General features: G+C 37.5%; 7 protein-coding genes and 1 pseudogene across 7 annotated transcripts in view; 4 read left to right on the forward strand and 4 right to left on the reverse strand.

Moving 5' to 3' along the window:
- The first annotated feature begins 4049 nt into the window (after positions 1–4049).
- LOC126796395 (pentatricopeptide repeat-containing protein At2g37230) lies at positions 4050–6927 on the forward strand. Its single transcript, XM_050523222.1, has 2 exons — positions 4050–4506; positions 4710–6927. Exons 1-2 carry the CDS (start codon positions 4073–4075, stop codon positions 6565–6567), a joined length of 2292 nt encoding a protein of 763 aa, XP_050379179.1. The 5' UTR covers positions 4050–4072; the 3' UTR covers positions 6568–6927.
- A 295-nt stretch (positions 6928–7222) lies between these two features.
- On the forward strand, positions 7223–10589 carry LOC126795820 (uncharacterized; annotated as a pseudogene).
- Positions 10590–10889: 300 nt separating this feature from the next.
- On the reverse strand, positions 10890–16733 carry LOC126795821 (uncharacterized). The gene is made up of 7 exons (XM_050522568.1): positions 16410–16733; positions 16055–16250; positions 15507–15593; positions 13962–14321; positions 12448–12601; positions 11513–11739; positions 10890–11426 (listed from the first exon to the last, which is right to left on the reverse strand). The coding sequence occupies exons 1-7, from the start codon at positions 16511–16513 to the stop codon at positions 10890–10892; spliced, it is 1665 nt and encodes a 554-aa protein (XP_050378525.1). The 5' UTR covers positions 16514–16733.
- A 1605-nt stretch (positions 16734–18338) lies between these two features.
- On the forward strand, positions 18339–19228 carry LOC126795822 (urease accessory protein G-like; the record flags this gene model as incomplete). The annotated part of the gene is made up of 3 exons (XM_050522569.1): positions 18339–18455; positions 18589–18693; positions 18953–19228. Coding segments are annotated over 3 exons (306 nt in total), but the record flags the coding sequence as incomplete, so codon positions are not given.
- Positions 19229–21496: 2268 nt separating this feature from the next.
- Positions 21497–27194, reverse strand: LOC126796396 (NADPH--cytochrome P450 reductase). Its single transcript, XM_050523223.1, has 18 exons — positions 26750–27194; positions 26305–26364; positions 26128–26204; positions 25968–26025; positions 25786–25869; positions 25675–25711; positions 24887–24956; positions 24571–24759; positions 24332–24424; positions 23545–23770; positions 23372–23455; positions 23099–23250; positions 22915–23011; positions 22616–22765; positions 22451–22528; positions 22238–22360; positions 22043–22156; positions 21497–21935 (listed from the first exon to the last, which is right to left on the reverse strand). The coding sequence occupies exons 1-18, from the start codon at positions 27044–27046 to the stop codon at positions 21855–21857; spliced, it is 2070 nt and encodes a 689-aa protein (XP_050379180.1). The 5' UTR covers positions 27047–27194; the 3' UTR covers positions 21497–21854.
- An 8970-nt stretch (positions 27195–36164) lies between these two features.
- On the reverse strand, positions 36165–37643 carry LOC126796404 (protein ECERIFERUM 2-like). The gene is made up of 2 exons (XM_050523231.1): positions 37200–37643; positions 36165–37049 (listed from the first exon to the last, which is right to left on the reverse strand). Exons 1-2 carry the CDS (start codon positions 37641–37643, stop codon positions 36165–36167), a joined length of 1329 nt encoding a protein of 442 aa, XP_050379188.1.
- A 20093-nt stretch (positions 37644–57736) lies between these two features.
- LOC126796405 (protein ECERIFERUM 26-like) lies at positions 57737–59307 on the reverse strand. The gene is made up of 2 exons (XM_050523232.1): positions 58861–59307; positions 57737–58615 (listed from the first exon to the last, which is right to left on the reverse strand). The coding sequence occupies exons 1-2, from the start codon at positions 59305–59307 to the stop codon at positions 57737–57739; spliced, it is 1326 nt and encodes a 441-aa protein (XP_050379189.1).
- An 8820-nt stretch (positions 59308–68127) lies between these two features.
- LOC126796398 (VIN3-like protein 2) overlaps positions 68128–72089 on the forward strand; it is a 4292-nt gene continuing 330 nt past the window's right edge. The window contains exons 1-4 of the mRNA XM_050523225.1: positions 68128–68179; positions 69499–70165; positions 70898–71217; positions 71530–72089. The exon at positions 71530–72089 is cut by the window's right edge and continues 330 nt beyond it. Of these exons, the coding sequence (XP_050379182.1) occupies positions 68128–68179; positions 69499–70165; positions 70898–71217; positions 71530–72089 (1599 nt within the window). The remainder of the gene's footprint in view (positions 68180–69498; positions 70166–70897; positions 71218–71529) is intronic.

Raw genomic sequence — 72089 nt, forward strand, 5'->3', positions numbered from 1 at the left:
ACTTTCGTATGGCCACTAATTGTACGTCAAAATAAGTCGACAGTTTCTCATTATACATTCTAATTTGATAGTAGATTTATATCTAATAGGGTGCGATTTTTTGTGTGAACGTGTTGTCACATTTTAATAACTCCGCAAGTGCACGAATAAGTTATAGTACAGCTTATACAAGTACGAGGTCGTTCCAGACCGCACACGATATGTGACAAAAATTATGTGATTTCATATATACAAACGACTTTCGGTGTTCGCATATTGGTAATAGGTCTTCACTTAGGACATATTAGTAGTGTTTTCGGTTTACCGGAAATTCCGTCTGTCAGACAAGGTCCGAATTAGATGAAATTTTTACAGTGTCACTAAATATATATCGATCACATTGGCTGGTGTCGATCGATCCCAAGAAGTTTCATTCATATAGTCATTTCATAATGCGATAGTTTTATTCTAAACTTAATAGAATATGTATTTATAATATTTTATTACTTGGCAGGCTTTTACGGGCTGGACCTTGCGGGCTTTTGGCGGTCTGAGCTCATTGACCGGGTCGGGTTTCACACCTCTAAAATAAGTCCGGCTCTCTACCCACAAAAGTGGGCTCTGGCAGTCTTCCTCACGGGCCGGGTCAGGTAAAAGTTAATTGGGCATGCGGGCGTCCGTAACCTTATCAGATCCGCGGGCTAAATGATGAGGCATACTATGACACTTGCATGGAAAATGTTAAATGACCACAATAATAAAGAGTCTCGAGTCACGAGGAAGAAATATTTGAGGAGAGTCTCTTTCTTTAATGAAAGAAAAAACAAACGGAATTTTTGGCCTGAAAAAATATTCTTGATGCAAGGAAGTTCATTCTTAAAATAATGAGATGGATACTAGGGGATGGTAGAATATTAAATTTTGGATTTTCAATTGGGTCTATAATTTTCTTTGTTACAATTGATTCCTGGTAGTAATAAAAGTAACTTAAATTTACTAGCGATTGTTGGAAAAATGGTTTGAATAACCATTTTAAAACCAAATTTAATTGATTAATTAAACTAAGCTAAACTTGTAATTATATAAAGATGAATATAGATATGAGTTCTGCATAATGAGGGCTACATGATCATCATGTGTTTAATTTTATAATTTGGTTAGTCGGTGAATGAGAAATTGTCACCCAAAGATGGCTACTTGGAATGAGTGACGTTTGTTTGTCCCATATTGGAAAAAAGAAGTGGTGAAAATGTTTTATATAGAATCCATTGTTTATTGATTGTAAAGTGTGTAGCCCCCCTTATACATTCTCGCGCACGCGCAGAGGGGATACAAATCTCAGGTCGCAAGGAAACCCGCGTGATATGCGGACACGAATACAACACCAATTTAGGAGCTGTCGCAACGCAAATTTTTTTTACACTTCTGAAAACTCGTTTTTTTGGTCGTTTGACGTTTTACCTTCTCTAGAATCTATTCAAATCCTTTTCCTTGTAATAGATTGGAATCATTACTTTGTAACCTATGTTATGATTCTTTTGATTTCTTTAAACAACCATCTTATTCATTGCTGGTTGCAATCCCTAACGGTATAAATAGTCACCATCCTTTCATTGTAAAATCATCTGAAACACAACAACCATCTCTTCTCTCTTATCCGTGTTTTGGGTAAACGTGAACTCTAACATGTGACTTTGTGATTAATTACCAGTTTTCTTGAAAATTCACACAATTGATTGAATATATTGATGCTAATATGTATATCTATAAGCATAAGTAAGAATTTGTGTGACCAAATACACCTGGTTCTTGGTACATTTTACTTGGTTGTTCATATTTGAATTTCTCATTAGCCAAATTATTATAAGAATGTATTATGTACTTAATGGGTCTGTGTTACTCATGATGCTATACAATCTTATTTTCAGGTAATGAGTAGATGCTTGGGGAATGGGATGAATCTACTAAATAAAATGATGGTTTTTCTTCAAATATTATTTCAAGACAATAAATGTGAGACTCATGTATCTTCGCTAAATTTCAGTATTTCTAAATATGTATTGTAAAATAACTTTGATTTTGCTTCCTAATAAAAGTATTATTCAGACATATATTTCTATCACTTTTAGTAAGGAAATTTTATTGGTTTTAAGGTCACACCTCTTATTCAGGAACCATATTTTCATATAATAGTGGTCTCGGATTTGGGGGCGTGACAATACTATTATATATATATATATATGGTTTTCAAACCTAACTACGGTTGTGTCGTCTCACCCGAATCGGGTTAGTAAGGACGAGTGCTCACCCCTACTTTTCAGGTACCTAGCAGCGGTTCGCGAGGACTTGGACTAGGTGCTAGTGGCGTTGCATCGCTCGTGGTCGATTTCCGGTACCTTGGAGCTAGTTTCCGGTGTGACTTCTTATATACTCGATCTATGTTCCAACTTCAACAATCGCATGACGCGTACTCTGTTTATTTGCATTTCAGTCGTGCAGTTGTTTCGTTTGGCCTGTATTTATTGAGATGACGTACTTTTCTCACGTTATACTTGAACATTTTTTTTTATCTGCTACCTTCCGCTTATTTGTAATAATCTAAATTTTGAGCCTCCTTTGTTGTGGTGTTTATTTTCTTTGTTTCTTTTCATTACCCTTTAGCCTTGCAATCGCAAGTTAGGGTGATCGATGCATAGGATCCCTAATTGGTTTCCTCTAATCCGAGGCTGCGGCGATTATTTTTGTATTTCGGGACCGGAAATAGTCCAAGGGTGTGACAATAGTTCTGAGAGATAATTTTGTCAAACCAAAGTGTAAGGTTATTTGAATATTCAAGTTGAAGGTGATTCAAAATTTGTGATTTATGTTATTAATGGAAGGTTAGCATCCCGTGGAGGCTCCTCAATATCATGCAAGACATCAAGATGATTAAGATACTTCTATTAGGCTCCTCAATATCATGCAAGACATCAAGATGATTAAGATACTTCTATTAGTTTTACTTAAATACTTATATATATATATATATATATATATATATATATATATGGCTTCTTGGCTGCAGATTTCTATTTCTACACCACTTTTCAATCGAAGTTTTTCATCTCCACCGTCTGATATCTAGATTATATTGTGTAGATTATCTCTGTTAAATTTCAGTCAATTTAGTAATTGTGAAAGCTCTCAAAATTATGTTTTTTTTTGTTATAAACATAAATGGTTCAAGTTTGACAGAATTCTGTTCGTCCATTTATTTTTCGAGTTCAAGGGCCTTAACGATTACCAAATTAGCTGAAATTTTGCAGAGATGATCTACACAATATAATCTAGATACTAGACGGTGAAAATACGAAAATTCAATTAAAAAGTGGGTCAAAATGAAAATTCGCACCAAAACTATTGGTGCAGATGTTCTTACTTGAGAAAATATCTATATATATAGGCAAATTTCATTGCAAATGCAATTGCTCATGAAGGTTATCTTCTTCCTAATGATGCATGGCTGCCTAGTTATTTATCTTCTCCCATAGGTTTAATGTTTTTCTTTAATTTATTTATTGTGTATAGAAAAAAAATCTAATTTGCTTCCCATCTGTGACTATTGAAAAAAGTTTATCTCAACTTGAAAATCCAATCGACTGAGAAGTAACATAGCTTTTGCATGTGTCATTTGAAATTAAATCCGAGATTTGCAATCAGATCGTACCACGTCTTTCATATTAAACTCTGCTACAAAAAGAACAAGAGCCCTTACCTGATCTCCAAAATTACTAATTCCCATTACAGTCGCATTTCTCCTGGCAACATCACACATCCATATGAGCTCGAGATATTTTCCTACTTCATACGAACCCTTTATGATTAAACTTGGTAAGATTGGAGTGTTCAAGATGTTCGACAGTTTGAGAGTTAAGACCAAAAAAAAAAGAGAGAAAGGTGGTACAAAATCATCATTTTCTGAGAAAGTTAGGGGTCAAAATCGAAAACTAAGAGGCTGAGAGGTTTTAAACCTCTTTAATCCTAAACCCTAGTCTCTACTGTCTCTCTCTCACTCTCTTCTATCACTCTTGGGAAACCCAGAGACACCTTCACCATGCCATCAATGGCTTACATTTCTCTCTCCAAACCCTCCCAATGGCGTCGCCGCCTCTCGAACCCCCATTCCTTCCCCCTCCTCCGCTTCTTCTGCTCCACCGAAACCCTAAACCCAACTCCCGAATCCCAATCCGGATCCTCCGACGCCCTACCCGGAACCTCAGACCCCCAAATTGAAATCACCACCGTAACCGCTCCACCTCCGCCGCCTCAAACGCCAATGCCCAGGAAGATGCGGCGAGCTCGCAACCCGGAAAAGACCGAGGACATTATCTGCAAAATGATGGCGAATCGGGCCTGGACGACCCGGTTGCAGAACTCGATCCGCGATTTCGTACCGGAGTTTGATCACAATCTCGTCTGGAATGTCCTCCACGGCGCCAAGACATCCGATCAGGCCCTCCAATTCTTCCGATGGGTCGAGCGTTCCAGGTAATATGAGCTCAAAGTCTTCAGCTTTAGGGTTTTAGAGGTTTAAAGTTTCAAACTTCAATTCAATTTCTATTTCATGATTCATTTTTAGATAATGTTTGATGTTGATTCGATTGTTGTGCTGACATGGCATAGTTTTCGATTGCATTGATGGATTGTGGTGTTCTTACTCGTGGTTTGTGTGTTTTGTTTGATAATGTTAGGTTGTTTCAGCATGATAGGGAGACCCATTTGAAAATTATTGAGATTCTAGGCCGGGCTTCGAAGCTCAACCATGCCCGGTGTATTCTTCTGGATATGCCTAAGAAGGGTGTGCAGTGGGATGAGGATCTCTTCATTCATCTTATTGATAGTTATGGCAAGGCCGGGATTGTTCAGGAGTCGGTCAAGCTTTTCAATCAGATGAAGGAATTGGGTGTTGAGCGGAGTTTGAAGTCGTATGAGGCTCTGTTTAAGAGTATTTTGCGGAGGGGGCGGTATATGATGGGGAAGAGGTACTTCAATCACATGTTGGCGGAGGGGATAGAGCCTACTAGGCATACTTATAATATTATGATTTGGGGTTTCTTCTTGTCCTTGAGGTTGGAGACTGCAAAGCGGTTTTTCGAGGACATGAAAAGTAGAGGAATTAGTCCTGATGTCGTCACATACAACACAATGATTAATGGCTACAATCGGTTTAAGTTTATGGATGAGGCCGAGCAGTTGTTTGTAGAGTTGAAGGGAAAGAATATACAGCCTAATGTTATAAGTTATACTACCATGATTAAAGGGTATGTTTCTGTTGGGAAAGTGGATCATGGATTCAGGCTGTTTGAAGAGATGAAGTCTTTTGGAATTAAGCCTAATGATGTCACGTTTTCGACTTTATTGCCTGGGCTCTGTGATGCAGAGAAAAAGGATGAAGCTCAGAATTTATTAAATGAGATGGTTGCCAGGCATATTGCTCCCAAGGATAATTCAGTCTTTGAGAAACTGTTATATTGTCAGTGTAAGTCTGGAGATTTAGATGCGGCTGCCGATGTGCTCAAGGCAATGATTAGGCTGCACATTCCGACTGAGGCTGGTCATTATGGTATCCTTATTGAGAACTTTTGCAAGGCTGGGATGTATGATCGAGCAATTCACTTGCTTGATAAGCTCATTGAGAAAGAAATTATTATGAGGCCCCAGAGTTCTATGGAATTGGAGGCTAGTGCTTACAATCCAATGATTGAGTATCTGTGCAACCATGGCCAGACAGATAAAGCTGAAGTCCTTTTCAGGCAGTTGATGAAAAGGGGTGTTCAGGATTCAGTTGCCTTCAATAATTTGATCCGTGGGCATGCTAAGGAAGGAAATTCTGATTCTGCTTTTGAGATTTTAAAGATTATGGGTAGAAGAGAAATTCCTAGAGAAGCAGATTCCTACAAGTTGCTTATCAAGAGCTACCTGAGTAAAGGTGAACCAGCTGATGCTAAAACAGCCTTAGACAATATGATTGAAAGTGGGCATGTTCCAGAGTCATCAGTATTCAGGTCAGTAATGGAGAGTCTATTTGAAGATGGTAGAGTTCAAACGGCAAGCCGTGTAATGGTGAGTATGTTAGAGAAGGGAGTGAATGAGAATATGGATTTAGTTGCCAAGATTTTAGAAGCCCTCTTTATCAGAGGTCATGTTGAGGAAGCACTTGGACGGGCTGATCTACTTATGCAGAAAGGGTGCGCTCCTGAGTTTGATAACCTCTTATCTGTTCTTGCGGAAAAAGGAAAGACCATTGCAGCTGTTAAGCTACTAGATTTTTGCCTTGAGAGAGATTGCATGGTAGATTTTAAAAGCTATGATAAGGTGTTGGATGTTCTCTTAGCATCAGGAAAGACTCTAAATGCATACTCAATTTTGTGTAAAATAATGGACAAAGGAGGGGTCACTGATTGGAGGAGCATAAATGATCTGATTAAGAGCCTCAATTTAGAGGGTAACACAAAACAAGCTGATGTGCTCTCCAGAAAGATAAAGGGAGAGGAGGAGCAATCAGGTCGAAGTAGAAAGGGGAAGAAGCAAGTTTCTGTGGCTTCATGATCTTCATAGATTCTTCAAGCCATCCAGGACTGAGTGCTTGACAGCTTAAAAATCAATGGAAGAGCAATGTTGCAAGCTCAGCATTTAGGACCAATAGGATGGGTGCTTAAAGTGCTTCTCTGCAGCATTAGATATCGGCATATAGAGAAATCGGGTAGCTTCCTCTTATTGCTGGATTATATGTCCTAGCAACCAGCTATTTTGGTCCTTTTGCTTCAAGAAGTTTGCAGTTAGTTATTTTCTGCTTATGCCCTGGTTTACTGTCAGTTTCATACATCATTGTTTACTGTGAGGTTTTAGCATTGCAAGTTGAAATTATGGCATAAAAAATTCAAATAAATGCAGCCCGTTTCTACTGTGTCTCCGATTTTTATTGTTCCCTGATTTGGGTACTAGCTATTATAGTCATGTTTGCCATCCTACCTTTCCATCATTCTACTTTCAGTTCTTTGAAAATCACTTCATCTTAGATTTGAAAGCACCTCATCATCTATACTGTTATTAAAAAATAAATGGAAAGAGTTAAATGGTACTCCACTTATATGGTTATTGGTGTAATCTGCAACTCAGAATTGCATTGTTGGTGTTATTGCTCTTCTAATTGTATGAGATGATTCTTCAGTATTGTAATTGTATGAAATATAATAGTCGGGGAATGAGGCTGGTTTGTGTTACAAAACACGCTGATATGCTGTCAAGAAAGACTAAAATTCTATGTTCTTTTCCTAAATGAATCTCTGTCAGCAGTTTTGTATGCATACCGGTGATGCCACTAAACTTCATGTTACAGCAAATTTAAGAGTGAAGTCCAAGTGGTTGATAAAATTGTTATTATATTAACATTGAATCACATGAATTTCAGAGACCTGTTATATTTCAGGTAAGCTTGTGACCTTTGTTCGCACGTCGAGAACTTGATGATTTTTTGCACTTCAACGCTGATCTTGGTTATTTATTGGATTATTTCTTTTAGTATGCCCCGATAATCCTTTCAGGTTAACTGCATTTAACTTCTTAATTGGCTGCATTGCCTTTGTGTATAACTGTATGTACCGTTAGTATAATTTACTAGATGAAGAACCGATCTTGTTATATTGACCTATACCTGAAAATTTGGTAACATTTAGTGCAAGATTGATTTGTGCAAAACAATTTAAACATACTTATACCTGTGAACAATGTTATGCACTTATGCATTATCTCAGGCGCGTGGCTGTAGATTGCGAAGCCATCATTTCAAGGGCCTCCCACTTTTTTTTGGACCAGTTTTACCGTAAAAGAAACAAACAGAATACTTGCTGAGTACGCTTTTGCGATCGTTTCTTAATTCTTATGAATCGAGTCATCAATGTTATAAAGTAATGAGCAACTTCTACTGTTATCTGCAGTAAGAACCAGCATCCAGTTCTGAAGCAATGGTAAGTGAAAATGGTTCTCCAACTAGTCCAAAAAAATTCAGAGGGAAAATGGTTTAAAATGATCATGGAGTTTGCTAAAGGCAGGAAATACGTAGGGGTTGACTTCCAATTTCAAGTTGTCCATGGTTATCACATACAATCAGATATCAGAAAAGAAAAAAGAGAAAAAAAATGGAACGTGCTCATTGATCTTGCTTGGATTTAGTGATGAAAGAACCTGGGTTCGATCCCTAATATCATGATCCAGAAGAAGTGTATAAGTAATTTGGTTTGTAATGTAGTCCACTCTATCAGCTAAAGACCAGGGTGTGGATTTGCTGTCTGAAGATGTCATTAACTATGAAGCTTTTTGATGAAGCTTTAGCGTGATCTGAAATTTGTGAATGTTCCATGGAACAGTGAACTAAACATTCAAAGAATACCATGTATGTTGCAGCATCGGTCTTGTACAGCCGGAGTAAAATTCATTTTTCATAAGAGGATTTTTACAAGTGATTGCAATTGATATACATCAGCAAAAGGTGTGTCGCTTTCTAAAAAAAAAAATTTCGGGCTCACTGGATCAATGGTCGCAGGTCTAGAGACGGCCATGGTGTTAGTGAGAACCAAACTAATTAGATAGCCACATTTTCATGTTGCAGCTAAACCAGGTTACAAATGCACCACTGTTTGGGTTGCGCATTGTATTAGAACTCAAATGGTGCAGTGTTTCTTTTCCTAAAGTCATAATGGTTGGTTAGATTCTTAGATGCATATATACCCAACCATCTGGTGCTACATTATTGAGTTTTCGTGCCTCTCAAACCAAGTAAAAGTCAAATGCTGTCTGATCCAGAATAAAACAGATGCCTTATCTGACACTTTCTTCTCAGACCAAGTCACATAGTTAAGCCTCCCAACTCCAAATATCTAGCTCTTCTGATCTTCTACCTTCTTCAACAAGTACTTCTCTGATTCTAACTCTTATCTTTTGGCCCTGGTTTGTTCTTCATTTCGTGCTTTTGGTCTTTTTCTACGATGCTTGTGTTCTCTATCTTTTTTTCTTTTTCTTTTTCTTTTTGTTTCAGTTGCTGCACACAAGTCAATGATGTTTGTATTTCTAGGTTTCTCTGCTTTTAAGTTTTCATCATCTGCATGTTAAGGTTTTCAGATATCTGAAACTAACTTAGTGGCTGGAAATAGGAAAATTGCAGGTCTATTTGACAAGCAGACATAGATATACGTGGAAGCTCGGCCAACGTATCCTAAAGAATGGTATTCAAAGCTGGCAGCTCTCACCCCACAACACTCTTTAGCTTGGGATGTTGGCACTGGCAATGGCCAAGCTGCTCTTGGTGTAAGTTTACTATTATTTTTTCACTCTTAAATATAATTGCGTCATTTGATTGTTATCACTATATATACAGCTTTGACAATAGGGCACTTGTGATGTAAAGATTAATTGTATTTCAAATGGTAAGTTAGTAATATGTTGTGGAATATGAACACTTAGGGGAGCTTGATGACTTCTCATCCTTGAATGGACATTTATCACAAATTGAGATTCCATATTCAACAAGCAGCGAAAAGTTCCTTGATATTGGCTAAGCTTTTGTTAAATTCTTTCCTGTTTGTTTTCACTGTTCAAAGGTGTTTGAGAAAAGAAGTACATTCTTTATTTCTCACTATATACTACCAAACTCTTGTAAGCATTCGGCTAAACTTAATGTCAGTAGTGGTATGTGTGCCAACTATAGTGATCTTCCACATTTTTACAGCTTTCAGAACATTACCAACAAGTAATAGCAAGTGATATAAGTGAAGCACAGCTAAAGTATGCCATCCAGCACCCTCGAGTTCGATACATTCACACTCCAACGTCACTCTCTGAAGATGAAATGGTTAACTTGATAGGGGGAGGTCATGAGAACTCAATGGATTTGATTACTGTGGCAGAGGCTGTTCATTGGTTTGATCTCCCACAGTTTTACTCACTTGCCAAACGCCCTCTGCGTAAACCAGGAGGCATAATTGCTGTTTGGGTTTACAACAGAATGTTGGTAAACCCTGATTTTGATCCTGTGTTTGATCGTTTCCGTGAAAACTGCATACCATTTACACATCCAAACTCAAAATATGTAAGGGCAGGTTACAAGACTCTTCCTTTTCCATTTGAGAGCGTTGGATTGGGTCGTGAAGGTGAGCCTTTAGCACTTGAAATACAAAAAGAATTGTCGTTTCAGGGGGTTGAGAGGATGTTGAGGTCTTACTCTGCAGTCATTAGAGCTAAAGACCAGGGAGTGGACATGTCTGAAGAAGTGATTTAGGAGTTTTAAAGAGCTTGGGGAGGACATGACCTGGTTAGATCTTTCGAGTATGAGGCTTTATGCTCGTGGGAAAGTTGTAAGCTTGTAACGTTTTTGTAAGGTTATATTGGCATGAGGATAAATAAACCTCCATGGAACTTGATACACACTGGTGCCTAGTTTCCAAAACCATTCAATTTAAACACTTCCTCGGAGTGTAAACGTGTAATACTCAGGCATCTGCAACAGGAAATGATCCTGCAACTGTACTTCATTTCTAAAGAAGATGATATTCAGTCTGTGTTTTAAATTTATTAAGTTCCATTTGATCTGTCGGATTCCATCAAGTTCCAATTGATTCTTCTGATCTCCTCGCAACAAAACAATTGATGCTAGTGATATATCTGATAACATAGGCATAACCTTTTAAGAAAGAAACCCAGACGCCACTGGAACTGGACTTGGATTTTAGAATGCACCATACCAATTGCCATTCGACACAGGTAAAACTTTACATCATTTGAAAAGGTTATCCATCCACTGTTTCATTTCCAAGAGATTCTAACATCTAAATGTACACGATTTCACAACGTACAGACCACCAACTGCGCCTACTCCCTCAATGGCTGCCTCCTCCTTGCTTAAGATCCTTGTCAGAAACATCTGTCCTCTGTTCCTGAGTTGTGATTTGGTCTTCACCATTTCCAGTCGATTGATCATTACCAATTAAGGTTTTATCATTACTCCCATGTTTCTTAGCGTCCAATGAACCAGCAGGATTCTGACCATTGGTTAATAAGATTTCTGACGCAGCATTCTGCTTTGGTAACTCCACTTTACCTTCTTGAATCTGTCCCCTACCAGAGAGATGTTCTCCAGTTTGGACCTGCTCTGGTAAGACATCAGCATCAGGGCAACTGTTAACACCAGTTATCGTTCTGGATGTGTCCGTCTTTAAAGCTTGCTGACTTGGCCGGGATACAGCTGTTTTTAAGGACCCAGGGGGTCTAGTGGGTGGATGGGTGGAAGGTACTGTTGCAGCCAAGCCAGTACGAATATGACGCACAGCAGGTGATTTCATAGAACCCCCTGTTTGAGGTATGACATGGATACTGTTGTTTGCTTGAGTAGCAGCCTTAAGAAGTTCAGCATCTGACTGAGAGACAATGCGTGCCCCAGCAGCAACTGCAGTTGCTATTAAGCGATCTGCATCCACATTGGACTTCGGCAAGGTTTTCTTGCATCTGACTGAGAGACAATGCGTGCCCCAGCAGCAACTGCAGTTGCTATTAAGCGATCTGCATCCACATTGGACTTCGGCAAGGTTTTCTTGGAGGTAATTCGACCTTTTGGAGTTGGACCAAATGACCCCATCCGACTCGTTTTTGCATTAAGGCCTTCAGCAGTTGAAATCTGCACCCCAATGTTTGCATTTGTTTCAGCAGGATTGCTGTTTACATTTGTTCTGCCTGTTCCAAATCAAGGATAATATTATTCCAAAATTCAAGCACATAACCACTATTTAAAAATCATAAATCGCAACAAAAAAAAAAGGAAAAAAGAAACAAAGAAAGAATATGAAAAGAAAAGAGCAATGGAAATTAAAATAATTCAGATTAGGTCAGAAACCATAAATCAAGAAGAGTCGGACAGATAATTCATGTTTTTTGTCAGCTTTCCTGTTAGCATTGATACTCATCAGTCATTACGAAAGAGGTATGGCCCGGTGCATCCACCAAACAATCGTGAGAATGCATCAAAATTTGAACCAGAGTAAAGAGTATTATAGATAATTAAGCAAATAAAATATAATACAAACAACATGGTAGATTAAAGGGATTTAATAAGTCTAAGTTACAAAAGAGATATGCTAGTCAGTTATACCATTTGGTATCCATTTCAGTCAAATCTCTACTATCCCAAAACATATGTATTCTTATGATAACCTGATGAAATTTAATAAAGTTGAATATTAAAAATTAATAGAATGAATATGTTTAGATAGATCAATATCGTATTGCGTAAGGGTTTAGGATTTAATTTCAATGGCACAAGCTTTGAGGTCAACTTTATTCAGTGCACAAGCTTTAAACCTTAAACCACAAGAGCACAGTCCTTTTTGAGGAAACATGCGCTCTACCGAAAATCAGAAAAACACAAGTGTACAAGAGAATCACCAGTGCCCACTGTAATAGGTGTTCTGTTCGGCCCATCATCTAAAAAATGGGTCATTGCCTGGTGAGCTGCCAGCAATGCCTCCTTTTTAACGGACGGTGCACTTTCTTCTGCCGGACCCATCTTCCTTTGTCTCTTCTTAACAATACCCCACCTCTGTGATATATACCAAACACAATAGTAGGATATCAAAAAAGAATGCCACCAAAGACATTATAAACAGATTGAGAGTTGGAATAAATTTAAGTTTGAAGTAAACTACCCATTACATCAGAGAGAAATCAAAAACATTAAAATGTGGAACAAATTATTAATTTTAACACCACCTGTAGTACAAAGAATACCACATCATTTCAGACAGGGAAAAGGAGAATCCGTTGCCGGGATTTGAACCCGGGAAAAATGGGATAAACCCAGACATCTGACCAAACTAGATGGACACAGGATTATGGTGATTTAGTGGCAAAAATTATCTGTCTTTAATTTCTGATAGATATATATCATTCACACATAATTATAAACGTTCAGTAATTTTCATATTAAACTATAGAATAAGAAAATCCCATAACCCCACAGCCTAGGAAAATTAATCAGTGCCAATCATCTTGATAAATTATACAATTAAACTAATACAGAAAGGAGAGGGGGAGGGGGTTGAAAGAACCTCTTTAAGTGAACCAGTATACATCATATCAATAGTTTTCATACTCTACAGTATAATCATCTTCTTGTTTATAAGCATTCAAACCAACAAATGAAATCATAAAGCACAATTCAAAAAAAATTCAGGCAAACTAGGGTTCACAACCCCTATATAAAAGAATAGAGTAGAGTTTGGTCAAATAACTAATCATGTACAATATCTTACATCATGTTCTAAAAGTCCTATTTAAAAGTTTTGATATATAAGATTAAAGACTCAATTTACTATAGAATTTATCTTCTGTAGTTGCAGGTTAAATACGAAAGAAGAACTAGTATTCCTTAGTAGTAGCACTTTGACAGGTATGACTGAAAATAGAAAATAAACCTCAAAACGGTTATTTTCCAATAATTTACAATAAAACATTAATACTTTAATAGTAATGTTAATGATAACAATTGAATATGGACATTCCCAGGCGAAAGTGATTATTGTTAGTCAAAATAGCAGAAGTATATCAGTTCAATGTTTATTTAAGAAAATATATATCAAAGTAACTAATGGAATCGAGTATGTGATAATTAAAATAAAATTATTGTGCTTGGCTCATTGAAGGTAAGAGTGCTCCACAAGAATAAACTAAAAACATGAACGTCTAGTTTGAAGTGGTAATTGAGTGAAGATGGCAATATCTGTCCATCTGCCCTCTAAACCTGAAGTAATCCTAGGCAGTGAACACCTTATGTTGTTCTACTTAGTCTTGTTCATCTTCCATATGCAAATGCAAATACATTTATATAAAAGCTAGGAATTCATAACTTAAAAGATAACAAATGAACAATAACGAATCACTTGGGCTCACAGGAAAAAAACCTGAGATAGCTGATTAGCAGTTCTGTCCCCTTTGAAGTTTGCTTTTACGATTTGAGTCCAATTTCCTTCACCATATACGTTCACTGCATTGATAAGTTCCAAATCCTCCTCTGCTGACCACTTTTTCCGTTTCTTCCGCAGAGGCATTATATTGCTAGCTGGTGTATTTGCATCATCTCCTTCAGCTTTTTCTGCAGCAGCAGTTGTTGTAGCAGGAAGGGTCTGTCTCTGAATAGAAACTGGAACTGTAATGTTCATGCCTTTTGCTGGAGCAGATGGTATATTTATTGTCAATGGAGCCTCTACAGTTGTACCATTAAGATGACTGGGATCACTTGGTAAACGAGAAGATATAAGGACCTGACCAATGCAACCACCAACAATATGAGCTCCCGGGATCTGTATTACTAAGGTCAAAACACATTGAGACATTATGAAAAAAAAAAAAAAAAAGACCCAAGGATGCATAGATGATTACAAATCAACCTAGATAAGTGGAAGATGAGACATATATTAAATGTCCCTCCTCCTTGAAAAGGAAGAGTAGCTAGGATTGGATGAGTATAAGTTTAACTTTGCAGTAACAATGTTCATTTCCTTCAAAAGAGAATATACGGCAATTTAGGAGTCAAGTCAGTCAACTGACTTAAAATCATACTGATGTACCAGCTGCCTGTCTGACGACCAAATGATCCAAAAGAACTTACATAGTTTAACAGATCTGATTCATAAGTAAACCAAGTTCAATTGAATCAAGGGTCTTTTGAAACGAGAACTGCATTATATTATATAAGGAACAGGGAAAATGTCAAACACTGCTCAGATAATCTATTCCACCAAATTGTACGATTTGGCCAGCAACTCGTGCCTACATTTACTTTCCCGCGCTTGTCTTTTATTTTTCTCCTTCTGACCAATAAAAACCTAAACCTATTTTTTCCAACATGCTGATTATCCAAGATAACTTCAAATAACCCCCAAAACTCCAATGGTAACCATTACCCAGTCACATACAGTAAGCTCTTAAAAACAGGCCCTTTTTAAGTTACTCTTACAAATCAATAACTTTTAGAATGCATACGCGGTTCGGGGGGCACTTGAGTCAGCCACCACCAGAACCAAACATACAGAAATGTATTAGAAAGACATTACTGTCCAAACTCAAATTAGAGATTAACTATCTTAGCACTTTCTCACTGTCTACCAAAAAGAAAGATATGCATAAACTAGGCATGTAAGTCATTCTCTATGTTCAGAATCCTGGACTAGCTCTAGATCTTTATGACATCCTAAAAATCCAAATACGGGGCTCTTAAACAAAACGGACATTTAAGATATATCACAAAGGAAGTAACATAACTGTAATTAAGAGCAACAAATTGGAACTCATTAGTCATTACAAACTTAATAACAAGATTTCACCCGGAATGCTGGAATATATACATCACCTTAACACAATGCCTTCTTTTTTGTTATTTTTCTTTTCCCTTTTCTTTTCAGATAGTAAATCAAAAGAAATTATATAAGTAGGAATTCATTCGATACCTTCACACATGCTGCAGCCTCTGTTGAAGCATCGGCAGTAACAGCAGGATCAACTTCCACATCATATTCGTAGTCACTATCTACATCCTGCCAGTAAAGTTCAACTCCACTCAGAACATTTATCTGTGTTCTGTGTTCGATATATAGCAAGCATTAACAGACCTTTAACATGCAATATACTCAGGACACTAGAATCTGGGACCAGAATCTTCAGTAATATAGATGGATTTCCAAAACATTAACCAATATAAATATTTAAATTATCCCTACAGAAGCAGGACATAATTGCAAATTTTTCGTTTGGATCAAAAACAGTTTGCATATTTTTATCATCAATTGGATCAAAGAAATAAAAAATAACATCATATTCACCAAAAAAATAAAAACAGGCCTCATCAGTCAAAGCCTCCCCAGAACTTAAAAGACACAAATCAGAACACCATCGAAACAACTACTAAGCATCAACCCACAAGGCTATTCCCAACACATATCAATGATATCAAACACCCACAAACACCAAATATATAAAAGAAAAGCAACCCACACACCATAGGCCGATCTCCGTCAATGAACTTGTCAGGCAAAGGCTCCCTATAAGCCAAATGTCGCCAAAGCATCTGATACTCTCTGGCATTGGTGATCCCAGTTGTAGTGTTGGCCACCAACGCATCATAATCAATCTTCTCCGAGTTCACACAGTGCGACACTTCCTGCAGCAATGTCAATATCGTCGTCGCCGAGTATCTACAAACAACAACAACAACAAAACCATTACAACCTAAGAAAACCAAAACCCCTCCAACCCCAAACAAACCCAGAATCCAGAACAAAACCCTGAAACACAGAAACCCAAAACTGATGAAAACACAGAAGAGAGAAACCCCCAATTTCAAAAGAGAGGACCTCTGTAAGAGAGTGGCGGTGTCTTCTTCAGTGATGAAACCCTTCTTCTTCTTCTTCTTCTCCTCCTCCTCCTTAGTGTTGTTGTCATCCTTCATCGTTTTCATGAATGGCGAATCCCAAACTGCATAATACGCTAGCGAATTGATTTGCTTCGAGCTTAAACCCTAAACCTTAGAAATTGGAGGAGTGGGGTTTGACTGGGAGAGGAGGAGGAGAGAGTGAGAGAGTTGACGACACGCGCGTAACAGCAGAGCAGAGAACAAAGGAAGGATATGAGAATCGTCGGAGATTCGTACTCCTATTTATACTGTTTTTGGTGCCCTGTAAATCCGAATATCTCAGTCTTTAAAAAACATATAATAAATAATAATGGATTTTTGAATGATATGGATTTTGTGTAATGGTTTAACTAAACAGTAATACAGCATTTGAGAAGAAGAAAAAAATCAAAACGTCCAATCTGGATAATGGGGATGCATTCAAAATAATGGTGATGGTCTTTTGAAATATGCCGAGAAGATGGGAGGCCATTACAATATTAGTTACATCTCTTTTGAAGCCTCTACGTTGTACATTTGACCTTGTTCAAATGGTAACAGAATGGATATACAAGCTGCCCCTATATACAAGGTTTGACATATTCAAACGTGCTTAAGTAAGCAGAATAAGTTGCTCACATATAGCTGAAGACATGGTTCCCCAACCTCTTTAAAATTCAAAATATAGAGTTTGAAGAAGCTATCCAACGGACTGGGATTCTCTCCTAATACAATGCCTCCTAATATTGACTAATAAGTCAATCACAGCCGTTCACTGTTAATCAATGGCCAAGATGAGCTCAAATGTTAATGATTTCTCCTGTCCGTGTAGTGCTGCATGCATGAAGATGAGGCGGAGCTTGATTATATTGGTTAGTGAACAAAAGGTTTCAAACGAGTCGGTCACACCACAATCAGAAGACTAGCTCTCTACACTTCATGAACCGATTTCCGTGAATGAAAGCTAAACATGCAGTCCAAAAATTATGAAGCCTCTGTCAATACGCAAATAAGAATTTCAATTAATCAAGCCTCCGACAGTGAGGAGTACTAGTAGCTGTATGGAGAGCTTGGGCAAGTTCCCTACTTCTCCGATCTGAAATTGATAATTGGGCCTCCTCCGAAAGAAATGGAAGCAACCTCACTCAAATCAGTCCATCAAATTCTAAGGTCCATTGCAAAGTCTGGCACAACTCTAAGCTGTACACTAAATGTCGAGGCATGTTGCAAAGTCCGGCAAACACTCTATTAAATTGGGTGTCTAAATGAAATATGTTTAACAGATTCAATATCACTATATATCTGTCGAGCTTAAAAGTCGGTACAAAATCAAAAACCCAAATCAATGAACTACGGTCGGTTTGATCCCGCAAAAGGTATATAGGTAATCTAGCGACCAACTAGATACAACCACATGTCTAAATAGAATCATTGACTCAACCAGTCAAATTAGTAGTCACATTTTCCAAACACTAGAAAATCATATTTATTCACAAATCACAAACAAAATCCGAATCAAATCCATGGGCCCTAAAACCGTATCATAAAACACAAAATCCAATCTCTGGTTCACTCACACCAAATTGGTCTCAACCACTACTCTCATTTTAAAATCATAGTCTTCCAATGTGTCATTCACGCATTGGAACTCTTGAACTACGAGTGGCTTTATCACTCTCCCAGGATACTAGACAACTCATTCAAATTTCCGGGTGCAGCCGCAAAAACAAATAAACACACATTTTCTCATATTTAGTTTTTTCATAAATGGAATCAAAAAGTATTTCCTTACAAACAAGAGATTGTAATTAAGAGACATTCTGTGTTGAATAGGTCAAACCCGAAATAATTAAAACTCTATTCATTATATGAATACGATTGAAATCATAATTTGGCTGCAAACTTCAGCAGGGAGCTGGCCGACTATATTATTTACATCATAGATGTATCTGGTGGTGATAAAATTCCACGGAAAGGTGGCCCTGGAATTACTCAAGCTGACCTTCTGGTATGCGGTATTTTGGATTATTCAGTGCTAAAACTGCATTTATTCTGGATAATCTGTATACTGTTAGTAGTTTTTGACTTTTGACTTGAAAACATCTGATGAGGAATACACGTGTGATAATATTTCATTGTAGGTGATAAATAAGACTGATCTTGCACAAGCAGTTGGAGCTGATTTAGCAGTGATGGAGCGTGATGCTCTTCGAATGCGAGATGGAGGGCCATTTGTCTTTGCTCAGGTTTGTTGATTAAATGGTTGAATTAGTTAGCTAGCAATTTTGCATTGTAGGAGTAGTTATGTACTATTACGACTACAGTATGTGTTAATTTATATCTAGCTGCATTTTCCCATGATATTAGATATTATTGATAGAAAAGAGACACTACTTTCAAATATTATTGTTCTTTATGGGTCTTATATGATGCCAGGGCCTTCAGAATCGTTTCAAAGGTCAAATTTCTTGTTTCATGCTTCATATGCTGTGAACCTATATGCAGGTGAAGCACGGGCAAGGAGTTGAGGAAATCGTCCACCACATTTTACAGGCTTGGGAACGAGCAACAGGGATGAAGCGCCACTGAGCCACCTGAAGCTTTTTTTACCATATTTGGTTTCTCTCTCTACATCTTAGAATAAACGTGTAAATGTTTTACACTACCTTCCACTGTTTAGTGCCACCATATTTGAGTTTGCATTCGATGCTTTAATCCAGTGATAGGATGAACCTCGACCTGTAACCTTTGCATTATATATATATATAAAACCATTTCTACACCCCGAGCGAAGGTGCATAGCAAAAAATTTGTATTCAATCCAGCCGAGGAGCATTCAGATTACGAGTACCCTTTCTTGTTGCACCCTGCTTCACAGTAGTGATTTGCTTCACCACCATTAAACCTTTGGTACATATGATCATCTTAATACTGATTGGAAATAAAGGTCCCCAAGCCTCTGATGTTGAGTGGAGTGCAGAAGGCCAGAAGCATAAAATTCAAGTTTTCCAAACCTTGTTACACCAATGCTTTATGTACATAGTTTGTGATTATTATGCGACTCTGAGTTTGAAAGACGGAAAAAGAAAAATGTTGTAGTGTTACTTTATAAACAAAATGTTGGTCACTACTCACACTTGATTTCAATACTAGGGGTGGGCACGGGACGGGATGGGACGGGACGGGGCTCATCCCACGTCCCGTCCCACTCTTTTGAATCGGGACGGGATCGGGACGGGACGAGGGTTTTTAAGAATGCATCCCACTCGAGATTAATCCCGGTTGGGACGGGACGGGATCGGGACGGGACGGGACAAATCCCACCTTCTTATTAAGTTAAATAAAAACCTATATTTTTATTTTTTTTCATAACAAAGTAACATTTAATAATGAAATTTTAACAAAAAAATGCATATTATGTTCAAAATATTATAATTTACCATTATTATTTGAATTGATTTTATTTTAGAGTTATTAAGAACATAAATTAGTTTCATTTTGATATAAATATATAAGAATTTTTAAATTTTTATTAAAGGTGGGACGGGACGGGACGAAACGGGATAGAAATTATTCGTCCCACGTCCCGTCCCACTATTATGAAGCGGGACGGGATCGGGACGGGACGAACATTTTTATACCTCTGTCCCGTCCCGTCCCTATGAATTTCGGGACGGAATCGGGACGGGATCGGGATTTCCGTTTTTTATGCCCACCCCTAATTGAAATTATGTTGGGTAACATTTTCGTTCACTACATGCACAATTTTACTCAACAAAGTACAAGCTTATTGTCTAACGAACACTAGTGACAATCCAATCGAAAACTGAACTCACACTATTTTAAGATGGTTTGCGAGTGGATATAGTTAGATTGATAAATGGGACATATATAAATGTATTATTATTATTCTGTTCTTAAAACGACTCATGGAGTGGCAGACTTTGTAGCAATTGGAGACATGTTTGATTAAAAGTTATGTCTTGACATCCAGTTTGATTAGTGAAAAATATATCCAGACCATTCTTGTAAGTTGTAACCCTTTTTAGTTGGTTTTTATTGATAAAAGATCAGACGAATCTAAAACGAGTGAAGGTTATTGTAATGCTACATTATATTAACCAAATTATCATGTACAACTCCATCGTGGTACATGTATCATGCATGACAATTTCATCAATGATGAAGATTTGTGGGCAGCGACACCAGCCATATATTCAAAAAAAGGATAAGAACATGTATTATGCATTTTTGACATTTCTAGTCGAGTCATTGGGATCAACTTTATGGTCGGCACATTATGATTTTCTTCTTCCGTTGTTGAATATCTTCTCAATTTCAACTAAATGTTGTACTCTTTTCTATTCGATTCTTGTAACCAAAAGATGTGTACTGCATGCACACACATTTATAGTTCATAACTTCATATAATGCTGCCTCTCATCCCCCTCTGAAGGATCACTCCTGCCTTTTCATTCCCTATCCCCTCTTTTTTTTTTTTGGTCAAATTCCCTATCCCTTCTACTGAGAACTCCTGCCTCTCATCCCCAAATCAATTTTGGTTTTGACCCTCACCCGAACGACACCATTACAGGTAGATTTGTTGTTACTTCCAATATTTCTACATTTCCATTCATATTCTCCATTAGAGAATATACCAAACAGATGAAGACCTCTCGATAGTCATCACTTTCAAGGATGAGAATAACAAAGCTCGGCGCAGCAAGGCGTATTTTAGCATAACTCCCTCCCCTAAGTTTTAAGCTAATATGCATGAAAATGGCCATCTAAGAGATTCACTTTCAGATACCAACTTAGCACACTAATCATCTGACGGACGCAGTTAGTCCCTTCAACATTTTTCAGAAAATGATTCTATAATTGAGATACCAGAACAATAAATGTGAATACTGAATACCCTAGTATCAAAGCTCATTTTGCTTTACTTTCAGGACAGTTTGTTCCCCATAAACAAAACTAGAAAGACTCTAGAACATCATTCCACCACTCCGGAATTATAAACTTGCAAGTCATTGCATTGATTTCATCAAAGACCAATTCAGCTTTATTCTAATTAGCATAATTTACTGAAGAAAAAAATGTAAACAATATTTGAAACAACAGCCAAGAGCCAACTGAGTATGTATGTTTGAGATATTTGTAGCTAGCTTACACTCCTAAACATAAATGATCCTTCTATGGAAAAGAGGGGGAAAAATGTCAGACATCTATCAACTTGTAACTAAATCCATATAGGGGAGCCAGGTTTCAGTTCCCACCGATATTTTTCAAACCTGCTACTATAAATTGGATAGAATTCACCAGCTAAAGCCTGACGACCTCGAAAATATTATAAATCCAATGTTCCGAAAGATGATACAAGCAAACTGATGGAGGGAAAGTAATATCACCAGACATCCCTAAGATATCGCCCATCCATCTGGAGTTTTTTCACTATAGCCTCTGCCTTTGTCGAGTCTACTTTATCCTGAAAGATTTACCAGAGAGAAGTTGAAAACATCATCCAATTATATATATATATATATATATATATAGAGAGAGAGAGAGAGAGAGAGAGAGAGAGAGAGAGAGAACCTCTTGCTGGACAATGGTATGCAAAGTCCGATGAACATCTCTTGCCATACCCTTGGCATCGCCACATACGTAGAAGTATCCCCCTTGCGATATTAGGTTCCACATGTATGCTGCCTGTATATGAAACAAAATCAGGACTGCTAAAAAGGTATTTATCTAGACAAAACCCACTTTAGAGTTCTTAGAACTACTTACTTTCTCCACCATCTTATGTTGAACATACTCCTTTGATGGTCCCTCCCGTGAGAATGCAACTACTAACTCTGATAATGCACCTTGTTCCACAAAATTATTCAACTCATCTTCATATATGAAATCCTACAACAAAAAACAAAGATCATCTGTGAGATTCTACATCCTAAATGCAAAATTTGTGTGGCATATTAGACCATAGAATTATAATGATACCATTTGGCGATTCCGACAACCAAAGAAGAGAATTGCAGGACCAAGTTGGGCATCTTCTTCTTTCAGGGCTAATCTTTCCTGGAAAAGTTTAAATGGAACTTATATTTCTATTATTTTATATCTGTATACAAACAAAGCGGAACCAGAATTTTCATTAAATCATACCTGTAGGAATCCTCGGAAAGGTGCTAAGCCTGTACCAGGCCCCACCATGACAATTGGGACTGAATGGTCAGAAGGCAATTTGAAATTAGATTGCCTAATATATATAGGAGCCCAGCTGCAGTTCTGGCTTTTCTCCAGAGGAACTGCATTCTGATTAATAAAAATGATTGGTGTTAGACATGATCTTAAGCCGAGTATTATTATATAAGAAAATGTTTGGTTTTGACATTGAAAAACCAAATTAATTGCTACAATGACACAGAAGAGAGAGTTTCTTAAAATTCACAGCTCAAAATCACCTTCATCCAGAATGAACACACTCCTTTGTGAATTCTGCCAGTCGGACTTGGACCATAAACCAAAGCACAGGTCACATGAACACGATGTGGGGCAAACCTGGTAAGAAGCAACCGCAGTAATTTATTTACTACAAGTCCAACTAGCTTTCTAGATATACTAAACAAAGTAGCATAAGATAATCACCTTGGTGATGACGAAATTGAATAGTAACGAGGCTGCAAGCGAGGGGCAACTGCAGCAAAAAACACGCCTAGTGGAGGCTTTGCTGATGGGAATTCAGCCATTACCTCTACAAGACTTCTCTGACTTCCAACAACCCATTTTGAGTACTCATCCTGGATAGTGTGAAGCATATAATAATGTTAGATTAATACATGTATATATATCAAATTAGTGATACAGTTGACATACATATGGAGAATAGAGAAACAAAGGAGTAAATGGAAAATATCTAACCTTCCCCTGAGGTGATGCTAAGAACTTGAGTCTTTCTGCCTCACTAGGTTCAGCAGCATGTGCAGCCAAAGCAATTAAAGCGGCCTGACAGGAAAGGTATTACAAAAGAAATTTTCATGGATATTTAAAGAATAAGAAAGTGAAAGACATGAGAGCTTGCAAATGAAGTTCACCTTCTTAGGTGGGTTCAACAGGTCAGCGTAACGTGCCAATGCTGTTTTGAGCGTGCAAGGACTGGGGAAAGGAGGAGGCAATGAGCTTCCAAGCGATGTGCCATCATCATTATCAGTGTGAATGGAGAACAGCAAATCTAAAGGTTGACCCAACAACTTTGCGGCTTCTTCAACAGTATCATCACAATTATCTGCATAAACACCCACGTGGTCTCCAGTTTCGTACCTGAGACAAACGAAAGAAAATTGATCATCAGGGTTTTCATACCAAAACTTATAAAAAAAAGATTGCTCACAAAAATTAATAGACCTCAAACATGAAGCCTTGTTTTTCAGCTAGGCATCCTATTTCCAACCAAAAATATGCAGTTTTTTTTCTTGGCCAGATTCAAACAACCAGTGATTGTCAACTTATTGATGGTCATTCCTGATCGGCAGAAGCTTACACAAAAATGTGAAATCTAAACTTTGCATTCTGTTCCTTCAGCCAATAATCAATCAAATAAAAAAAATTAATTTTGTTAGTTGAAAGTATTTTGTCAAAGCATCATTCAGGACTCACTGTTTCTAGAAATATTTTAATCGCTATTCAACAGCCAAGTAATGAGTACGCACATTTATTTCTGCAAATGAAAATGTTTTTGTCTCCATTTTATAACAAAAATGTACTAAAAATTAAAAAGAAAACATGGCCACATCTCTGAATCATTTGTAAAGACTAAACAAATCTTTTAGGCCTACCGACACATGTTGTAGTCAAAAGCAATAATTGAAGTCATTAACTTACGTAATACCAGTTGCATGGATGTCAAATTCCAGATGTATGCAAGAGCGATCAGACTCAGGCTTGTGAAGCTCTTTCTGAACAGCAACTTTAACTCTTCAGAAAGGGGGGGGGGGGGAGGAATCACAAACTTTAGTCAGAGAAAAACAATTCTGGGAGAAAAAAAGGTAAAGAAACAAAACAACACCAACCCTATGAAAATATAATAAATCTGGAAGATACAACACATGTACACAAAGTACCTGCAAGGATGATGAATGTCAAAAGAAGCATTCCCATTTGCCATATTCGAGTTATGATCCTCATAAGAGGTAACACTGGGATCATGAATAACAACTCTATATTCGGAAATCACAGCTGTATATGGGGTAGACACAGTATTTGTATCATCCTGGAGTAATTGATCTAGCTCAGGCCACAGGGCTTCCTTCCTAAAGAAGAAAAAAAAAAGACTACAGTTAAATGCAGAAGAAAAATGTGTCACTCTTAACACTTGCCAAACTTAGATACCACCTCGAAAAAAAATCAATAGACTTTGATAATAAGATTAAAACATACCAAGCAGAAAAGTCATCCTCAATGCATTGATCATCATCACCTAAGCCAACGGTAACAAGACGCTTTGCACCTACATCAACCACAAGGAGGCAAGTATGTTTACTGATTAGGGAGATAATAACCTGTAAAATATCAAATCATAGTTTTCCATTTATTTACGAGAAGCATACAATGTTAGTCTTGAGAAGAATGGCAAGCTTATGTGAGGGATTTGTATCCTTTTGGCTGTGCTCGTGTTAGTTTGGTGGGGCACTTAGTTAGCATGCGACTGAGGGAAAGAGAAATTTTAAGATTTTGCTAGCAAGTAACCAAGGATTAGTGGGGCACTTGAGTTAGGATTTGCTCCTTAATTAGGCGATTTAAATCCACGAAATGTATGGGTTTACCATTTTTTAACCATGGATATATTGAGCCATCGACAAACCGATATGTGCTACTCTGTTGAAACCTAAATGCGCATTTATAGAATTTGAAACTTTCTCTCTATATGTCTCTTTGGTATTATAGTTAGTGCATAAGAACTATCACATTAACAAAAAGTAAGCTACTGCTAAGGACTAATACCCAGAGAGAGAGAGAGAGAGGGAGAGCGAGAGGGGGGGGGGGGGGAAGACATATATATAAGACTAGAACGTTAGTCTGTTAGATGCCTGTCCTTACATACAATTTGATATAAATACTCCTGGTTAAATGTTAGGATACATGTCTTAAAGTCTATGAAATGCAAGTGACAAGATACACGAGGGATATTTATTAGAGACAAAATATAAAATCAAGTTTAGCTATACCTTGTTCAACAAGTAGATCGTCAACCACTTTTGCTATCTGTGTCATTAAGGTGTGATCAGAAGATTCGTTTCAAAAACAATGGACTAACAAATGTATAGAACTGGGTTTACCTTATTAAAATGTTCATATTGTCGGTTACCCAAACCAAAAACACCATATCTTAGTTGTTCCAGCCACACACCCCTATCTGTTCCCTATAACAAAATCATGTTTCAACATATTAGCTTAAAGCCAACACGCTTCCCAAGTTTATGGGTGTTCATCAACTGAATTTTCACCAGAAGTCACCAACCTCAGTAAACCATTTGTAAAATCTTGCTGCATTATCAGTTGGCTCCCCATCTCCATAACTACAAAGTCATGCAAGTACATCGATTTTGAGACACTTTCATAAGAACCACTCAGATTTTAATCAAACAAAATTTAAATATAGGCAAAAATCTATATCTTACGTGGCCAACATGAAAAATACCATAGTCTCTTTCTTCAGTTTTTCTTCATATTTATCATCCTCTGCAGCATAATCATCCTAAACGAATCGTAAACATTATTAAATTATTGTATATTCCAGATTCTGCAATCTCTCAGCAACAATTTAATTCAAATCATCAGTTCCCAGTCAAACTTACCAGGTCAATAACCTTGACAGCAGCCTTCTCATATCTTGCCTTGATCTCTTCAGCCAAAGCCTGCGCTCACAAGACAAAACATATACTTCAGAAAAAAAAAACCTCTCAGCAACCTGCCAGGCTGCCACTAAATCCAATTCTTCGTAAAATGTTGTTTTATGATGGCACTGCTTTAAAACAACTTAGAGGAACTGCCATTTTGCCTCAGACATTATAAAATCCAAAAGCAACAATACAGACATATAGAACCATCAACTATCTACAGGCGTCGAAAATCGGGAAAAAAATCCTAACCTCACTACTCATTTCTCCTAATCCAACAACATTTCACCAAAAACTCAATTCATGTATCACAAAATGAAACATTTCTATAGCGAAAATCGGAATTGAAACGAGTAAAACGCAGTAAACAGGAAAGAAAATTAAGCCAAAATGAAATGTCTACCTTAGCAAAGCCTTCAGCTGTGCCGGTCTGAGTCCCATAGAAGATAGAAACCCTAGTCTTCCCCGACGCGACCTCAAACTCATCCTCCTCCTCCTTAAACGGCACCGCCTTCGGCACCACCAGCTGCTTCACCTCGCGGCCCCGATCCGACGATCTCCGCCACAGCACCACCAAAACCCCAATGATCAACGCAATCGAGGTCGTCGCGATCAGCACCGCCGTGTCCGTCAGCGAGCCTCCGAACGAAACCCCCAGCGCCGACTCCAGCTTCCGCACCAAATCCGAATCCGAACTCATCGCGATCCCCGTCGGTAAAAGAAGTCTCCGAGGCTCGAATTCCGGTCGAAATGGATCGGGTCGGGTCGCGGATTTCGAGCCCGCGGAGCTCGATTGGTTCGAGGTTGGTGGAGAACTTAGAGCTCAGAGAGAAACAGAGATATTTTTGACCAGTGAAAAGGAAATCGAGCTGGAATTTATATTTATATGTTAATTTACTGATTTAATTGAATAAAGTCAAAAAAGCAGGTTCTTGAATCTCCCGTTCTTTTAGTTCTTTAATGAAAAGACCTTTCTTTTTTACTTTTTACTATAAATGAAAAGCTCTGGAAAAGTTTCGTCTTTCCGTGTACGTTCTCACCGGTTTTTACCTTTTTACTGCGTCTGTGCGGGTCGTGCTTTTAGTCTTGGGTGCCGGAAAACAGCGGAAATGACGAGAAATTCTACAATTATGTCGGGAATTATTTACTTTGTCCGATCTGGCTAATTCGGTGTGCTTACGTAGTGAGGGTTTCAGGTGAAAGTAGCATCTTTGTTTTTTTGCTGCACAATTTTTAGTGGGTGGAAAAAATGTTTGGAGTTGCATGACCGTTTCATAAAAAGCTCTTTACTTCATAAAATTTGATAAATTGAGAGGTCCATATGTCATGACTCATGAATAGCGCTTGGTCTAAGTATAAAGTAAGAATATGGATCACTCGTTGTCTATGTGACTTTAATTGGTACACCTATTTAAAGTGATTAAGACATTTAGCAAAGAATTTAAATCCATCTCATCTTGCATTTTCCTTTCAATTTGGGCCACATATTTTTTGTTCAAAAGAGAGCAATATTCTTAAAATGTACCACTTTCATACGTATAAAACTCTTGGGGGAAGAAGATTTGATACATGAAGACGGGTGCAAACAAGCTCAACATATCATGATAACAAAAGATTATGAATACAAAATGTTTGCAAACGTGATTAAGGAAGGACATGGTAATTAGTATGGTCTTCTAGAGCAATTGCAGTCGAGCGGCTTTCTTAATTTCAATTTAAGCCCACTTACTAGGTTTGCTCACATATTGTTATTGACGTTTCTCCGCTCTAAAGTTTGATCATATATATGATCGATGTAGTAGTATATGCCTAGTGTAAAGTTCTTCCGGTTTTGGAAATTAGAGAATTAATTCTTGGATAGGTTAGAGTCTTGTTGAACCTCAATGGCGTAACATTGTGCTTGCAACGTCGAGGATGTGACATACACATTGGCGTGTACATATTTTTAGCTAAGATTTGCTCTGTATATATTCTTACTAAAGTAAAGAAATTTCATACAAATAAGTCAAAATAGCACATAATTCATCGCAAATTATTCGCGAAATTTTAGAGCAGTTCAATTACAATTTACAAGCAATATTTTGATTCCTTTCCAGCATAAATCTTAGTTGTACGAGTTGAATTTCAGGCATCACCATAGATTAGAGGTCTAGCACCAATTCACCTTCAACATCACTTCCCTTCTTACCACATTTTGGCCCTGCAAGCACCAAAACAAATCCTCCGTCAATGTCACCAACCCCATATATTGATGGAGTAATTTTCCCTTTTAATTCAAGCACATAATATCCAACTCTTATACATTCACAATTATCAGTTTTGGTTGTTTCGCCCCATTTGCTATGAAGTCTGAAAATGTTCCCCACAAACATTATGCCCCATCCTCTCTTCAATCATGTACTTCTCATCTTTCCTTTAGTGGAAAACCAGCTCCACCAATTCTAAGACCTCACCACATTTGAACCGAGTGAACTGCACTTAGAAGTTAGAATCAAGTACCATATATTAAACAACAACAATGGCAATTAGGCAAATTAATATGAGGGAATCTTAAAAAAAAAAATAGTTGATTTGACATATATCAACGTAGTTGATATCAAGTACCATATATTAAACATATATTAACGTAGTTAATTTGTACTTAAGAAAACACATATTGATTCGTCAAACGGTACTCATAGTTGGACTTCAGAGTGCCTTAATTGTTTGGTCTAGGTAGGCGACGGGCTCCTTACTTTTTAGATGGTCATTGGTGCCTAGCTAGTGGTAGAGTGTACAAAAGTGTCGGCAAATCAATCGTGATCTTCCGACGGTAACATAGTAGTTAGAAAACTAGATTATTTGACATTAGCGTATGTGATTGTGTTACATATCTAATTATTTTTCAATTATATCAAATTACTAATGATGTTTTAAAGCAACTAAACTCGCTTTTAAGAAAGAGTACTCTCTTTTTGCTGCTTATCTGAATGAAAATGTGTTTCTTTTGTAGATATTTTTAGAATATATATATATATATATATATATACTATAAATCTGTTAGATGCTTAGTTTTGTTGCTTTTGTAAAGGATTTGGACTTCATTTCCTTCATTGTGTTGGATAGTTTCACCATCGATCGAAGGATTGATGAGCAACGCACCAACCGTTAGTAAAAAGCAAAAACAAGTATGATCATCCTAGAAAATTTACTCAAGCGTCACTTTCCTATGATAACTTTGACATTAGCTGGTTGGACAAAATTTGTATCCCAGAATTGCTTATCACACGCATGTGATAACTCATACGTATACGTACCTATAGCTAACACTAATTCAGGTTGGAGAAACACAAGGTAGAGAAGTAGAGTACGTACGCACGGTACTGTGGTTATAATGTGCACCACGTTGGAGGAAAACTTAAATTGGAATAAATAAAATAAGGTTAATAAGTGACATATTGTTATTTTCATTTAAATTATTGGATGAGGGATCGAGCTTCCTATCGATGAGAGATCTCATGTCGCTCTCTTGCACATTTGCACTATGCAATGGAAGTTCCCAGACACTAATGTGAAAAATTATAGTATACATTGATAAATTCAACATTTGACGGTCAACATTATTTTGTGATTGCGAGATCATAAAAAGATATTCGTTATCAACCGTCAGATTTGCATGTATTAGATATATAATAGATATATAATAGACAAATCTCACTAATGTACGTTTAATAGTAATTAACATAATTCTCGCACAATCGGAAAACGGCTGTCGACCTGTCGTTATATATACTTAATTAATTGGTGAACGACCGACCCATTTTTAATCTTCGGATTCACCGGGCAACAGGGAAGTAGATCAGTTGGGGATGTTGGAACATAGGCGTCTTCAAGTCACAGGCGCGATATATAAGCCCCTCGACTGCGTATGACATTTGGAAAGTCCTTAATTTGATATGTTTGAAATAGTAGACGTGCCCTTTCGATCGATCGATGTAGCTTCACGTCCAAGTCCATGTTGATCACCGTTGCCGGGACGACATACACTCTTTCTTGCCGGACTTGATATCTGGTACTGGTAGACGTGTTAGTTGATGTTGACGCCTTTATTAGAGAAGAAGGTTAGGAAATGTGGGAACTTGGGAAGTGGTTGAGTCTTATGTTGGGGAAAGATCGGTCTTAATAGTGGGCTAATTAATGGATAATTGGTTACTCTGTTATGATCAAATTTATCCTACGACCTAGCTCTCGTGTGATTTGTGAAATAGCAATTGATCATAAATAAAAGGAGAAGACACGTACAATATTAACGAGGTTTTGCCAAACGTGCCAACGCTCTCAGGGAAACAGTACGTACTTCTCTCTTCCATGCATATAATGATGGGATTGCAAGAACAATCTCGCAACATAGTGACTGCATTTCTCGGACGTGGTAGCTAGCAGCCTAGCACACCTCTATCTCTCAAGATGAATATTCGATTCTCTCTTATTTGAAAAAGTGCCTTTCTCTCAAAGCATACTCTAGCTCAAGTTATGAATTTCTCTCACCAAGTGTTGCAATTGTCTCTGCTCACAAATAATGGACTCCGGGACTTCATTAAATTCTCAACAATGCTTGAATGAGTTTGGCTGGCTAGCTATATATTCCTAATATATACATTGATATATATCGAACTAAGTAAGCTTGATCTTGAACTCATAAGCAAGTTTGAATCTCCGCCAGCTTTGTTATAGCCTGTATCTGATGGCCTAACATATAGGAATCGCTCTTCATGGCAGATTGTATTTCACTACTACACAGAACTACATCAATGACGTTTGAAAAACACCATGAAAATAATTCTATGACGTTTTTAGTCACCATCTTTAGATGTCATAGAAACCAGCGCCGTACTTTTGGGATTTTTCAAACTCCATAGAAAAAAATGGGTGCATGCGGAGAAATCAAAAGCGAAATCATGCTTTTCCATTTCTAACGTTAACTGTTTTCATGCTAATATTAATGGCATGTTTCCTTCATCAGTTCATGACATAGACTCCTTAATTGGTACCGCGCGTCCTGTACTACTGTTTATAAGCTTCAACAAAGGCCGTTCTAACCTCAACAAAATCTGCTCCGTCCTACATCTCTATCATGTAGCCATAGCCTTTTTCTTACATATGAAACTATGTCGTACACGATATGATGGAGATGCCCTAGCTTAATTTAGGCCTGATCAGGCCACCTTTAATTTTGTAGATATATTGAAGATTTGAAGTTCTTGTTTGGCAGTTGGGGCCTAATTCGAATGGTGCATTCAACATCCATGTGATTCTGATCATTCCCAAATTAAAAACCAAAGAAGTGTTTCATTAATGTAAAATAAAAAAAAGATAATGTTGAGCACTTGAGCTTAATAAAGTTCTGATCGATATTACATTATTATGATGGAAAATAATTGTTGGCCTTAAAAGTTTAGGCCTCAAAGGTCTTATCCTATGTGTCAAGCATAGTCATATATATACATTATATTATTTCCAAATTTATGTAATATCATTATTAATTAGAAAGACCATTAAATCCTTTCTAAAACTATTTTTTAAATATATAAAAACCATATTTTATTCTACACATTTGAGTTCTATTTGTTCCTCAATGTATTTTTCTCAAATATTTGTTCTTCAACTTTTTTTCTTCGATTACAAAAAAAAAACCATATAAACTCCCGAAAGGAAAAATAAAGATGGTTAAAAAATATTTTTTTGAATGCATATTTGTTTTGAATATGTGAATACATATGAACAGTCTCTATCCAGAGTGAAGGTTCACTCTGAAGTTTCAGAGTGAAGTTCCAATTTTGGCACACTTTTCGGTCAAATTTTTCACCATAAGCGATTCCATATTTAAATATGCTATTAAAGATTATCTCTATAAAGTTTCATCCAATTTGACAATGATTTGAGCTTTCAAAATTGAGATTTACACGAACGGTTCACGTTGAACAGTTTTAATTCATTTATTGATTTAATCTAATTTCAATACCTTAACGATGTCCGAATTAGATGCAATTTTGTAGAGATGATCTTGAATAGCATACCTAAATATTGAATCGCTTATACTGAAAACATTTGACCGAAAAGTGTGTCAAAATTGGAACTTCACTCTGGATAGAGACTGTACATATAAATATACATATATATATATATATATATATATATATATATATATATAAGGGCTCTATATATAAATCATCTACAAAATATATAATTTGAATATATAATTTGCACTACATATATTGTGTAATTCTAACAAAATTTATATTAAAATCGTATTTTATTTATGAAAAGGTTTATTTCCTTGCACAGTTACACTAACTAGTAAATTAAAAAAAAGTCAAAAGATCTAAATATGGAAATAAAATATATTAAGATATTAATTAAATTCATGAGATTTTTGTAACTAAAGAGGTAAGAAATTATCATTAAGTAATCAAATTTAAGTAAGGAAAAAATAAAGTCAAAATGTAAAAAACAGATATTTTCAAAATAAATAATAACTATTAGATTTGAAAGTATTTGATGGTTTTTCATGTGAACACCTACCCTTCGCGATTCCGAAGCGGAAGCGCCGGGGAATTAGCGGCCATAATCGCTTGGAAGCTCAATTGCAAGAAAAGTAGTTATGGAAGCATATTGGAAGCGGTCGATTCATATCGGAAGCGCGCGGTGATTATGATGGAGGAAGCACGATGACAAGAATTGAATCTTATTGAGTCAAAATAGACGAGAACCTCATAACCTCCCCTGGTTCTAGTTAGTACCATAATTTCTTTCACATCAATCTTATTGGGTAGTCAGAATGCATCTATAACTGAAGAGGGGGAGAGAGAAGCTAGATTGCCTGATGACCTTGAAGCTAGTCTTGAATCTTGATTGGTTTCTGCTATTCTTTGGGTTCTAATTCAATTGAGCTTCATGCTCTTGATTTACTCAGGCGCGCCATGTTCGCTTCTATGAAATCACACTCGTTAAATAGAAATAAAAAAAAAAAGGAAGGAGAAGAGAGAGGCTGAAGCCGAGAAAACAGAGTTTACGAATGGATGTATTGAACTATTGATACGCACATCTGATAAGATTTTCAAATATTAAATTATAATGAAGTTGATAATTATCCGAATACTAATCAATTATCCATTCTAATACAAAATGAATACATTAATAAAAAAGTGATTTTTATTCATCTATAATATTATTATTATTATTATTTTAATTTGACCATTCTAAAACACACATGTTTCCCAAAAATTTCAACAAAATCGCTTCCGTATTTTTAAATATTTCGCTTCCACGTACATGTTCCTGATTTCATGTTGTCTAGTTTTAAAAAAATGTTGCATAATTTTAGAAATAATATAATATATCTATGTGACTAGATTTGACACATAGAATTAATGCCTAAATTTATGAGGCCCTATATCATTGCTCTTATTACGATATATATCACACATAAACTTCCTTCAGTTTTCGATCATTAATAAACTTGATCCCCAACCTTCAAAATAGAGAGCTAGCTAGCAATAAGCATTTTAAACACGGCTATACCATCGTTCCATGTGACTATATATCTATAAATGATCCCTAAAATTAACATCTGCATCGATTCATTTTTAAATAAAAACAATATAGGTTTTCTTCCGTAATTAAGAATTTATTTGGCGTCGACAAATAATTTGAGATTTAAATTCTAATGACCGAGTTGACGACAAAGCTAGTCTTTCATTTTACTCGTGTTTTCTCGGAATCACAAGTACATGGATGAATATTATCATACCAAAGTGGGGGCTTAATTACTACTGTGGATTGTGGCCTACAATTAATATATAACAATCTCTCTCTTTCTCTCGGCCTCCGGCGACGACTACAATCATTATTGGTCAGACGTGTTTCTTATGTTGCATGGCAAGTTGGGTACGTACCTACCGATATGGAGTGGGATCCTCTCTTAATGCAATGTCACCTTGCCTAAGAAACAAATCGTTGCCAACATGAGTCCAATACCCTTCTCTCACCCAATTCCCCCCCCCCCCCCTCTCTCTCTCTCTCTCTCTCTCAGTTAAAAAAACCAGACACTATCTCATTTGGTTTCTTCTGAGACACCCTCATCTATTAGCTCTGAGCTTGTTCTCCATGAACAAGTTCATAACTTTTTAAATAGGTCTCTGATTTTACTTTCCCCATTATTGATAAAGCTTGGTTCTTTGAATAATCGGTTTGGTGTGGAAATGAAGTTTTACAAAGGAAGCAAAACCCATGCCATCGCAAAATCAAATGGATCTCTGTTTTATATAACTGGTCTGATTGGTCTTTTTTTATGATAGAATTTTTCCAAATCTGAACCGGTCAAGTTTTGGTCGGTTTGATCGGTCTTCAAGACCCATTTCGATGGGTCTGTGATATAATATCTTGCATATGATCGAAATTGGAGACAAAGACATGAACTCATGCATGATTATAAGTTTATAACTCATAAGAATACAGAAAGAAAGAGGAGAACAAGAGAACGAAAGGAAGAAAAAAGACAAGAAGCTGAAAAAGAGAAAAAGAGAAAAAGAAAGAGCTCTCTGATCAAAGCCGTCGAATAATAATAGAGGGCCGAGATTGATTTATTAAGCAGTATTAGGAGATAGTTGTTAGGAGAAGATCCCACTCCCTACCAATATATATGTCATCAACCACCATTATGGCATACGTCTAATCAACCTTCATCTGCAGTTGTGTTAAGCAAAAAGGGAGCAGCTAATAGAGGGAAGAAAGTGGCAGGTGTTGAGCTGTTTCCCTCGCGGTCGCGGATGAGTCCCATATACAGTACGAACTATTCTAAAAAAAAGAGCATATACAGTACGAACTTGAAATCGATATGTTACCACTCTCCAAATATATGATGAAACTGATCGATCAGATCATGATATATATACAAAAGTAGAAAGAATTCAACGAAAGAATATTGATTTGGACGACAAAATTAAATTAAGCTAGCTGCTGCCGATCTTCACAGTTGTTCATAGCTGATCGAAGCCCTTTAATTTGGGTCTTGTGACAACTGACAATAACTGCATGACAAGGTAGTTTTACGTCGATCTACATGTTGTATGCAGCTAGCGACGTCAAGTAAATTGAGAGGGGAGGTTAATTAGTCGCATGCAGGTCTCATGTGGTAATCGGCGTTGGACAGCGCCTCACATGTTTATTCACTTAATTGTGTTCATGCAGGCTAGAGGTGCATTATGATTTATGAGAACAATAAGGTATATTTTCATTTCGGGTAATCAATGTATCTAGAATTGATAAATTAAGTCCAAACGGTTTAGATCATCATATATATAAAATCAAATACACACCTTGTAACTATATATAAAGTATATTAGACGATTATAGGTCACACAAACGTATTCATGTATACTATAAATATATATATATATACACACACGCGAGCGGACGTCCATACTGCACTAAAAGTGCGGACATTGGCGATTCCGGAGACCGGCGACGCGCAATGACGGTGCAGATGGTGTCGGCCGTGCTTCCCCTCCTGACGCTCCTATATGTGTCAGTCGGAATCTGTAAATTTCTCACAAACTTGAAATTTCTGAAAATTTACATATTCTGGCTGTCGTGGGCTGGCGATAGAGCTCCATCCAGCACAGACAGAAGCACCGGAAGGGAGGAGCACGGCCGACACCATCCGCGTTGTCGTTGCACGTTGTTGGTTACTGGAACGGTTGAATCCGCACTATGCAAATATCTGCTCCATAACCAACCTATATATATATATATATATATTATTAGAGGTAATACGAATCTCAGATAATGCTCCAATTTCTTTTGAGGTCAACCTTCAGTTGTGCAAGTTGATTTTCAGGCAGAACCACAGTCACAGTTCGATCACCAGCAACACCAACACCCTTTTTACCAGAGTTTGGCCCTGGAAGCACCAAAACAACTCCTTTATCACCAACTCCACCAACAGCATAATGTGCATAAACTGGCTTTTTTCTATTCAATTCAAGCTCATAAATCTGCGCCTCTTCCAAATTCACAAATGTCAAGTTCGCTCCATATGCTATGAAATCTGAAGACAACTCCTCACTATCATAACTATTATTCCCCATCATTTCTCTGATTATGTCATTCTCATCAATCTTTTTGTTCAAAATCACCTTCACCAATTCAAAGATGTCAGCTTCTGCAACCGAGAAATCTGCTTCAACTGTGCTCCACACCATCCCATTTCTTGGAAACTGAAATTCTCTATTATGGGATTTGTTTGTACAAAGGGTCACCATCTTTGTCTCTTCTGGGTCTTCATTAATCTTGGACATGGATTTCCAGATGACTGCAGAAAGTACTTCAAAAGCTGAGAACTTATATATTTGGTCTGAGAGAAAATGATTGAATTTATCTGCAGGAATGTGAAATGTGTGTGTCTTCATCTTGCAGTTGCTTGGGGTGAGCCATAAATCACCAACTGGATCAACCCTTTTGAGGGCTTTTGGTGTTTGCTTGGGAAGAACTGAAAGTGCGAGCTCAGATACTGCCGAGTCTGGTATGTGAAGAGACTTATGTGGCATGGGACTTGCCATGATCTTGCCCCAAAGGTTGATGAAGGTTGAGGCTGAAAACACATCTCCAAGAACATGTGCCCAGCTAAGGCCCACTGACATTCCTCCACATTTGAACCAAGTGAACTGCTTAGAATTACCACATAATTAAACAACCGACGCAACAAGAGGAAAGGAAAATTAATATGGTGGACAATAGGGACATAATTAACTGTTAAAACATCTTCCAACTTGAGAATAAAAAATAACAGAAAAGCAGAGAGCTATTGGTTTAACCTGTAGAAAGATCAGAGGAGAAAAACCAAGATCAGGTTCACCAAGTGCCTGGCTATAAGCAAGACCATCAAAAGCAGAATCATCCTCCACAGCCATGGCCAACCATTCATCGACCGTTTCGTCAAACCGTGCCTCAATAATTCTCACACCGCTATCGTTACACGTGATGAAAGGCCGTCCCGTTTCGGATGTTCGGATTCTCCCAGCGGCATGGAAATAGAGCTGGAGCAATTGGAACATAGGCTTCTTCAATTCATATATCGTGAGCCCCCCAACTGCATCACTGTTGAAAAAGTAGATTCCTTTGATGTAGTGTAACTTCACGGCCAAGTCCATGTTGCTTAGCTCATGGACCTTGTCACCGGTCACTGTTGCCGGAACGACGGAAGACAGTCTCGTGCTGGATTTCAGGCGGTGGATGTTGTTAGTTGATATTGGTACCATCTTTGGAGAAGCTAAACAGTAAAGGAATGAGAATAGATTTACTCGAAAATATGAAACTACGTGCACAACGGAGATATGCATATATATATGGCTGATCGGCCACCTTTGTCTATATCGATCGATCGACGTCTTTATTGGGTAGTTGGGCTTATTTAATCTTCTGTTCATATCACATTTAATTTTCAAGTGGATGCATATTAAACAAAATTATAACTACGATAGAACTTAGCAAGAACCCCTTGACACGTTGACGTACATATGATGCATGTGCTAGAGGACCATATTGCCTTGCTTCCTGCTGAAACAAGTAGCTGGTCCAGTTCCCCTTAATTTTATCCTGTCGTTTCAAGAATTGGGTTTCATTCACGTTCTTCCTGATCTCTTACCTGAATCAGACGATCAAAAATTGAAACTTGATCCATCCTTGATGCATTTAAGCGCCACAAAGAGCATGAGGGCTACCGATCGAGCTAGATGCATACATTGGCACCGAATCGAAATCATCACTGTTCAGATGATCTAACGAGTACCTTGTGATTCTGATAATAACAAATTATTATTACAATTAATTCACGCATATTAATTTAGCGTTGAAATTAGTTCGTGGTTGGTTTGAAAGCTCTGCTACATCTTACACTGCACCCGCCAATTAATACATGTGCGCGCGCGGTTCAGTTTCTCAATCTTCGATCAATATGCTGTTAGCATTTTAATTCTATATCATGATCTTTGATTAGAACAAGATCGAGCATTGTCTCGTTATTATTGTTATAACTTAAGAGCAAAGATATACGTACCTTTTTCCTTCTTCTAATGATTCATCAGTTAGTGTTAGATCAGACATATATGGTGCCTGCCTGAAATTTGATGAATTAATTGAATCAGTTTCAATTAACCGAAGTCACTATTGCTAGACACACAAATACGTATACCACATTCGAGAGTGTATATATGTTACGTTCGCGTTAGTTCATCTGCTTCACTTACCACACCCTAAGGATGCATCTCATATATCTTCATATATCTTATATATAGTCGAAAACAGGCCCCAAGCCAAACTAGCTTGCTGGGGTAGCGACAGTTGTAGGATTTAATTTTGATATGACGTCGTCGTTAGTACTGACCAGTTTTCAGTAGTTGGGACGATAGCAGTTGTGATTAGTATACTTACGGATTGAGTAGTGTCCGTGATTAATATATATGTTAATGAATTGAAGTAGTATTAATATATATACTTATAAAGAATCAGTCAATGCTTACAGTCTGTTGCATGCAGAAGAGGACATGCAGATTGCTATTATTGGGCGGATCCAGCGTACGGCTTGCATGGGCCGGAGCCCTTATAAGTGTTTCGTTTATAGGTAGTTACCCAGCAAGTAAGCACAATGTAGTGATTGGTTCAGTTTGAATCCCATAAAGTGGTTTGTGTTATTTATTTATTTATATGCTTTTTCAAATTTTTTTTCTCCTTATTCTTCATTTTTTGTTCTTCTATTACCCATTTGTTCTTCTTTTGTCTCCATTTTAGGCAGGATATATAAACAACAAGATACAAACTAGACCCAAAATTAAGAAGATGGCTATACTGTATTAGGCTCAGGCCAAAATTAGGCACGCATGGGGTTTGAAGTATGGCACTCTTTGAGGGAAGGTAGGCACCGCACAATGAACTGATACACAAACCCCTCTTCCCTTATATAATTAATTGGCTCCAGATTATTGTGAGTTGTCAAACATCTAGAAACAAATTTGCCGACTACCTAAACCTTTTCCATCCTCATAATCTACGACACGTGTCTTCTTATTTAATTATGATTAAGTGATATTAATTTATAACAATAAAATTATATTCTCTTTATGTTTAAGTAAAAATTATAATTTAGTATTATAAATTTATATTGATAACTATGGTTAAAACATAATTAAATAAGAAGAATAAAAAGACACATGGCGTATATTTAAAAAGGTTGACATAGGTGGACAAAGTTTGAGTTGTCAGTAAATTTGCTTCCCAAACATCCCCTCCGGCCTTCACTATCAGGAAGCATGATCCTTAACCCCATCTGCATGCACCACTGCCACCAATACATGAAGCCATGAAAGTTCTTATTCTAAAAAAAAAAAAGCCATGAAGGATAAATATCGTTAGCTAATTTATACATGAAGTCATGAACAGGATCCTTAGCTCCATCTGCATGCACCGCCGCCGCCGCCGTCACCAATTTATACATGAAGCTGTTGGTTTTACTCAACAAACTGCATCACCTAAGTTTTAGGATCTTAATCACACAATCATAAACACAACTAAATAACTCAATCAAAACCATCAAGCATACAAGAATCATATTCTAGTTCAGTAAAGAATACTCACTGGGGTTGTTGTCGTCATAAGTTCCGAGTCCAGTAGCTGCACGTCTGATTCCTTGAGCTGCCATAACTTCTAAGAATGTCTTCTGAGTGTCAACACAAGTAGCTAACAGAATGGGGCTGTTATGAATGCAAATAGCGGTGTTGAACTTAGGGACTTCCTCTGCTATTTATATCGATCGATTCCTCACAACTCGAACCAATCCCATAAAGAGTCCTCATTGTGATCACATTTATCAGTAGAGTAACTGAACTTACCACAATCCACATTTTGAACAGGTCAAACGATTACAAGTTTCCAAACTCAAATAAGGGATATACACCTTAGAGAGTATCTCGGAATAAGTCATTCTTCAATGTAATTCTGTTATCTTTCAAATCAATTCAAAATATGTACGTTTGTAACGATTTGGATAATGTTAAGTCCACATTATTTCTAACATTCTCCCACTTGGACTAACATTGTCTAAATCAACAAAACGAATCAGTTACTAAAATAAATAACAACTTAAGTGCGCGCTTGAATTACATGAAAACCCAAACTTGTATGGCTTGGTCAATATGCAACAATCAATGTAGAACCCAGAACCAAACATGTTAATGAGAAACAAGTTGATTAAGAATCACTGACAAGAACCACTACAATTACATAAGCCACCATGTGATAAAATAGAGCTTTTAGGCAAGTATATCACCCTGTAAAATACCTACAGCTCAAAGTCCACTTAATGATTTTGTAAAAACACAAAATCTTGACAGCAATAACTAAAAATGAACTGAATTTGCTATATTGTATTCAAAACTGAAAAACTGTAAACTAAAGCTCAGTTCATTATAATAACACACAAAATTATACTTAGAAGCATAAAATAAAATCATCTAAAAAACCGGAATAATCTTGATTTTATTGATAACTTGCAAATGCAAGAATTACAAGTGCTGAAATCAAAACTACACTTATTACACAATCTTAAAATCCTAAAAACAAAAGTGTCTCATGCTCCCACAGAGCCTAAGACTCCCACTGAGCTAAGCACCCAAATCTGATAGAACTCCCATGTTTTCAACATGCCTCTAAAAATCTTTAACTGCTAGAGCTTTAGTGAACGGATCGGCTAATTGATTTTCTGTATCAATGCTCAAAACCTCAACCTCTCCCCTTTTGACATCTTGCCTTACACTATAGTACTTAAGTTTAATGTGTTTAGAATTATTTGACCTTTTACTGTTCTTTGCAAAACAAATTGCAGCTTCATTATCACAAAATATCTTTAAAGCTCCTGAAGCTAATGAACTTAATACTTCAGTATACTGTAGAAATTTTTTGATCCAAATGCCCTCACACACCCCCTCATAGACAGCTATGAATTCAGCTTGCATAGTTGAAGTAGTTATTAACTTTTGTTTCATGGTTTTCCATGCTATAGCACCTCCAGCAAGCATAAAAACATAACCACAAGTGGATTTGTTTGAGTTGGGAAAATTCCCTGCAAAGTCAGAGTCTGTATAGCCAATTAATTCCAAATTTTTAACTTGTCTGTAGACCAACGTATGAGATTTAGTTTTCTGTAAGTACCTAAGTACCTTTTTGCCTGCAGTCCAATGTTCCTGAGTAGGATTACTTTGAAATCTACTTAAAATTCCAACTGAATATGCAAGATCAGGTTTGGTACAGACCTGTGCATACATGAGGCTTCCTATGAGTTTAGCATATGGTTTAGTATCCATACGACACACACTTTTCCCCCCATTTTTAGAATTTTTACTTTTAGACAGTTTATCTCCTTTTGTCTCTTTTGATTTTAATTCCTAACACATAAGCGGCTTCACCTAAGTCTTTCATATCATAATTATTTGACAAAAAGCTCTTGGTTTCTTTAAGTAACTTCATATTAGTGCTAGCTAAAAGAATATCATCCACATACAGTATTAAGAAAATAAAATTTTCCCCTACTGACTTAATGTATACACACTCATCAACTATATTTTCAGTGAAACCAAATGATGAAATGACTTAGTCGAATTTCTTATACCATTGTCTGGATGCTTGTTTAAGCCCATAAATGGATTTTTTCAACTTGCACACAAGATTTTCTTTTCCAGTTTTCACAAAACCTTTGGGTTGTTTCATATATATGACTTCCTCTAGTTCTCCATTTAGGAATGTTGTTTTTAATTTTTACATCCATTTGGTGTAATCCATGTCATAGTGAGCAACAAGTGCCATTATGATCCTAAATGAGTTTTGTAGACACAGGGGAGAAAGTTTATGTATAGTCAATACCCTCTTTTTGTGTAAACCCTTTAGCAACTAGCCTAGCCTTATGCCTTTCTATGTTACCATATGCAACCCTTTTAGTCTTATAGACCCATTTACATCCAATAGCTTTGTGGTTTGGATCAGGTGTTACTAAATCCCATACTTGGTTCTTATACATTGAATCTATTTCAGCTTCCATGGCTAAAGTCCATTCACTCACTTCACTGCTCTCTATGGCTTGTTTGTAAGAGATATGGCATGTGTCATCTACAAGTGCTTCTATCTCAATTTCTTATAAACAAACTTCATACACACTGTCTTCACCATACACTGGTTTCCTAGCTCTGGTAGATCTTCTTAATTGAGGATTTTCTGCATTTTGTTGTTCAACTGCATTTTCTAAATTCTGGTTTTGTTCATCAGTAACTTCAGCATTTGGGTTTGGTTCAGGATCTAGGTTCATTGGATCTTCAAAATTTTGATTTCCATGTACTGTATGTTGTACTGTAGGTCTATTATGAAGTGTATTTTCATTATCAAAAGGCAGAACTCTTACTAAATTCTCATTTTTAGTGAGTTCCTCAAATTCTAAAGTCAAGTCTTGAAAACTTGCATTGCACACTTCTTCATCTAAAAATCTAGCTTGGTTAGTTTCTATAGTTTTAGTTGTGCCATGAGGAATATAAAATCTGTAGCCTTTCGATTTTTCACAATATCCAATAAAATGACAACTCACAGTTCTAGGACCTAACTTCTGTGTTTTCTCAATTGGTATTTTAGCCTCAGCTTTGCACCCCCACACATGGCAGTGGTGCAGGCTAGGCTTTCTTCCATTCCATAACTTAAATGGTATTTTCTCCACTGATTTAGAGGGAGCTCGATTACAAATATAATTTGTTGTCTTAAGTGCTTCACCCCACAACTCAATTGGTAGACCTGAAGTGCACATCATTGACCTAACCATATTCAACAATGTTCTATTTTTTCTCTCTGCTACTCTGTTTTGAGTTGGAGTATATGGAGTGGAATACTGAGCTTTTATGCCATGTTCTTGTAGGAACATTGCAAATGGTCCCTTTTGCTGACCTGCATCAGTATGCCTTGCATAAAACTCCCCTCCTCTATCAGACCTTACCACTTTAATTTTTCTCTCAAGCTGTAACTCAATTTCAGCCTTATATATTTTAAAAGCTTCTAAAGCTTGAGATTTTTCTGAAAGTAAGTATATATAGCAGTACCTAGAGAAATCATCTATAAAAGTTATGAAATACATATTACCACACTGTGTTTTATACTTAAAAGGTCCACATATATCCGTATGAATTAACTCTAAAAGGTTATGACTTCTTTTAGCGGTCAGTTTTCTGCATTTAGTCAATTTACCTTTAAAACATTCAATACAATCATTCAAATCACTGTAATCCACTGCAGGCAGTATTTTCTCTTTCTCAAGTGTTTTCAATCCTTCTTTAGATATATGTCCTAGTCTTTTATGCCACAAGTTAGCAGATTTGTTGTTGAATTTGGTTCTTTTAACACATGTTATGGTGTCCATTGAATTAATATTTTCAACATTCTCAATCATATGTATATCCTGTTTATCAACAGAACAATTCAATCTCAAGTAATGATTTGAAAACACACCACATCCAATGTATTCAGAACCTTGAAATATTTTTATTCCATCATAATCCAAAACGAGTCTGTAACCATAACTAACCAAAAGACCAACAAAAATTAAATTCCTTTTAAGAGAAGGAATATAGAAAACATTGTTCAAAAAAAGAAATTTGCCTAAACCTAAGTCCATTTTCAAGGTCCCTATGGCCTTTACTGCAACCTTTTGGCCATTTCCTACTCGCACATTTTGCTCACTTAGTGTTGGAGCCCTCCTCCTTGTGATACCTTGTAGAGAGGTTGTTATGTGAATAGGTGAGCCACTGTCTAACCAATAAGAGTGAATATCCGTATTGACAAAGTTAATTTCCAGAGAAAATAAAGATAATACTGAATTTACTGAATGCTTACCCTTTCTTATCATCCAGGCTTTGAAACATGGACATTTCTTCTTCATATGCCCAGTTTTTTTTTACAGAAATAACACTTATACTTGAAGACTTTGTCAACTCTTCCGTCTACAGGTTTAAGGCTTGGGGCTGAGGCTTTGTTAGCAGCGGAAAGCTTTTTGTTTTTCTTAAAATTTTTCCATTTCCTAGGATTTTCTACTAGGTTCATTACAGTCACAGGCCCATTTTCCTTCTTAATGCGGTCCTCTTCATCCACACAGACTGAAATAAGCTTGTTAAGGGTCCACTTGGAATCCTGAGCATTATAGTTGGTCCTCAGGTTGCTGAAGGTGTTTGGGAGTGAGTCTAAATCCATGTGCACCATTTGTGCATCTGAAATTCTCATCTGCAGCTCCCTAAGCTTAGCATTGATCTCAATGAGCCGCATGATGTGAACCCTCACATTTCCTGTTCCATCATACTTAAGTTCATGGAAAATTTTGGAAAGCCTAGCTGCTTCAGCCTTTTCACTGGCAATGAATTTTTCAGCAATAGCCTCAAGGTAATCAAGGGCATCCTCTGGTTCCTCTACCGAGCCTCTCACTATGTCAGACATGGTGTTCCTAAATATGTTTTTAGCCATACGATTGGTCCTAAACCACTCCCTGTAATGCCACTGAGCATTCTCATCAGCATCTTCCTCTAACTCTTCAGGTTTTGCCTCTAGTAAGCAATAGTCCATGTTTTGGTGCATAGCCAGGTAAAATTCAACTTGGTTCCTCCACTTTCTAAAGTTGTCACCATTCAGCAGTTCAATCTGCCCTAGAGTCGCAAGAGTGTGACCTTAAAAGGAGAAAATAAATCAGCGTAAGTTTACTGTAGTAGTTTTAGTGTGTTATTACTGTAAATGTTTTAGATGTTCAAGTTTTGAAAAGCAAAATAAGAACAAAAACAAAAAAGAAGTCAAGCAATGCCTATATGACATATAACTCAAACAAACAGGAAGTCAAGCAAGACAATTTTAATTTTCTTAAACCCCATGTACTGTAATAATCAAGCAATGCCTATATGACATATAACTCAATATACCAAAGTCTGTATCACCAAACTATACCCTGCAAACACTAGTTATTAATAAAACAGTCAAGTCTATAGACAAGAAAAGTTTTAAGAATCTGAATTAGTATTTTTAGTTTATATAAGGTGTTGTACTGCGATTATAGATATATCATGAACATCTTCTGTGGAAGAAAAAGAAATAGATTCAACTATAAAACCAGTTACACAAGTTGCCTTTTGTTAATCTGAAATTCTGTCAAAATTATTAGAAATTTGCTGTGTGCAACATATCAATTTAAATTTCCAGAATATTAACAAAATCAAATGGTTATCAATTTGTATATTAACTCAATTCATGGCATCTTAATTTGTGAATTAAAATGAGATTAGTAACTGTAAGTGGGAGAAAAACATCAAACTGTAGCCTCACTCAATCACAACACATACATATATGTATAATTCTTCATCTCCAGATCATGCCAAAACAAACCAATTCATGCATCACACAATCTTCCAAACGTCAACCACAACAAATACACTAACTATATGCCAACATTTCTTTATATGATCGATGCAGAATTTAAAATTTGCAAGATTTGGATCAAGAACTTACCTGTTTGCTCCCGCGCTGCAAGTATACATATACATATGTGCGAAAAGTATAAATAGAACATACCCAAAAATTTGAAAAGCCATTTCTCCAAAAATTCCAGCAAATCGGGGTCTTGAATCCCATTCTACGTTTTATCGCAGATTTGCCTAGAAAACCCTTTTATGTTGTGAAAATTAGATCCCTTTTCTAATAGTTATACTACTTAAATGGTGCATCGGGTTTGGGCTTTGTGCCTCATTGGTTTTATCCAAAACATGCTCCGAAAAACTTAAATTGGTTTTAAAGATCAAAACGAGTTTTCTTCATTTTACTTAAGAACTGTATTGAAGATCTGGGTTTATGATTTGTGACAAATTTTATCTTGCTCTGATACCATTTGTTGGTTTTACTCAACAAACTGCATCACCTAAGTTTTAGGATTGTAACGACCCTAAAATTTCGAGCATAAAAACTCAAAATATTAAAGTCGTACAACACCAAAACAATCTCAACGAATCAAAATCATTTTAAATGCACAGCGGATCATTACTGAGTTCACAATACAACTCAGACAACCAATTATTACAAACCAAATTGTAAATCAACATTACATAAAATGGAAATGTAATAATCCTAACAATCTCTCACAACTCACAAATAAATCCTCACAAGTTCTCACACACAAATCCGCAATAGAAACCTCACCACACTCAAGATAATGAACAACTTCGAGTCTCCGGAGTCGTCCTTCGATTCCCACTAATCGACACCTGCAGTAGTATCCCCTACACCATCGAATTGGTGCACTGGGATTGTAAACACAAACCCGGTAAGCTTATAGCTCGTATGAGTAAAATGAAAATATAACTCGCATATCAATATATATGAAAATCCACAAATCAACAAATATAAATGTACTCATGAGTCAATGGATGGCTCATCTGGTTATCCCAAAAATATATCAAATGAAAGTGCTCATGAGAAATCAGGCAACCCTTCTGGTTACCCAAATACAATTATAATACGGGTACTAATGAACGCTGGTACACATCTGTTACCCCTCACATAGTACGCCGCCGATATTGGGTAACCACCTGCTACCCAACATCAAAACAATATGAGTACTCATGAGCAGATAACCACCTGTTACCTCTCATGCAGTACTCCGGCAGACAGACTAGAGCTCTAACTGTATCGTAACTTTCGCCCGACCAAAGGCTAGGTTCCGACTTGCCAAACACGTACAATAATCTCCCATCATATTGTACAAAAATCAAGTCCGAAGACAAATCAACATTTTAACAATCTCCATGTTAAAATCACGTACAATAATCACACATCATATTGTACAAATCAAAATCACATGCTCGATATACAATCTCGTCATCAAAATGACATCGTCACGATAAAATCATAACAGTATATTATATAGCAAACTATATATATGTACCTATTTACCATTTATACAATATATATATAATCCGCTATATCATATACATGTCATATTTCATAAACACGTCCGAAGACAAAACGTTTTAACAAACATCATGTTAAAACCACGTACAATAATCACACCTCATTTTGTACAAATTAAATCACATGCTCAATATTTAATTCTCGTCATCGAAATGACCAATTCCAATGAATTCATAACAGTATATAATATAGCAAACTATATATATATATATGTACTTATTACCATTTATACAATATATATGTAATTCACTATATCGTATACATGTCGTAATTCAATATTAAAAACTCTTGCAACATCTTGAATCTCCACAAGGATAGATTCGTAAATATGTGAGATTTTACTCACCTTAACAACTCGAGCGTAATTCCACAATTTTCGAATATAATTCATTCCCTTGATTTATCGATCACCTTTGAAAAGAAAAGAAAAGAATTTAGAAACGTTTCGTAAACCTTTAAATGCCGAAACAGTAATAATAAGTTACTGTTCAACAATTTCTGGTTTCATGTATTTACTGTTCACGTATTTTTATACAAATACACATCAATTACGTATCCTTGTACGTGTACATACTGTTTACGTATTCATGTACGTACGAATACTATTTAAATGTAAATATTGTCTCATTAAATAATAATTACTGAATTACCCTTCTGAAATTACTTTTTACATTTACTGAAAGTAATTTACATTTACATTTACCGTACGTAAATAAAATTTACATTTACCATACGTAAATCACTTTTACATTTACCGTACGTAAAAATAAATTACAAATTTACCCTTCAGAAACACTGTTCACGCGCCGCCGCACGTGGCGGCGCGTTGGGTACACGCGTCACCTCCGGCAGGCCTCGCGTGGCGGTCACGCGCCACTCACTGTGGCAGCGCGTGGGGCTCACGCGCCGAGCCCAAAATTGGCGCGTAGCACGCCACTGCCACCCTATTTCTCTCCTTTTCTTCCTCCTCTTCCTCCCCACGGTCTCATGCTGCCCCTGACCCCTCAACGCTCCCACACGCGCCACCTAAGGCGGCGGTGTTCATAATCCTCCAATCCCCACAAATCCAAACGAAATCCTCCAAAAATCATCAACAATCCATCACAACAATCACACAAGGTTAATTCTTACCTCAATCAACGTTTTGGACCGTCGGATTCATCGGAGGAGTTCCAAAAATCGCCGTGAGGGCTCGGGTTGGAGGGGAGATGATCGCTGGCATCGCTGCTCGAGGTGAGTCTCCCCGTGGGTTGATTCTTGTCGTGGAGGAGGAGGGCGAGCTCGTGGTGGTGGCGTCGAGCTCCTGCAATGCCGGCCATGTCGTAATCGACGAACCCAAGGTCGAGCTCCGTCGGCGCTTCTCGATCCCCGCTCGGGGTGCGTCGCCGCTACCACCGGTCGCTGCGTCGTGGTCGCGCGGTCTCAGTGACACCGGCGGTGTCAAGCACGGAGGCCGTGGAGGGAGATCGTCGGCTTGGAAGGAGAGGGTCGGGGAGAGAGAGTTGCGAGGGGGAGAGAGAAGGGAGGGAGGCGTGGGTGAAGGGTTTCCAGAAATGGAAACCCTAATCCCTAAATTTTCCTATTTATACTAGTTTCCAAAATCGGAAACGAACTTCCGACGTTAATAACTTTCACGTACGACTTCCGATTCGAACGCGTGAAGCGTCCACGCACTCGTATCGACGAGGTCTACAACTTTTGTGAATGAAGTTTTCACAACCGAGCGACGGAATAAAAGTCGATATATTCATTCGGAAACGTAACGTTTTTTCTAATTAAACGTTCCGATAACATTTCCGTTTTCGTTTCATAAGGTCGCCAACAATCAAATTCTTTCTAATTGAATCTCACAACTTTATTGAATTCAAATCAAACCAAATATCGTTTTGAAAAATAGGGTTATTACAATCTACCTCCCTTAAAGGAATTTCGTCCCGAAATTCAAACTCACTCAACAAACAACTGTGGATATCTGGTCATCATGTCCGACTCTAGCTCCCAAGATGTATCACCCTAATCATGGTGACTCCACAATACCTTGACTAGCTTAACTTCTTTCCTCCGAAGCTTCTTTGTGGATCTATCCAGAATACGAACCGGCTCAACAACAGATGTGGCATTTTCCTTCACTTCAATGGTGCTATGATCGATCACATGTGACTCATCTGGTAATACTTCCTCAGCATGGAAATGTGGAAGACGTTGTGAACGCCCGACATGCTAGTAGGCAATGCTAGTCGATATGCTAGTTCGCCCACCTTCTCAAGTATCTCAAAGGGCCCAACGTACCTCGGTGCCAACTTTCCCTTCTTGCCAAATCTCACCACACCCGTCATAGGTGAAACTTCCAAGAACACATGATCGCCGATTTCAAATTCCACATGTCTCCTCCTTAAGTCCGCATAACTCTTCTGTCTACTCTGAGCGGTCCGGATTCTATTTTCAATGATCGAGATCTTCTCCGTGGTTTCCTGAACCACCTCTGGACCCATTAGTGCCTCATCACCAACCTCGGCCCAACAGATCGGTGATCGACATGGTCTACCATAAAGAGCCTCATAAGATGTCATGCCAATGCTAGAATGGTAGCTATTGTTGTAGGTAAACTCAATCAATCACAAATGATCTTCCCAGCTACCCTTGAAGTCCAACACACATGCTCTCAACATGTCTTCCATCACCTGATTCCCCCTTTCTGTCTGTCCATCCGTCTGAGGGTGAAAAGCTGTACTCATATCCAAGGTAGTACCCATCGCCTTCTGTAAACCACCCCAAAACTTCGAAGTGAAACGTGCATCACGATCAGAAACAATAGAAACTGGAGCACCATGAAGTCTCACTAACTCATCCACATATAGTTTTCCTAGCACATCCACTGAATACTTCATCGATACTGGAAGAAAATGGGCCGACTTCATCAACCGATCGACAATCACCCATATAGCATCGTGACCCTTCTTCGATCTAGGAAATCCAGTCACAGAGTCCATAGATATCTGCTCCCACTTCCAAAGACGAATAGTCAATGGTTTCAACATGCCAGCTGGTCGTTGATGTTCTGCTTTCACTTGCTGACACGTAAGGCACTTCGATACAAACTCTGCTACATCTTTCTTCATACCGTTCCACCAGAATTGTCTACATAGGTCCTTATACATCTTGGTGTTCCCTGGATGAACGGTATAACGTGATCGATGTGCCGTACGAAGGACCTCCTCCTTGAGATCACCATAAACTGGGACACAAAATCTTGCCCCAATTCTCAACCCTTCATCGGGTCCAACTCTCCACTCGGAAGGGCACTCATCAAGCGTATCCACTACAAGATCTGCCAACTTAGCTTGTGAGAATCTATCTTGCGCCTGACCCTGTATGATCCTCATGATCAATGTGGGTTGCACCGTGACGCTACCAAGAAAGACCTTTGGTTCTTCTCCCGATGGTACCAAATCAAACTCTGATTCAGTTTCGAGCATGAACCATTCCTGGACCATAAGTGAAGCCACCACACCTCTCGGTTTCCTGCTCAAGGCATCGGCCACCACATTTGCCTTCCCCGGGTGGTACTCTAATGTGAAGTCATAGTCCTTGAGGAGTTCCATCCATCTCCTCTGTCTCATATTCAGCTCCTTCTGTGAGAACAAGTACTTCAAACTCTTATGATCTGAAAAGAGTTGAAACTTCTCACCATACAAGTAATGTCTCCAAATTTTCAGGGCAAACACAACTGCCGCAAGTTCTAGGTCGTGTGTAGGGTAGTTCTTCTGATGAATCTTTAACTGTCTAGAGCCATAAGCAACAACTCCCCCATGCTGCATCAACACACAACCCAAACCTTGGAGCGAAGCGTCACTGTAAATGACATAGCCACCACCACTTGAAGGAATCGTCAACACTGGAGCTGTGGTCAAAATGGTCTTTAGTTTGTTGAATGCTTCCTCACATGCATCTGTCCACACGAACGGAGTATCTTTGTTGGTCAACTTGGTCAATGAAGATGCAATACTAGAAAACCCCTCGATAAACCTCCTGTAGTAACATGCCAAACCGAGGAAACTACGAATCTCTGTAGGGTTCTTTGGACGACTCCAATTCTTTACTACCTCTACCTTTGAGACAACATGACCAAGGAATTTGACCTCTTCTTTCCAGAACTCACACTTCTCTAGCTTGGCATACAATCTTGCCTCCTTCAAGGTCTGCAACACTGTTCTCAGATGCACCACATGTTCTTCTTGTGCCTTGGAGTATATCAGAATGTCATCCACAAACACCACAACAAACTCATCCAAGTACGGGCTAAATACTTGGTTCATCAAGCTCATAAAGACAGCTGGTGCATTCGTTAGACCAAATGGCATGACAACAAACTCATAATGTCCATATCGAGTCCTGAAGGCTGTCTTCGATATATCTTCTTCCATCACCCTGAGCTGATGATAACCGGATCTCAAATCAATCTTAGAGAACACCGTAGCACCTTTGAGCTGATCGAACAAGTCATCAATCCTAGGTAAGGGGTATCTATTCTTGATGGTCACCTTGTTCAGTTCCCTGTAGTCCACACACAACCGCAGAGAACCATCTTTCTTTTTCACGAACAAAACCGGTGCTCCCCAAGGTGAAACACTAGGTCGAATGAACCCTTACTCCAATAGGTCATCGATCTGCACCTTCAATTCCTTAAGTTCGTTTTGCCCCATTCTATAGGGCGCCTTTGACATAGGTGCCGTACTAGGTACTACATCAATACATAAATCAACTACCCTTCGAGGAGGTAGCCCTGGTATCTCTTGGAACACCTCACTAAACTCGGACACTACCACAATGTCTGCATTAGTTTCTTTCTGATCCAACGATTCCACATGTGCCAAAACTCCTGATCTCATGGCATTATCTGACTTGAGGCAACGATAACGAAACACTGGCTCCCCGGATCTATGAAAAGACACCACCATGTTAAAACAATCAATCACCGCATGCTGCGGTCTCAACCAATCTATTCCCAAGATCACATCATAGGTGTGGTCAGGAATCACAATCAACGAAGTAGAGAACTCTCTACTCCCAATCACAATCGGACAAGCCTTGCAGATTGTCTCTAACTCAAGGGACACTCCAAGGGGTGAAGTGACACATAAAGCGTCCCCAAGAGGTGTAGGAATCAATCCTAGCATCTCCACTACCGAACTAGCAATAAATGAATGCGATGCTCCCGTATCAAACAGTACTCTAGCAAGGTAGTTAAAAAGTGATAATGTACATTCCACCCATGTGTCTCGCTGACCCACTGCGAACACTCTAGCTTGGCCCGCTGGTAGTTGTCTCTGCGGCCGTTCCTGTCTACCCTGAAGAGGTCGGGTACAATCTCTAGCTATGTGTCCCACTTGCCCGCAACGTGGCAGCCTGCTCTTTTCGGTTTCGGACATGCTGAGGCGTAATGTCCCATCTCATTGCAGCCATAACACCTCACTGATGCCAATAGTCTAACTGGTGCAGCCCTGATAGATAGGGGTGTTGCCCTTGTCGGAACCTGATAGTGGGGTCTTGGCCTCTTTCATGACCTACCCGTCGGCCCTGAGTGCTCGCTGCCTGTACAGATTGCCTTGCCTTTTCCCTTCGCATCTCTGCTTCCCACATCTCCTGCTCGAGTCTTATCTGCTTGCTCCAAGCTCATGGCACTCTCAAATATCAACTCCTTTGTAGTCAGGCAAAAGACTGATATCATGGTCCTGTACTCCTGTTTCAGCCCTCGTAGATACTTCTGAGCTAAAGAGGTCGCACCCATAGGCCTGACATACTGGTACAGCTGCGAAAATCGAGCATCATACTCTCTAACTGTCATGTCTCCCTGTACCAGCGCCATAAACTCAAGCTCTAAGTTCTCCTATACTGAGGCTGGAAAATACTTCTCTCGGAAAAGGGTAGTGAAACCTCCCCATGTGAATGTAGACACATCCACTGTCTGTCTCATACTCTTCCACCAGTCTAGAGCATCATCTTTTAGAAAGAATGTAGCTATCTTTCTCTTATTAATCTCTGTGCACTCTATCATCTCAAAATATGTCTCCATACCCTCGATCCAATGGTCAGCTACCATATGATCTAGTCCACCATGAAAAGTCAGCGCTGACAGTGCACTGATATCCTTGATCAGCTTCAACACTCGTCCATCATCTCTAACCGCAGCAACAGGCTCAACCTGTTCTTCCGGTGGAGCAGCCTCCTCATAAAGGTTCTCCACGTTGCGGACTTGGTCCGCGGCCCTACCTCGACCTCGGCCTCTCGCCCGTCCTTGGCCCTGTCCTCGGCCCTTATCCGAGTTCATCACCTTCAAACAATGAAACACTTAGTCAATACTTGTGAAGTCTCTAATTCAACCAAATAGATTTAACAGATATCAACATGAAATTTCCGAATATGATGAATCATCGAAGTATCATCACGATACTCCCTAAATGACCAAACAATAAGGTGTGGCTCCTAACACACTCTCGCGTACCCGACGACATATAAATACCGAGGAGCATGTGATGGGTGCCCGCCTGCAGTCGGATCATCGCTCCCGGATGATATTGATAATCCCCAAATACGCACTTAGGCTCTGATACCTTTGAACAGTAAATTCGTAAAACCAAAAATTGCTGAACAGTAACTTATTATTACTATTTCGGCATTTAAAGGTTTACGAAACGTTTCTTAATTCTTTTCTTTTCTTTTCAAAGGTGATCGATAAATCAAGGGAATGAATTAGGGTTTCCATTTCTGGAAACCCTTCACCCGCGCCTCCCTCCCTTCTCTCTCCCCCTCGCGACTCTCTCTCCCCGACCCTCTCCTTCTAAGCCGACGATCTCCCTCCACCGGCCTCCGTGCTTGACACCGCCGGTGTCACTGAGACCGCGCGACCACGACGCAGCGACCGGTGGTAGCGGCGACGCACCCCGAGCGGGGATCGAGAAGCGCCGACGGAGCTCGACCTCGGGTTCGTCGATTTCGATGTGGCCGGCATCGCAGGAGCTCGGCGCCACCACCACGAGCTCGCCCTCCTCCTCCACGACAAGAATCAACCCACGGGGAGACTCACCTCGAGCAGCGACGCCAGCGATCATCTCCCCTCGAACCCGAGCCCTCACAGCGATTTTTGGAACTCCTCCGATGAATCCGATTGTCCAAAACGTTGATTGAGGTAAGGATTAACCTTGTGTGATTATTGTGATGGATTGTTGATGATTTTTGGAGGATTTGGTTTGGATTTGTGGGGATCGGAGGATTATGAACACCGCCGCCTTAGGCGGCGCATGTGGGAGCATGGAGGGGTCAGGGGCGGCGTGAGACCGTGGGGAGGAAGAGGAGGAAGAAAAGGAGAGAAATAGGGCGGCGGTGGCGTGCTACGCGCTAGTTTTGGGCTCGGCGCGTGAGCCCCACGCGCTGCCACAGTGAGTGGCGCGTGACCGCCACGCGCGGCCTGCCGGAGGTGGCGCGCGCCACGTGCGGCAGCGCGTGAACAGTTTTTCTGAAGGGTAAATTTGTAATTTATTTTTACGTACGGTTAATGTAAAAGTGATTTATGTATGGTAAATGTAAATTTTATTTATGTACGGTAAATGTAAATGTAAATTGCTTTCAGTAAATGTAAAAAGTAATTTCAGAAGGATAATTCAGTAATTATTATTTACTGAGACAGTATTTACATTTAAATAGTATTCGTACGTACATAAATACATAAACAGTATGTACACGTACAAGGATACGTAATTGGTGTGTATTTGTATAAAAATACGTGAATAGTAAATACATGAAACCAGAAATTGCTGAACAGTAACTTATTATTACTGTTTCGGCATTTAAAGGTTTACGAAACGTTTCTAAATTCTTTTCTTTTCTTTTCAAAGGTGATCGATAATCAAGGGAATGAATTATCTTCGGAAATTGTGAAATTACGCTCGAGTTGTTAAGGTGACTAAAATTTCACATATTTACAAATCTACCCTTGTGGAGATTCAAGATGTTGCAAGAGTTTTTAATATTGAATTACGACATGTATACGATATAGTGAATTACATATATATTGTATAAATGGTAATAAGTACATATATATATATATAGTTTGCTATATTATATACTGTTATGAATTCATTGGAATTAGTCATTTCGATGACGAGAATTAAATATTTAGCATGTGATTTAATTTGTACAATATGAGGTGTGATTATTGTACGTGGTTTTAACACGATGTTTGTTAAAACGTTTTGTCTTCGGACGTGTTTATGAAATATGACATGTATATGATATAGCAGATTATATATATATATTGTATAAATGGTAAATAGGTACATATATATAGTTTGCTATATAATATACTGTTATGATTTTATCGTGATGATGTCATTTTGATGACGAGATTGTATATCGAGCATGTGATTTTGATTTGTACAATATGATGTGTGATTATTGTACGTGATTTTAACATGGAGATTGTTAAAATGTTGATTTGTCTTCGGACTTGATTTTTGTACAATATGATGTGAGATTATTGTACGTGTTTGGCAAGTCGGAACCTAGCCTTTGGCCGGGTGAAAGTTACGATACAGTTAGAGCTCTAGTATGTCTGCCGGAGTACGGTATGAGAGGTAACATGTGGTTATCTGCTCATGAGTACTCATATTATTTTGATGTTGGGTAGCAGGTGGTTACCCAATATCAGCGGCGTACTACGTGAGGGGTAACAGATGTCTACCAGCGTTCATTAGTACCCGTATTATAAATGTATTTGGGTAACCAGAAGGGTTGCCCGATTTCTCATGAGCACTTTCATTTCATATATTTTTGGGACAACCATATGGGCCGTCCATTGACTCATGAGTACATTTATATTTGTTGATTTGTGGATTTTCATATATATTGATATGCGAGTTATATTTTCATTTTACTCATACGAGCTATAAGCTTACCGGGTTTGTGTTTTCAATCCCATTGCACCAATTCGATGGTGTAGGGGATACTACTGCAGGTGTCGATTAGTGGGAATCGAATGACGACTCCGGAGACTCGAAGTTGTTCATTATCTTGAGTGTGATGAGGTTTCTATTGCGGATTTGTGTGTGAGAACTTGTGAGGATTTATTTGTGAGTTGTGAGAGATTGTGAGGATTATTACATTTCCATTTTATGTAATGTTGATTTACAATTTGGTTTGTAATAATTGGTTGTCTGAGTTGTATTGTGAACTCAGTAATGATCCGATGTGCATTTAAAATGATTTCGATTCGTTGAGATTGTTTTGGTGTTGTACAACTTTAATATTTTGAGTTTTTATGCTCGACATTTTAGGGTCGTTACAAGGATCTTAATCACACAATCATAAACACAACTAAATATCTCAATCAAAACCATCAAGCATACAAGAATCATATTCTAGTTCAGTAAAGAATACTCACTGGGGTTGTTGTCGTCATAAGTTCCGAGTCCAGCAGCTGCACGTCTGATTCCTTGAGCTGCTATAACTTCTAAGAATGTCTTCTGAGTGTCAACACAAGTAGCTAACAGAATGGGGCTGTTATGAATGCAAATAGCTGTGTTGAATTAGGGACTTCCTCTGTTATTTATATCGATCGATTCCTCACAACTTGGACCAATCCCATAAAGAGTCCTCATTGTGATCACCCTTATCAGTAGAGTAACTGAACTTACCACAATCCACATTTTAAACAGGTCAAACGATTACAAGTTTCCAAACTCAAATAATGGATATACACCTTAGAGAGTATCTCGGAATAAGTCATTCTTCAATGTAATTCTGTTATTTTTCAAATCAATTCAAAATATGTACGTTTGTAACGATTTGGATAATGTTAAGTCCACATTATTTCTAACTGAAGCCTCGAAGGATGAATAGAGTTAACAGGTTAACTAATCCTAGATGAGAAATAACCAGTCCTAGATAATATCCTTAAGCAATAAAGGAAAACGAAAACATGTTATAGTAATGGTAGACTGACGAATCAACATAATACTAAATGGTAGACTGACATTTTGCCACACGTTGATGCAATATTTTTACTTCAGGTAATAGTACAAAACAAAGGAGACATGCAGAAGAAGGTTAGAAACTCTTGTAATACTAAATTGCATGACTACTTATTTGCTCTAGTTTCTTGTACAAAATGTAGTGATGATTGATGATTTTATCTTCACGGTCGACATTCAGAGAATAAGAGTAGAGTACACGTAGCTATAAATGTATTCGTCTTTTAGGTCATACAATTAATGATACAAATTTCATACGAACGCTTACGAATCTTAACTTAGTACCATATTACTAGAGCAATTCAATTTCAAGCAATACTCCAATTCCTTTCGAGCTCAACTTTCAGCTGTGCAAGTTGATTTTCAGGCAAAATCACTGTCACAGTTCTATCGCCATCAACATCATCTCCACCCTCGCTTTTTGGCCCGGCAGGAAGCACCAAAACAACTCCTTCATCACCGACTCCATTAATGGAGTAATGTGCATAAACTGGCTTCTGCTCCTTCAATTCAAGCCCATAAATCTCCATCTCTTCCAAATTCACAAATGTCAAGTTTGCTCCATACGATATGAAGTCTACAGATTTATCCCCCGTCTCAATATTCCCCATTATCTTTTCAATCATGCCATTCTCATCTTCCCTTTTGTTCATAATGAGCTCCACCAACTCTGAGACCTCAGCTTCTGCAACCCAGAAATCTGCTTCAACTGTACTCCACACCATCTCATTACTTAGAAACTCAAATTTTCTTTCACCAGATTTGTTTGTACAAAGAGTCACCATCCTTGTCTCTTCAGCGTTTTCCTTGATCTTGGACAAGAATTTCCATATGATTGCAGAGATTACTTCAAAAGCTGAGACCTTGGATTTTTTGTCGGAGAGAAAACGGTTAATTTTCTCTACATGAACATAAAAAGTATGCGTCTTCATCTTGGAGATGTTGGGCGTAAGCCATAAATCGCCAACTAGATCAACCCTTTTCACGGCACTTGGTGTTAGTTTAGGAAGTTCTGAAACTTGAAATTCATCTTTTGCTGAGTCTGGTATTTGCAAGGACTTCTGCTGCATCTGACCTGCCAGGGCCTTCCCCCAGAGGTTGATGAAGTTTGAAGCTGAAAATGCGTCCCCAAGAACATTTGCCCAGCTAAGTCCCACTGACATTCCTCCACATTTAAACCAAGTGAACTGCTTAAAATTACCACACGAAACCAATTGAAATGAATACAATGGAATTGGATGTAGCTTTACTATATCGGAGAAGTTAGGTTGCGAGTTAATTAGCTGCATTACGTACATTAATATACGAAGTTAAGTATCTTGAAAGTACTGGCCGGAGTAGGGTCATCTCTTACTAATATCAATAAGCTGCGTATATTTTCTTTGTTATTCTTATACCCAACCAGATTACTAAAAGTAATGAGTGGCCTTACCTGTATAAACACCAAAGGAGAGAAACCAAGATCAGGATCACCAAGAGCTTGATTGTAAGCCAGGCCATCAAACACAGAATCATCCTTGACAGCCCTGGCCAACCATTCATCGACGGTTTCATCACAACTTGCCTCCACAGTTCTCACACCGCTGTCGTTACACTTGATGAAAGGCCGGCCTGTCCCCGACCTCCTTATCCTCCCGGAGACGGCGAAGTAGAGTTGAAGGAGTTGGAACATAGGTTTCTTCAAGTCGTGTGCCGTAAGCCCCTGAACTGCGTCGCTTTTGAAAAAGTAGACCCCTTTGATGTAGTGAAGCTTCACGGCCAGGTCCATGTTAGTCAGTTCATGGACCTTGTGCTTTTGGTCGGTCACCGTCGCCGGGACAACCGAAGACAGCCTCAAGCTGGACTTGAGGCAGTGGATGGTTTCAGGTGAAAACACCATATTTTTAAAGATTATCGGAAGTTATAATAAGCTAGTGACCGATGGACTGATCGAGCTAGTATGAATCGAACTCGAAAGCGTAGGAAGCAGAATATATATAGAAAGAGATGTGTTAAGGCCAGGGCGGTCTGATTTGGTAACCCTTTTAATGTGGTCTTGTTGGGGGCGGTGGAGCTATTTAAGTCAGTAGTCAGTAGAGACAGAGAGATTGAATGCATTTTTAAACGAGTTCATCTGCATCCTGAGGTAATACTAGTGTATTATTGCATGAATCGTAGTAATAGAGTCACATGCTGTTGAAATATGAGATGAACAAATGAGATGAAACAAGAAGATGAAAATTTAGAGTTTCAACTCAATTATATTTCTGTCGATATATTTCATGAGTTAATCAAACCTACAAAATATATATATACACAAAATATATATACAACTACTGATATATATATATATATACAAAATGAGAATTAATGTCTAGAATTACTCCAAGACAAGAGCACACAGATGTAGACTACGCAGCACACAGACGTGGACCAATTGATTTTTCAATTCACACATACATCAAATATCTTCAATACATGCACATGCAGAATGCACCTAAATTATTGTCCTATGAACATTTTTCTTCATCTCGTTTAATTTTTGTTTCATATTGAGAAAATTATCAATTAATTAGGCCGATTTTTGAACCAAAACATATCCCATGACCAGCCAAAATGGCTAAATAGGCCGGGTAACCTCCCATAATATTGCCACAGATCTATGTGATGTGACGTCCTATAGGAGAGCTTTATTAATTAGCGATGGAGACTCCATGGACAAGCTGGACGTCACTCTCCAAAAAAGAAAATGGGGATGACGATTATCAATGTAGCCTGTAATTGATCAGGTTCAATCAGTTTGAGATAACAACTTTGAGAGGCAAACAATTATACTCTTTAGCAGGAGATCGATCTATGTTTAGGAACTTGCTTTTCAAACTGTGATTTTGTAATTTGAAGTTGCATAATTGAAAAGAAATATATTTTATGACACATAGATATTATATACTCGCGTAGTGTGTCGCAAGGAGTCGCACATAATTTTTGCCGAAAAATTACGGCGTACATAATATGTATTGTAAGACGTTTATATTTAAAGGCGTGCATAATGCGTGTATGTAGAGAATTACGGCACATATTGTGTGTACTGTAAAGAATTTCTTTAATTTTTTTTGGTTGAAAGAATTACTTTAATTTATTGTATTCTAAAGTTAGATTTCGGTATTTACTAATTTCGGACGGCCTAGCACATCCCTGTTAAAAACAGGTTGGATGAAAAGCAGTCCATTTTGATGATCACTGTTGTCACAATTAATTTAAGTTTGATGTACGTACGTAGTTTAGATGTTGAAAAAGTGAGGTGTTTCAAAATGTATTTGAGAGATCTAGTAAAATATTTATGTATAATTAAATTCAACAAGTATTCCGAAGTGCCTTTATCACCATACCAGACAAAAAAAATTTTCTTTTCTCCACCATCCTCTGCCTTTCACCTAATTTCCTATAAACATATTGAACGAAATTGTTTGATGTATATATATTCATAAAAAAAAAATTGTACAATGTCCACTACTAAAACTAGAAGCCCTTATTTGGTGTCAATAATTTCACCCGAAAAAAATGTTTTGTCAGAAATACTCATGTTAGAGAGAATATAAATTGAAGTAATAACATACATAATAGTCAAAAAGTACAAGAAAAAAAATCACAAGAGATAAAAAGAGGAAGTTGAATCTATTTGCACGGGGTAAAAAATTAATATTATTAATATCGAGCAAGGATGTAGAGACCCCGATTGCAGATCCCTTAGAGCATCCGCACCCATAAATTGCATTTGCTCAAGCAAATGGTAGGGCCAGAAGCAAATTTTGCTTCAAGCAAATCGATTTCATATTTTGCTCAAGCAAATCGATTTTTTCACACACCCATTTACAATTTGTTTGAGCAATTCAATTTTGTCTTGTTGTGTAATAATTAATTTTTTTTATCAGATATATTTACAACCAATAATAATGTGCCACGTGTCATTATCGACTCGATATTATTCAAAATTTCCGATAAGATTTTCGACTAATAGATAATTGACACGTGTCACTACCACGTGTCATTGTCGCTAAAATAATTGGAGCAGATTTCCGATAAGATTTTCGACTAGTAGAGAATTGACACGTGTCACTCCTTAGCTTATAAGATGAGGAGAATACCCGTTTGGTAAAAGCATAAAGAACTTACTTATCTTAAAACGGAGAAAAATCAACTTAGATGTAAAAAAAATAAAGTATACTGGGGTTAGTAAAATTTTTACTAAAGTTTACTAGAGGTAGTAAACTTCTACTGGGGGTATTAAACTTGAAAAAGAGTATTTCTAAAGGCCATAACACACCTTAAAACGGAGAAAAATCAACTTAGATGCAAAAAATAAAGTTTACTGGGGTTAGTAAAATTTTTACTAAAGTTTACTAGAGGTAGTAAACTTCTACTGGGGGTATTAAACTTGAAAAAGAGTATTTCTAAAGGCCATAACACACCTTAAAACGGAGAAAAATCAACTTAGATGCAAAAAATAAAGTTTACTGGGGTTAGTAAAATTTTTACTAAAGTTTACTAGAGGTAGTAAACTTCTACTGGGGGTATTAAACTTGAAAAAGAGTATTTCTAAAGGCCATAACACACCTTAAAACGGAGAAAAATCAACTTAGATGCAAAAAATAAAGTTTACTGGGGTTAGTAAAATTTTTACTAAAGTTTACTAGAGGTAGTAAACTTCTACTGGGGGTATTAAACTTGAAAAAGAGTATTTCTAAAGGCCATAACACACCTTAAAACGGAGAAAAATCAACTTAGATGCAAAAAATAAAGTTTACTGGGGTTAGTAAAATTTTTACTAAAGTTTACTAGAGGTAGTAAACTTCTACTGGGGGTATTAAACTTGAAAAAGAGTATTTCTAAAGGCCATAACACACCTTAAAACGGAGAAAAATCAACTTAGATGCAAAAAATAAAGTTTACTGGGGTTAGTAAAATTTTTACTAAAGTTTACTAGAGGTAGTAAACTTCTACTGGGGGTATTAAACTTGAAAAAGAGTATTTCTAAAGGCCATAACACACCTTAAAACGGAGAAAAATCAACTTAGATGCAAAAAATAAAGTTTACTGGGGTTAGTAAAATTTTTACTAAAGTTTACTAGAGGTAGTAAACTTCTACTGGGGGTATTAAACTTGAAAAAGAGTATTTCTAAAGGCCATAACACACCTTAAAACGGAGAAAAATCAACTTAGATGCAAAAAATAAAGTTTACTGGGGTTAGTAAAATTTTTACTAAAGTTTACTAGAGGTAGTAAACTTCTACTGGGGGTATTAAACTTGAAAAAGAGTATTTCTAAAGGCCATAACACACCTTAAAACGGAGAAAAATCAACTTAGATGCAAAAAATAAAGTTTACTGGGGTTAGTAAAATTTTTACTAAAGTTTACTAGAGGTAGTAAACTTCTACTGGGGGTATTGGCCAATCTGCTTGACACGTGGCAGCCATTCATTGGCTCGATTTTTTTTTTGGCGCGTGCGTTGCACGCGCCTAACATAAAAAAAATTCGCCCGCGCCTGACGTCACCCACGGGCGGTGGGCTCCGCCAGGCGATCGAGCAAACGCCGGAGCAAAATTTGCTCGAGCGATCGGACGAGCACCGCGGCTGGGTTGACTGGGCGAGCAGCTCGCCTCCTCCTGCTCGCCGGTGCGAGCCTCCCCTTCTCCTGCTCGAGCTCCTCCGGCTGGTCCCTCCTCCTGCTCGAGCACGCCGGCAAAATTGCTCGCCGCTGCGGATGCTCTTAGAATCAAGAAGATGTTCCAAAAGCTAAAGAAAGTGATTGAAGTAACGTTACTAATGTATAATCGCTATCAATCCCTATCATGTACTTATCTTGTAATGTATAACCAAGTACAGAAAATCAATTTGACACTTCATATATATTTGCTGCAGCGAGTGCCATATTGCAACATTAACAACGTTGGATTTGTATGGTCCGTCCCATCATCAACAGTTTCTAGCTACTTTGAATTCGACTTCTCTTGGCTTGGTTCCTCCTCTTTAATATACTATGTTTTGTTAACTGGGTTGATTTAGAGCATCTCCGGCCAAATCAGCTCAACGACACAATTAGAGCATTTTCAACAAGTTATGTATTTGGAGAAAAATACGATTTTGGATAAAAATTGTTCAATTTTCATTCTAGCAGTCTTATTTTCTAAAATAGATAAATAAATAAAAGAAAAGATATAGAGAATTATATTTATATGATTTGGCAAAATTTTGTATAATCAAATATTAAATACATGCATTTTCTACAACAACTTAAACTTACATTACAACCAATAAAAAAACTGAATAATTTATTTCAAGTCAACAATATAAAAATATGAAATACTTTATAGTTATAATAAATAAATTAAATAAACTATTTTATTGTTGTAATAAATACATAAATCTGCAAAATAAAGAAATTATTGAAGTTTGAGCATAATTATTTTAAAAGATTTTGATGTTTACTTCTCTGTTTGGAAAAAAATATAGAGGAATTGTTGGAGATTCTCTAACCCCTCAACTCCAACTGATTAATTGTGCACATGTGAAATTTGACTATATTTCTTCTCCGGTCAAATTTGCCTAAAACTAGGGAATGAGTCAAATATTCATTGGAAACCTCTTTAGTCAGAAATAGCAATGCCACCTCATATATTAAATTTTGAATTTGTAGAAAATATTACCTAATTGATTGGAGCTTCTTCTAGCCAGTGGCGGACCCATAACTAAGTTGGGCAAAATTTAGTCTAAAGAAAATTAATATAACAGTGATATTAAGCACGTAAATACTCTTTTTGAAGTAATGAAATACCCTTACTCATCTTTGTTACTATTATTTATCGATCACCCGGAATTTGAATCTTACACTATGTTCGACACTTATATTTCAATTAATTAAGTGATGTGGAGTACAATTAAATTTCTAAGGAGGGAATGAGCGCCATGCTCTTTTTGTTACTATGCAAATTAAAAGAGAGAGGTCTATTACAATAATTTGCTTTAATGGCCCATTAATTGACTATGTTTATATTATTCATTTTTAGAAGTCAATTATTAAGCTTTTTACCTTTCTAATTAATGTCGAATTGGTCATTAATTTCCTTACTTCTTCCTAATTAACCATGACAATCTAAGTAGCGTTTAAAATATTTTTTAGCATTCTGCATTTATGGAGAATGAATCTTCTTCCTCAGATTTTCTGCCCTATTTAGGGTATATATGCAACTAATAATCCAAAAGTTCTTATATACTCATAATTTTGATATTCGGCCATGTTGACATCAATTTCGACAATTAAATTATTATTTTTAATAACAGTTAACAGTTCTTATAATGTCAACATGTTAAAGTACCAATGTTTTGAGTATGTGTTTTGAGTACGTAAGACGTTGCCCTAATAATATGGGCAAAAGCTAATGAAACCATGATTATATGAAGTTTGAGGTTGGGCAAATGCACAAGCTCGCCCATATGTAGATCCGCCACTGCTTCTAACAGTCACGATGGCTACAACTAAAACATACGTTCGTCGTACTTAATTAAGAAGCAAAACCGATGTTTTACCCCAGGTGCCTGCTTGATCCGGCCTGGTTTCTTCTGTCATGTCATTTCTAGTTTAATTTTGTGTCACGGTTTGCTTACACTCTTTGATTTTTTTCATTGGCCAACTAGAAATATGATTGGGTTTTGGACATTTTAGCAAGAATGCATTTAAGTGCCACAAATTGTATGAGAGCTAGCATCACAGTTATTTTTATATGATAGACCTGATCTAAAATAGAGGAGCTAGAAGCCAGCTCGATATTGGAGTAACAGACTAACAGTTGTGACTTGTGAGTTTAGCTGGGAAGTCGATCTTTTCAATAAGAAAACATGCAACACAAGTTGGCCAAACTTCCATGGAAGAGTAATCAATAGTTGTGAATTTAGTTGGGACTAGTATCTGATGAGTTTGATGTACAGTAGCAGTTGAGCACACCTGATCGACTTTTGTTGCCTTCAATTAATATATCTCAATTTTCCCATTTTAATTCATACGTAATGTATTGATCGGGTAGTAACACTGGTAATAATTTGCAAGTTCTGTTTATGTATGTGCCTACCATTTGAATGGTTAACCTCAGAGTGAAGGAGCTGGTTTAAGTAAAATCAGTCTCTATATATATATATATATATATATATATATATATAATCGGGTGATCAAGTCGATTCCATTATCCCTTATTATAAGTTCATTCCATATACCCGACGAGACTGTAACAGTATATTCTAACATGAGAAAAGGGAATTCGAGCCTAGCTAAATCCTAAATAGGAACAATATAAACTTATGACCCTGTGGTTTAGGGTTTAGGCGTAATCAGACCTGCTAGCTTTGTACATATCTTTCATTATTTAATATGAGATCGACCTTTTCACCTCATCTATTTTGGCTAGCATCAATTGAATTTAGAAATCAGTTTGATTATCCGGTAATTCTGATACGCATGCCTGATACATAGAAATAATAATCTGATTAACACTCTTATCCTTGTGTCATATATTCCATACATCGCGCGCTATCGAAGTTTCACTATGAAATTAAAAAGTGAAGTTCTAAGTTTGGTACACTTTTCGGTCAAAGTTTTTCACCATAAGCAATTCAATATTTAGTTATGTTATTCAAGATCATCTATACAAAATTTCATCCAATTCGGACATCGTTAAGATATTGAAATTAGATTAAATCAATGAATGAATTAAAATTGTTCAATATAAATCATTCATGTAAATCTCAATTTTAAAACCTCAAACCATTGTCGAATTAGATGAAACTTTGTAGAGATGATTTTTAATATCATATCTAAATACTGAATCATTTGTGATGAAAAAATTTGACCAAAAAGTGTGCCAAAATTAGAACTTCACTATATAATTTTAGAGTGAAATTTCAGTACGGATAATACGTGACTATATATATATATATTCATGCAATACTAATTAGTCTAGCTACGCCGGGAATCATGTGAAAGATGTTGGTGGCCGGTTTGGTGCTCTTTGAATGAGTTTAAGAGATTCATCTGATAATATTGCATATTTACATTATATGACCCTTTGTCATTCATTTCTTCTGAAGACTAGCTACTCGAACATGGTCCAAAATGACTTGACGATCAACGATGTCAAAAGTTATATCCTCCATGGCCGGTGATTGGTGAAGAAGTAAATTATATCTACATTTCCAACTCAGGGGTTTTGTTCGATCGGTTAGCTAGGTTAAATCTAGGGCTTGTCAAGCCCCGCGGAGCCGGATCTTAGTATATTTAGATAAGTAACGGGTCAATCCGAGTATTTTCATAAATATGAAGATCCAAACCCACCCGTCTAAAGTAAGCCTTGCATGCTTGTATTAAAAAAACATAATACTCTTATTTAAGAGTTTGAAACAATAAAAGAATTATTGGAAAACATTATAAAAAAAAGTCACAAATAAATTCTAGTTTCGAAATATTGTCGATCGACACCACTAGATGTGATCGATATATATATTTAGGGACCATGTAAAAATTTTATCCGTTTTGAACGTGGTTTGACAATCCGTACCCTACAAATAACTAAAAAAGAAGCGTTTTAACATATTAAAACCCTATTGACTGGGATTTGTTAAATGATTTCCTCGTTGCGACCGCACATGATCGGTGAAAGAAATTAGATGATTTCAAATATGTAAACAGTTTTCGGCATTCACATCTTGATAATGGATCATCTCTTAGGGCATATTAGTGGAGTGTACAAATTTTGGAGATTTTGAAATTTATTTCTTTATTTTAAAGAAAATATGAAGCAGCTGTTCGAGATGCTCTAAGATCGATATAATATAGCACGTGCCGTGAGAGAAGGGTTTTAGACTTTTAGTAAATACTAGTCTTGCTTCACACATGCAGCCTCATAATGTTAACAACATAAATGCTAATTGACACATGCAAAGCAGGTGTTAAGTGACTTGTAGAAATTAAGGAAAGAAGTCAAAGAACGCTATCAACTAAATAATTAATGTTTGATATTTACTTAAGTTTTTAGAAGCTAAATTGACATTGCATCGTTACTCAATTAGAGATCCCCAACATGTAATGCCCTTACATAGAATGATAAAAATATGGAATGAGCTAACAATCCAAAAATACATGGTCGGATCCACAATATTGAACCTTAGGCCTTCATCATCTATGATGTAGATCAAAGTCTCAAACACATAACTTCCCAAAAAAAAAAAAGTCGTCGCGTTACGGCCCTTACCGCCTCGCCGAACACACCCCCAATATTGAACCTCAAGCCAACGACAATCTGGTTGTCCATATATCATCGTAATTATTATTTATATTGTCGTTTCTTCTTAAGAAAAATCGAAATTATTATTAGGAGTTAGGAAAACCTGAATTTGCCATATGAACCAAATTTGAGTCACACTTGTCACATCTTCTCTCCTCAGAAGAAACCGGAACCCGAAAACTTCGAAAACGTCAAATCAACATAAAATATAGTACAACTAAATTGACCCATTTGCCCTCGAATTTGCTCCCTCTCTCTCTCTCGCTGGCTCTTATTTATGGGTTCGATTTTTCCATTTTTTAAAGATTTACTCGGATGCCACTCTCTCTCTCTCTCTCTCTCTCTCTCTCTCTCTCAAAATAAGAGTGGTCTTTGGTTGTTGTGGGGGAACATGGAGGACGACCCAGAACACAGGGCTTCATCAATGCACTCTGCATTTTCAGGTTCTTAATTTCTCTTCGTTTTAATCCTTGTCATAAATTCGTGGTGGGTTTTCTCTTCCGCAATTGATTCTGCTGATTTACGACATTGTCACTGATTATGTTTTGTTTTGTTTTGTTTTTTGTTAACTGTTTCGCATCTTTGTTTTGTCTCCATTTGTTTCTTCTGTGATTGCATTATAACCCCATGTTTTATTTGACAAGTGTCTTAATCCTGTGATTCACAATGTGGGGATGTTCCAAGTGACTGAGAATTTCTGGGTTTGTTTTTGTTTGTTTTGATAATGTATATCATGTTGATGTTGGGAATTCGGGTTATCTGTATCTGGGTTTTGGGTTTTTGTGGGTCATTCAATAGAGTGAGGCATTGTTGTATTGGTTATGGTTTATACGCAAACGCAATGTAAGAGAGTAAGGTGAGTAGGTGACTGGTGGTAACTTCCAGCATTGTGTATTGGGAATTTTTAGATCATGAAGCTTTTGAGAGACAAGACTGATTTATGGTAACTGTTGCTCTCTCGGTGAATGATAACTCGTTTGTGGGATGATGATTTGATTACAGTAAGGTCTGTTTCTTCGACTAGCGTGTTGAAAATTTGTAGTGATGAAGTTTAAGCTCATATGGGAGGGGTGGCAATTTCAGTTTTCAACTTACCAAATATAAAAATATGTACTGTATATTGAGGCATTCACACGAACATATATGTGTCTTCTTTGGTAGGAAGAAACAACATATTCATGGGATTTTGTTGATCTATTTACGCACTATCAAAACTGTTTTACTCCTGCACTTGGTGTGTGTGAGCAGGCGTGTGAGACTTTGTAGTTTAATATCTGTGGTTCAGGTTATCAGTACCTGGTTAATTTCTTTTGCCTCCTTTATATGAAAACATCTCTACAAGTGTAGTATGGTGGAGAATTTTACCAAGAACAAAGGGCATATCTCAGGTTCAAGCCTGGCTCATGGTCCAAAGAATTCGGAATTACATATGAGACGAAATATGAAAAGATATTATGTCATTGAAATTAACTACATGATCTAGAAGAGAACGGCTAGAGGAAACCTAAGAGTCATTATAATGAGGTCTTTCTTGGTAGACTTGCATGAGCCTTATACTTGGCTATTTGTCATGGCATGGATCTTTCAGAGTTTTCATGCTCTTTTATGGTCTGTGTTTGTTGCTTAATATGAAAGCTACGAGGAATATTGCATATTTTCCTGTATTTCAAGAGTTTCCTATGATTGTGTTCAACTTCTATGTCTTTATATACTTGGAAGACCTCCCAAATTCAGTTCTTTATTGTTCGTTTATATTCCACAGGTTTTGTTCTTGACCCTGAAAAATGTAGCAGGCTAAGTTTGGGGGAGAAGAGGGAGCTAGTCCATGAGATTGCCCAATGGTCAGAAGAAGCTTCAGAAATGCTTAGTTCCTTTAGCCGTAAGGAGCTTATTGATATGATCTGTGCTGAACTAGGCGAGGAAAGGAAGTACAGAGGATATGCGAAATCTAGACTGATAAAACGCCTGCTAAAGTCGGTTTCTGAGAAATCAAACAGTAATATCAACAGTAATACTGCATTTTCTCCAGCCAAAGTAGAAATTGGAAAGAAAAGGAAACAGAGCACTGAAGCTTCCTTTCAGCCATTCACTGACAGAGGTTGTGTTTCCATGGTGACGAGTAAAGTAGAACATGTTAAATTTCAAATTTGTAAAAATGCAGCATGCAGAGCTCCCTTAAGTTCAGAGCAAATTTTTTGCAAGAGATGCTCTTGCTGTATTTGCCATCGTTTTGATGATAACAAGGATCCTAGTCTATGGTTGACCTGTGACGCTAATACTGTTGATGAGAATGGTCCGTGTGGAATATCATGCCATTTGGAATGTGCTCTCAAACATAAACGAGCTGGGATTATGAAGAATGGTTGCTGTTCCCAATTGGATGGAAACTTTTACTGCATTGCTTGTGGGAAGGTCAATGATTTAATGAGGTAATATTTTTTTAGAACATGCAAATGCTTAAATCTCAATTGCATATTTTTTAGATTTATAGGCAACGGATCAAGTGGTAGAAATTCTGTATGACAGGGTCAGTTCAGAGCATATTCAGTTTGTGTCTCTGTGAACACATGCATATAGATAGGTCCATGTACTGCAATATTTGTTTCACATCTATTAGCAATTCAAATTTAGAATCTCTACAAGCTACTGAAACATCTCTAAGATAGATATCCTAAGTAGGATCATATACGCCCAACTTAGCCATCTTAGAATTCATGATGATGCCCAAAATGCATACCCAAGATTGTCTAACAAGGAATCTCCATTTTGGGTAGGTTAAGGTGTTACAAACTTTGGTTTGTATTTGATTGGTGGAACTGAGGAAATGAAAGTAAATTTGGCGAATTTATATTGATGGATGTTTGTTTGACCTTAGTTGATCATAGGAATGACATCCCAGAATTTAACTTGAAATATTGTCTGTAGCTACAAATGGGGAGCTTTAGGTTATGTAATGTCTTTGAAACAATTTAAAAAGAAGCATCTAAGTTATATCAACCTTTCTTAGAATTGAAATAATCCATGGTTTGATTTTTTTAATCTTTCGTTAATGATAAGTTTTTGGTGAAGCAATCAGTTTCAATGTCAAACAACCTACCAAACTTAAGCTGGTCTTAGCACCAAGATAGCATGTGGCTAATTGGATAGTTGGCTTTGTGTAGAACATGGAGAAAACAATTAGTGATAGCCAGGGAAGCTAGAAGAGTTGATGTACTGTGTTTACGACTTTCTCTATCCCACAGAATTCTTTTGCATACGAAGAAATTCCAGAAACTGCAAAATACTGTTGAAACTGCCATAAAAAGACTGAATGATGAAGTCGGTCCACTAGAACAGGTTTGTGGAAAGATGGCACGTGGAATAGTTAACCGACTGTCTTGTGGAGCTGATATTCAGAAACTGTGCATATCTGCAGTTGAGTCCCTTGACTCGATGTCTTCTGATCATTGTTCTGTCCATTTGGGAAAGAAAGAACTAGCAAGTAAGTCTTTTATCATGTTTCTGTTTCTACGCATTTTTGCGTATATTCAAATGATCAAATTATGTACATCTGTAGCTTGTAGGTTGGCCACAGCACTAACAATTTAATTCAGTTACAGCTGACCACTGTATAGATCCAAATAACTGTTTGGTAGCATAACCACAGTCAGTTTAGCAACTAATTTAGATAGGGTGAAGTACATTGGGATTTAGTTTGAGTCTCCACATGCTGTCAAAGAAAATGATTTGTAGGCTCCAATTTCAGTTACATGTCTTTGTTGGCTTTGTTGCTCATTAAATTCTATTCCACCAGCTTGCTGCATCCAGTTTGAAGAGTCGTCCCCTTCTTCCGTCATTGTTGTGCTAGAATATGAGGATCGTCTTTTTAACAATTTCTTGGGCTGCCGGCTGTGGCATCGCAAGTCTGATGAGAAGGATTATCCGGACCAACCTTCTTTCATTGTTTTAAGGCCAGAGAAGAAATTTGCTATTGCTGATCTACAACCTGCTACTGAATATTTCTGCAAGGTTTCTTTGTTTAGCAACACAGAAACTTTCGGTGTTTGGGAGGCTAAATGGATGACGCCTGCAGGGTATGATAGCTCTGTTGCATTACAGAAACAGACAAGGGAAGAGAATACGGTAATTGGTCAGATTCTTTCCCAAGCAGAATCTACAAATTCTACTGACATCAATGGGGATCATCCTGTGAAGTTTCCATCATCAAATGGAAACTGCTTCATTGATCAAAGAAGCTATCTTTCCATTGACAAGAATCAGAAGAAAGAGCTCTACCCACCGCCTCGTTCAATGGGAACAGCTTCGTTGATAAAAGAAACTCTCTCTCCATTGACACCTAGCAAATCCAATGGA

The sequence above is a fragment of the Argentina anserina genome, chromosome 5 (genome assembly GCF_933775445.1).
Source record: "Argentina anserina chromosome 5, drPotAnse1.1, whole genome shotgun sequence".
Taxonomy (NCBI): Eukaryota; Viridiplantae; Streptophyta; class Magnoliopsida; order Rosales; family Rosaceae; genus Argentina; species Argentina anserina.

Bases quoted from the DNA above. Each gene is read 5' to 3' on its own strand.
- LOC126796395 (XM_050523222.1), top strand. From the start codon at position 4,073: ATGCCATCAATGGCTTACATTTCTCTCTCCAAACCCTCCCAATGGCGT. The intron at 4,507-4,709 runs GTAATATGAGCT...TGATAATGTTAG, and splicing joins CGATGGGTCGAGCGTTCCAG to GTTGTTTCAGCATGATAGGG.
- LOC126795821 (XM_050522568.1), bottom strand. From the start codon at position 16,513: ATGAAAACGATGAAGGATGACAACAACACTAAGGAGGAGGAGGAGAAG. The intron at 15,594-16,054 runs GTGTGTGGGTTG...CTTTACTGGCAG, and splicing joins TTGACGGAGATCGGCCTATG to GATGTAGATAGTGACTACGA. The intron at 12,602-13,961 runs GTTTTTTTCCTG...TATATATCACAG, and splicing joins CTGCTAATCAGCTATCTCAG to AGGTGGGGTATTGTTAAGAA.
- LOC126796396 (XM_050523223.1), bottom strand. From the start codon at position 27,046: ATGAGTTCGGATTCGGATTTGGTGCGGAAGCTGGAGTCGGCGCTGGGG. The intron at 24,760-24,886 runs GTATGTTTTAAT...TTTCTTCTTTAG, and splicing joins GAGGATGACTTTTCTGCTTG to GAAGGAAGCCCTGTGGCCTG. The intron at 23,012-23,098 runs GTGATTATCTTA...GCTTCTTACCAG, and splicing joins TCAATTTCGTCATCACCAAG to GTTTGCCCCACATCGTGTTC.
- LOC126796404 (XM_050523231.1), bottom strand. From the start codon at position 37,643: ATGGTACCAATATCAACTAACAACATCCACCGCCTGAAATCCAGCACG. The intron at 37,050-37,199 runs GTTAAACCAATA...AATTCTAAGCAG, and splicing joins CTCCTCTGATCTTTCTACAG to TTCACTTGGTTCAAATGTGG.
- LOC126796405 (XM_050523232.1), bottom strand. From the start codon at position 59,307: ATGGTGTTTTCACCTGAAACCATCCACTGCCTCAAGTCCAGCTTGAGG. The intron at 58,616-58,860 runs GTAAGGCCACTC...AATTTTAAGCAG, and splicing joins CTCCTTTGGTGTTTATACAG to TTCACTTGGTTTAAATGTGG.